The 52,185-nt window shown below is 53.2% G+C and overlaps 1 protein-coding gene across 1 annotated transcript; it reads right to left on the reverse strand.

Annotated features, from left to right (window-relative positions):
* Window positions 1–5,408: 5,408 nt before the first annotated feature.
* LOC114506605 (uncharacterized protein C18orf63-like) lies at window positions 5,409–38,968 on the reverse strand. Its single transcript, XM_028524365.2, is given in 18 exon segments — window positions 5,409–5,613; window positions 6,592–6,784; window positions 7,800–7,860; window positions 8,435–8,546; window positions 17,616–17,859; window positions 18,941–18,973; window positions 18,976–19,030; window positions 19,219–20,271; window positions 24,507–24,690; window positions 25,850–25,935; window positions 26,040–26,136; window positions 26,978–27,087; window positions 28,268–28,344; window positions 29,843–29,884; window positions 30,425–30,536; window positions 34,972–35,028; window positions 36,647–36,725; window positions 38,832–38,968. Coding segments are annotated over 18 exon segments (2,934 nt in total). The 5' UTR covers window positions 38,966–38,968.
* Between the last annotated feature and the right edge of the window lie 13,217 nt (window positions 38,969–52,185).

Consider the following 52,185-nt stretch of genomic DNA (forward strand, 5'->3'; position numbering starts at 1 on the left):
ATGTGTGCCTCAGTTTCCCCCCCGGGATCAGATGCTGTCGCCCCTGAGAGTGGTCCTGAGCACAGGACCTGGTAGGGAGCCAGGGCCGAGGGCTGGCGGTGGTCCGCCCCCAACGCTGCCCCCAACGCTGCACAGGGCCTGGCGTCAAGGGGGCGTGCCCGGGAAGGCCGGGGGCGGGGCTGGACAGGGGGACTGCGTTTCCCCGGTCAGTGCTGTCCGGGAGGGAGCAGGGAGACGGCGGCCGTGATCTCACGACTCTGTGGCCCCCAGCACTTGACTCGTCCGCGGAGGACTGGCCACTTGAACGTGCCCCACGGCTGCGCTGGTGGTGGTCATCCCTGCACCGCACGCTGGCGTGAGCACCCTCATTTCACCCCAAACTGTGCAGCACAGGCATCGCGGGGTGGGGGGCACCCCCCACTCCACAGGCTCTGACGCTGCGGGGGGCCGGGCGCCGGGCCCTGTCTCCAGCCGCTGCACTGCCCGTGGCCTCGGCCGGGGCCTCACCGGGGACCCGCTGCTGGGCTCCAGGCCTGGAGGAGGAGGAGGGAGAGAGTCTTGCTCCGGCGTCCTGGCCCCACGCTCCCGGGTTTTATCTAGAAAGTGGGCCCGTGGCCGGACCCCAACGACAACACGGGGAGAGGCTCCGGGCCTGGGCCCCGTCCAAGCCAAGCAGAGTCAGGGAGGAGCAGAGGCCGGGGCGGTGCAATGCTGCCGGGTTATTTGCAGCCTGCGGAGAAGGGCCTGGAGGACTCGGACGAAGGCCGTCTGCTTGGCTGAGGAGGACGTGCGGGCCGAGGGGGGCGGGGCTCGGCCTGCGGGAGGCCCCGCCCACTCCCAGGGCAGCCTCACCTGCAGAAACGCGGGGCTGCGCCATGTGGTCACAGTACGATGTCGACGTACGGAACGGAGCCTGTGGCACACCGGCGAGCCCCACCCGCGTCCTCAGAGCGGCGAGCCTGCTGCCGTTGCCACGCCCTTGACGTCCGCGAGGGCCAGCGTTCCCGGAGCGGTCACCCTCCGTTCCCGTCCACTTCAGCCCCGGCTCCTCGAGCGCCGGGATGGGCCGCATGCCGCGTGGGGACCCGGCTGCCCGGCACGACCCTGTGGCTCTCGCTGCGACCAGGAGGCCTGGCCCTTCCCTCGAGGAACCACGCCAGCCCTGGGCAGCGAAGGCCAAGGAGACCCTGACCCCAGGGGCCCTTCTGTGGCCCTCGCCTGGCCTGGGCTTTCTTCTCTAGGAAACCCCGTGGCCGGGGAGGGGCTCCCGTCGGACTCCTTGGTCACAGGTGGGAGGGTAAGGAGAGCACACGCCGTGTCTCTCTCTCTCTCTCTCTCCCCAGAGCCAGAAGGGGAGGACGCCCGTCTCGTGCCCGCCATCTGTCTCTCTGTCTGTGCTGGGGCCGGGGTGACTCGAACCCGCTGACGTGGCTGCCGGGGCCTCGGGCTCGCTGGGCACAGGGAGCTGTGGGGGTTTAAGGGGCTGGAGACAGGCATCCCCGCGTCGGAAGATGAGTGACGTCCGTGAGGAGGAAATGCCGCCCGACCGTCCGCCTGCGTTCTGGTGGCTGGTCCGCAGCCCCCAGACCCGGGCCTGTGAACCTCGCACACCCCCCCCCCCCGGGGTCCTGCAGGCCCGGAGGCCCAGACCCACGTGCCGGCAGACTCACTGTCCTGGGGGGGGGCCCTCCCGGGTCACAGGTCCTCCGCGCTGTCCTCACACGGCAGAGGAAGGGACAGGGAGCTCCTGGGGCTCCCCTTCCTTCATGAGGGCGCCTCCCCCGTGTCCTCCTCACCTCCTAACGCCATCACCTTGGGGGGGAGGTTTCAACCGATGGATTTTTCAGGGGACACAGCCATTCAGAGCCTCCTCTTTAAAAGGCTAACCCTCGGAGCCTCCTTCCTTGTGCAGATCCAGGGAGGACAGCCTCTGTCTGGGCCGGACCCACAGCCTCACCTCCCGCCTTCCTCCCGAGGCAGGTGCGCCTGGTGTCTGACACACCTGTGCGGGGGGTGGGGGCGGACATGAGCCTGGTGTCCTGGGGCTCCGGAGAAACGCAGGTGCGAGGGGGCTGTGGTGACAACGGCAGCAGCGACAGCCACTTCTTCATAATTCCAGCTCTGTTCCTTCAGAGTCCTACAGGAGACAGGCAGCAAAGGTGGCCTTTTGGGAGCTGTTACCTGCCTGGCGTTGCTTTCTGTTCGTGCTTCGCCCACTGCCCTCTCTGGGGTCCGGATGCCCAAGGGGAGGGCCGCCAAGATGGGGTTCCTGACTGGCAGGAGAGTATTCCCCGTGGCGAGGCCCTGGGGGGAGCGGAGGGACGAGACCGGGGCCCAGAAGGGCAGGGCCGTCAGGTGAAGGCACCTGGTGCCCAGTGCGCTCCCTCTGCAGAGGTGCGGGTGGGAGGCGACCAGAATCAATTGCTGCAAAACACTTTCAAAGCCTCGCTGTCCTTCCTGCCCTCCCCCAGCCCCTTCTCCCCCTTCTCCCCTTTCTCACTCTCCTCCTCAGTTCCACTCCCCTCTTCTCCCTGGCCGGTCTGGGGGACAGCCTGGGGTCCCACCCGCCAAAGATCTCCTTTGTCCTGAACCTGGGGGGCCTCCCTGCCTGGCCCCCCGTGGAGAGAACGCCCAGCAGAAACTGGATTCCCCACCCCCACACACACAGTGCATGGGCCACCCGCGGAGAGGCAGTTACAGCTATCTGGGTCATCAATTAGATCAAAGGAGGCATTATAGTCCGGTGAATGGCAGGCCCTGAATGGATGTGAAAACAGCTTTTGCGAGAATCCCAGAACCCAGGGTAGAAAGGACCAAAAGTGAGCCAGTCTCCTGGCTCAGCTCCGCGGTGGTGGCTGAAATTCCTCCCCCTGCCAACACCCCCACCCCCGGGGTGTGTCAAGTCAACACCTGACCCTCCCAGCGCCCAGCGGCTCAGACCGGCCCCTAGGCCCGCTCGGCTGCTCTGACTGGCACAAGACGTCCTCACCGGAATCAAAGTCAGTGTCCACTCGGCTGCCACCCACTTGCCTGTCCCACCACGGAGGCCGAGCTGAGTGGGCCCTCTCCCTTCTTCCACGCCCCTCCGTCCAGCAGACATCGGGAGGGCTCCAGAGTGCGTGGGCTCTGGCCGGGGACAGACCTCGGCCAGGACAGGCCCAGCTTTGCCTGTTCCAGCTGCGTGGCCTTGGGCCCGTGACTTACTCTCGCTGTGTGTTTAAGTGGGGGCCGGGGGGAGCACACCTGCTCCGGAAGCCGTGAGACCCGGCAGGGATGTCTGTGAGGCCTGAGCAGGGAGCAGCTCCTCTTGCCGGGTGCTCAGGGGGCCTGGCGGGTGCCAGGCACGGGGACCCCGAGGAGACGAGAGGCTGTCCTTCCTCAGGGGCTGACGGGGGATCCGCTGGGGCTCGGACAGCGTCCCTGGGTGTCTGCAATCAGCTGGACTCGGCTGTGCTACTAATTGAAAATTCTGTCCCTCGATCTCAGACTGTTAGTCAACAGGACGGGGTGGATGCGGGAGCCGACGTGGGAGCCCTTTCCTTAAACTAACGACACAGTGGCCCCGCTCCAGACACGTAAAAAAAAAACTCCACGAAACGACAACGCATTTGGAAGTTCAGACCCAGGCTGCAGATCCCAGCGCCGGGTTGGGGGGAGCTCAAGGCCACCGCTGAGGACCGGGACAGAGCCGTGTGGGAGCCGCGGTGGCCCGCAGGGCTCTCAGAACTCCGCCCCCGCCGGCAGGAAGGGGGGAGCCCAGACCGCAGGGGACCCGTCCCCTGCTCCGTCCCCACACTCAGCTCCGAGCTGGGATGTGACATTTTCCGGGGAGTCGGGGGGGCTCCTCCGGGAGGGGGGCGAGAAGCTTCTGCCCGCGGGACCCGGGCGCACGGTGCAGACCACGCCCCTCCCTCCGGGTCACGCACGGGTGGACAAGAGTCAGCAGAGACCTGGGCCACCGGCAGGCGCGGGGTCCGAATGGGCGGTGGGGAGAGTTCGGCTCCAGGACACCCGGTCCCCTTTTCTGTGGCCGCGTCCCCCCACTGCTGCCTCCACAGTCGGGACGGGTGATATTCCCTCTCCAGGCAAGGAGCCTGGCCGAACCCAGGCCCCGCTCTGCGCCCCTGGGAGTGCTTCCGCCCTCTTGACCTGCACTTGGGGGGGGGGGGGCTGTATACCCCTCCGTCTTGGTTTCCCTCCAAACGGGGTGCGGGCCGGGGAGGACCGACCTCGGGCGAGAGCCACCAGCCTCGACGCCCGCGCCTGCCCAGGCCGCACGCCCTCCCGTGGGCTTTGCTCGGTGCTTGTGTTGGCGCCGGCCCAGGCCTCCAGGGCAGTTATTTCTGGCTCCTGCAGTGAAAGGCTTTAAATCAACGTCTTTTGTTCCCGCTGCTTCCTGCAGGGCTGGCCCGCGTGCAGCGGGACGCCACTGGAGGGAGAGGGTCCCCTGCTCGTAAACCCTGCCCCGACCCAGCTCCCTGCGCGTGGGCGCTGGGCGGCCTGGCTGCCGAGCCCCACGGAGAACCCAGGTGTCTGTCTGTGTGTCTGTCTGTCTGCTGCAGAGCCATTCTCAGAGCCCACCGATACTGTGAGGGGGGCCCTGAGAGGCGCTGGGGGAGAATGGCCGTGGAATTCAGTCTGTCTGGCTTGGCCACAGGCCCTGCGAGTCCCCAGAGACTGGCGGTCAGCAGCGGGGTGAAGGGCCCGGGCGTGCGACGGCGAAAGCCTTCCCCTCGGGTGGGGCTCCCGCGCTGTGCACAGAAGCCCGGCCCTACTCCAGGGCTGGGGGGGGGTTCAGGTTGAGTCACATGTTCTCGCCCCCCCCCCCCCCCGCACCAGCGCTGCTGCAGCAGCGAATCACCACGCACCTCATGGCCCGAACCCACCCAGGCTCACCACCTCTGAAGCCGTGTGGGAGGGTGGCTGTCTCCCGGGGCCTCCAGGGGGGGCATCGGTCCCAGCCTCTTCCGGGGGCTTCTCTGGGCCACCCTCGAGCCAGGCCCCCGGCTGTCCACTCCGTCTTCAAGGCCAGAGGCACCCCCGACCGCAGTCAGATCCCCCTCCCACCTGCCCCGTCCTCAGGTCTCCTCCCCCGACTCCCCTGCCTCTCTCCTGCCCTCAGGGGGGCCCTTGTGCTTGCACTGGCCCCACGCAGATGTCCCAGGTGGGGTCCCTTCTGGGACCCCAGGCAACCATGCCTGCAGAGCACCCTACGCCACAGGAGGCCACACTCAGTTCCTGGGGACGAGGACAGTGGCATGGGGGGGGGCATTGTTCTGTCTCCCGTCCCCTGCCCCGCGCACAGGGAGACCCTAGTTCTGCCCACCCCCCAAATCCACCGTGGGCACCGCACCCAGTGCCCGGTGGCGGGTCCAGCGGGAACAGAGTCAGACAGAAAGGAGCCTCCCTCACTGCGACTTTCCCGGCAGAACCGCGGTCGCCTGTCTGCGGGGAGACCGCGGGCCCCCTTCGCCGTCTTTGGTCTTTACCCAGACTCCTCCACGGTCCACTTCCACCTTCCACTTCACTTTCAGTTTTTGGGGGGGAGAAGAAACCCCCCCGAACTGTCCAGAGGAGCGGGAAGGGAAGGGCTGCGGCATCTCCCCCAGGCAGCTGCGGGCAGAGGCAGTTCGGGCTGAGGGGGGCTGAGGGTGGGCCCTGGGGAACGGCTCCTCGGAAGCCCAGAAAGGTGCCGGGCCGTCAGATGGTTCCGGCACCCGTGGCGTGTGACGCAGACTCCGGCCCGCAGTGTCCGTGTCGTTATGGATGAAACGAGACACTCACATGGACTGCCGAGTCTGGTGGAGGAAAAGGGACAGCGTGGCTTTTCTCTCCAGGGGAGCAAAAGCCTCGGCCTCCACTGTGACAGGCCTTTATTGGATTTCTCCCCCATTCCATGATGGTCCTCCTTTACTCTGCCCAGGTTCGCTGTAGGGGGTCACCTTTTACAGAAAACAAAGGAGCCCAGGCTGCTAATCACATCGCAGAAGAGGGATATTTGCAAATGAAAAGGCAAAAGTGGTTGAACCAGTTACACTCATCCCTGGAAGGTTTAACATGGATTTTAGGAAGTTACTTTGTAGTAAATGTCCTCAGTTCAAGGTGAGGGAGTTTTTTAGCAAGAGCAAGACTCAAAGTGGCCTGGGCGCATTGCAGGCCTGATTCCCCACAGGAGAACCTACTCGTGGGCGTGGGTCCTGTGCATCTCCTAGTAGGAGCTGGGCCCACGCCACGCAGAACGGTCTCCTACAGCGGCCGGTTTTCCCCCCTTTTCACTGGGCTCTTGAACGTCCCTCCGCTCCTTCTGTTAAAAATAGCAGTCCTCATATATAATTCTGGGGCTGCAGAGACGAGATAAGCTCGGTGGCAGTTCAGGACACGGGGGTGTTACGATTAGGCAGCAGAAAGACAGCAGTTGCTTGGGTAGCCGGAGACCCCCGCAGGAAGGCGTGGACCCCCTTCCGCCTGGAGGGGACAGTTTCAAAGCCGAGGAACTTTCTCCGAAAACAAAACCCGATGCAGTTCATAGTCTCTTCGGACCTCAAAGGTTTTTCTTTTCCCCCTTAAATAATTTCGCTTAATCACTCTAACCCGGCAAACAGAAAACACGCGGGTGTGTAGGACTGCTCACACACGGCGGCTCCAGCCCGGCGACCCAGGGAGCCCCGACAGAAGCCCCGTGACGCTTGCACGCCTGCCGGAGGCCGCCGGAGCCGACGGCTGCTCGCACACGTCTCAGGGGGCCCTGGCCCCGGGACCAGCCCCAGCCACTCCGCCTGGGAACCTGGGAGCAAGGGGGGTTCCAGCCCATCCTCTGCAGGCGCAGGCCATCTGCGGGGTCGGCTCCCAGGTCGGGGAGATTCCAGAACGGAGCCCCCCCCCCCCGCCCACCTTCCCCGCCCCTGCAGATACAGGAAACCCCAGGATTAGCAACACGTCCCTTTGGAGGGGAGCAGGCCTGAGGGGCGGGCATTGCCTTGGGCTTCCTGGGTCTGCAGGGAGGCCTCAAGGCCGCCGCCGGGGCCACCGGCTGTCACTGACCAGAACAGCACTGACCCTGCAGCCAGGGCTCTCTGAGCGCCACACAGGGAGACGAGGGCGCGGGGACCCACCACGCAGAGAGATGCAATACGAGTGCTGCACACGGTCTGCATCCTGCGTCTCCTGGGTGGGGGGGGACCCTCTGCTGTGAGGGTGACCCCTGGTGGACACCGGGTTCAGGCCCAGCTTTGTGCCGAGCAAGGGCGCCCGTGAGCTTTGCACAACAGACGCAGGGGGACGGGACTGAACACCCAGCCCGGCCAGACTGGTGGGAACGGCCCAGCTCACTCTCCTGGGCAGTGAGAGTCCCTGCTCACGGGGTCGCAGGGTGGCGCACTGAGAGGTAAAGCACCTCACAGGCGTTGAAAGAGCTTCTCCGGTCGCCGGGGGCTCTGAGGCACACGTGCTCTCTAACCGTTGTTCCCCCCCCCCCCCCCCCCCCCCGGTGCCTCACTGCCCCAGGTGCCAGGGAAATGGGAAATTACACTAAACATTAGCAACCACGTGAGTGCCGAGCTGGTGACGGTGATGTATTAACTGCGGTGTTTCCGGCGGGGAAACCCGAGACCACAACGCGTGAACTGGAATCCCGAGGACCCCCTGCGTCCCCCGGGAGCCCGGCTGGTCGACTGAGCAGCCTGCCGTGTCCCTCCGGACGCTGCCCAGAGGCGGGGAGCCAGGGGACCGTCATGCGAGACCGAGAAGGAGAAGACACTGAGTGTTAGAGTCTCGGTCTCCCTCCTTCCTTCACTTCTCACGAGCTCGGTTCTGTCCTCCTTCCGCCCGGCTGGTCTGCAGGAAGTCCTCGGAGCTCCAGGACTGAACGGGGATGGGGGGATGTCTCAGTGGGGTGGTGGCATGGGGCGACTCAAGTCCCAGTGGTCCCCCCCAGGCACAAGCCCCCACCAACCCCAGGGGTGTTGCAAGCTGCATGCAGGCCCAGGGCTGCCGGACCCTTCACGCTGAGGGGAGGGCCCAAGGGAGCCTTGTCCCTGTGTCCCAGACCAGCCACACGACGAGGTGCCCAATCAATACGTCTGGCATGCACGTCTGGCCGCCCTGAGCTGGGCCTCCCGCCTGCAGTGGGTTTGCAAACCGACTTCCAGTCCGGCAGCCCCTGGGCGGCCGGCGGCCGGCCCTGTAGGAACTGCCCCCTCCTGCCCTTGGTCGTGCCGTCTGAGCCCTGGGCAGAAGCGGCCGCTGGCCCAGTTTCCACAGTCTCTTCGGGTTGCGCTGGCGTCCAGGTCTGGTCCTGAAGTGAGATGGGGTCTTCTCAAGAAGTGGCGGCTCAGCTTCTTGCCGGGAAACCAAGTCCACTTGGAGCCTCCTTTGGTGTCTGACAGCACGGCCTTTGTGGCCTCACGGAGGAAGTCAGTCCTCGTCTGTCTGTCACCGTCCGGAGCGAGGGCGCCCCGCCTGCACCTGGGGAGCTGGGGGCTGCATTCGGGTGGCACGTGCCCGCGTTGGCTAGTGTGCTCTCCGCTCGGACCACGACCAGCAGGGGCCTGTGGGGACGGGGGGCAGCGGGCTGAGCTCCGGACCAGGGCTGCTCAGCAGGAAGGCGGGGTGGGGGGGGCAGAGGTGGGGGGAACCAGTAAGGGAGGAATGCCACCTGGAATCAAGAACTTGGAGCTGTGAGCCTGGCTGGCCATGACTCTTAGGTAACGATCGCCCACGGGAAGGCCTGAGCAGGAGCCCTCCGGGACTGCGGCTGGGGGCCTGGGCCCGCCGGCTGCTGGCGGCAGCTGGACGGCGGTACACATGCGGGGCCGGTCATCCGCGGAGAGCGGTGAGTGGTCATCGGAGAGAGCCCGAGCTCTGCCGCGGGTCGGCAGCCACTCGGGGCGTGGGGGTGGCCCGTGCCCGTCAGAGAGACGATGCGGGGCGGACCTGGCGGTGCGCGCCCGAGGCGGACCGACCTTCCGAAGCGAGCGGAACGTCCCCTCGGGCTGCTCCACGTTCAAGCTGCGGGCGGCCACCGCACCGCCCGTCCCGTTTCACACCCTTGCTGTACCCCCCCCCCCCCCCCCCCCCCCCCCCCCCCCCGCACAGCACAGGGCTGGGACGACCGGACAACGCTTCTCCGTGTTCCCTTCCCCGGAGAGTCTGCTGAAGTCCCCGGGACGTGTGCAGTCCCGGCGCAGACTGCCGGGACCCAGACCACCGGCTCCGGAGCGTCCTCGCCCGCGCCTCCCAGCGGCCCCTCCCACCGCCGGTTCCCGGGCCGGCCCGTGCGGTGCCCCCGCAGGTGCCTCCGCCCCCATCTCAGAGGGTCCCGGCTCTCTCTCCGACGGGCAGGACCCGGGTCTCAACACGTACCGGGACCCCCGGGCGGGAAGCACTAAGTTGAACCACCTCTCCCCGGACTGCATTGTAATCGGGAGGAGGAGGGGGGTTGTGAGCGGGCGCGAGGTACCAGCAGGCGCCCACGGCCCCCCCCCCCCCCCCCCCCCCCCCCCGGGCGCTACTTGTATGTATGTTCTAACAGCTTACGGGGAGCAAAGCAGCACCCACAATTCCCGGCTTGATTTGTGTTTCTCTTCCTTGCTGAACAGCAGCATGATGCACGGTGGTCCTGGGTGAGACCAGGTGCCAAGATTTCTCACACACACACACACACACACACACACGTGTATACATATATAATAGATGGTTAAAATGACATGAAAATTGTAATTAGATAGAAATTATTAGGGTGTATACTATATAAATATAAATATATAGTATACACCCTTAATGAAGCGAGGAATCAAAAAAAGTTCCAATTTTAAAGGTCCTGCCCTGTCCTGCCCCGTAAGCGACGAGGGTGGATTTGTCTTTGGGGCCGAGTGGCTGCTGCTTCTGGGAAGCCACCCCCCCTCCCTGCGGGGAGGGACCCTCCGCTGGGAAGAGGATGTGTGACACCATGTGGCTCTGGCTCTCGGGAGCTGACCTCCTCGGCCCGATCCTGCAAAGGCTGTAATTACTGTGGTTGGAGTCGCATTCTGCAGACAGATCGTGCCTCCTTACAGGAGTTTTCCTTCCCAAATATGGGTGCGGGCTACAGTGTGCCCACGCTTCGTTGCTTATTCCGTGAGCGGGTGCGTAATCCTCACGGGCAGGGCCGAGAAACGGCCCCCAGACAACACAGGATCCATGCAGACCTCACCTGGACGAGAGACCATCGGCCGAGACAGAGAGGGAGAAGACAGAAAACCCAGGTAAGGCCAGGTGAGGGCAGATGAGAAGGGGGAACTCATCTGCTGGGCTGGGGGTGGCGCACTGCCAGGCCGGGGCCCAGGCTATCAAAGAGGTCCCAGTAAATTAAACATGAATGGCCAAGGGGAATGGCCAAGGGGACTTAAACGAGAAAGCGATACTAGAAAGGCATCTGGAAACAGCGCGAGTATTTGGAAATGAAACAGGCTTCTAAATAGAAATCTGAAGGTATTTTAAATGGGACGGAGGTGCAAATGCAACACGTCAAAGTTGTGGGAACAGCTAAAGCCGAGCGTTGAGGGGCATTCATAGCACTGAGAGCTTAGAGTAGACAAGAGGAAGACTTAGGTTCAAGGCCGATGACCTGAGCTTGACCTCATCGGTTATTCATGAGTCCTGCTGGCTTTCCTCCCTACGGGTTCCTTAGTTTACTCCTCTCCCTCGTGGTAACGCAGCCTCCTAACCGATCCCCGTCCCCCGCCTTGCCTTCCTCCAGCCCGAAATCTCCGGTTCCTCCCATCCGCCTGCATGGCCCTGCTGACCTCTCGCTCCTTGGTTACTGCGCCTTCTGAGTCTCCTCCCGCAGTCTCCTCTGCCTCGACCACCCTTCCACCTCTGGCCCACACTGCTAGGTCCCACCCACGGGAGCACCCACGTACCCCTCTGCTTCCCGGGAGCTCTGCTCCTGCTGGAGCTTCCTTGGTGTCCTCCCCACCCTCTTTCTGTGGTTGCATCGAGCGCCTTGTCACAACTGGTCTTGTAGCCTCTCCTCCCCCTGGACTGCAGGAGCAGGGACTGTTGGATCTCCCGTGCCTGACACGGTGTATCTGGGCCCCAGCACAGTTCCTGGCATGTAGTAGGTGCTAAGTAAACAGCTTGCACATAAACGAAAGCCTGTTTTAGTGGAAGTATGACCACTGAGTGTGGTTCTAGGTCGGCGAGCTCAGGACTTTGGGGTTACAGCTTGCGGTCAACACTGGCCGTTTCCTGGCACTCCCTGCCCTTCCAACGTCACCACAGCCGTGCCTCTGCAAAGCACGTACTCGCCCTGCCTCCAGGGGTTACGTAAGGACTCCCCATCGAGAAAGCTGGTCTTCTCCGGGGCTTCAGGTGCTTGAAACTGCAGTTTCTCAGTCCAGTGAGTTATTGGGATTCCCTCCGGGGCCTCCCATTCCGTCACCTTCCTATCAGGAAATCACTGGGTGAAGTTCCCTGGCAGGGTGCCCGTCATGCTTTCTGGTGGGGCTATCGCACGGCATGTGGGTGACCGCCCAGTGCCCTGGGAAGCATCAGCCACAGTTTGGCATGTGTCAGAGTGAAACAGCTTAATGTCATGGGGAAGAGAAGCAGGTGAGGCTAAACGAGGGACACCAACGTGGGTTTCTAAACAGCATCACTCCTGTGACATCTTTGCATCTATCAAGCAAAAGGAAATGGTTGCCTCGCTCCATCTGTTTTTAAAAATAAAACGAATAATTCATGTTCACTGTGCTGTTTGGACATTTAACAAGAGTGTATGGAAGGCAGGAATCACCCAGAATGACACAGAGAGTAGCCACTGCTCAAGTTCTGATTCATTTCCTTCCAGAAGCGTTTGTACGGGAAACACAGGTGTGCATTTCCCTTTTAGGAAATGTTCACGCAACCCTCCTTCCCACCTTTCTGGACTTGGCTCAGAAAGTCCTCAAAAGGAGAGAACTTTTCCAATTTAAAGTTCTTTCTCCCCCTACACATCACCTCTAGAGTCCAAGGAACCCGCGCACGTGCAAGTTGTGTGGGAAACAATCAACACAAATACACAAAGATGCCGCTAGGAAATTATCCCAACTTGCCCCACCGTGGGACGGCTACATTGTGGCAGGTTCGCACCGCGGGAGTGGGTCTGGAAAGGGAAGTGGGTCGGCCCAGTGGACAGCAGCAGCGCGGTCGAACCTCAGACACACCGCTGACCGAAGGCAGGAAGCCACGAAAGACTCCAAACGGCATCGCCTCGCTGCGCACGGCGTTCAAACCCCCTGCCCAGGGTGCACGAGCAGGAGCGGTGAGACTGGAGGGGAAAGGTCTTTGTTTCACTTTTATTCTTTATTATGTTGCACATATATACTCGATAAACTCTTTTTAACTCGTGTTTCACAAAAAGGTTTTTTAAGAGTAAACAGGACTATGAAGGAACATAACTATTTTTTTCGTAATTATAACACGGGTGTGAACTGCATTAACTCCCCGTATCCCGACTTCCTCACTGTTAAGTGACTGACCCCGCTGGCCAAGGTCTCTTTCTTTCTTTCAGCCCCAAACGGGCAGATTAGCAGGAGCCTTCCGAGGACATCTGGTCAACCCCCGTACTGCCCAGCGGAATCGCTGGTTAGTTAAAACCAGTGCAGGCAACATGGGCCCGTCTGAGTCGGAATTGGACTCTCCCCTGCCCTGGGAAGAAACTACCCAGCCTCGGTGCAGAATCAACTTTCAGCGTCTGAAGGTTCCTTCTCCTGGCTTGCACAGAGCTCCTCACCTTGGAGGCTCATCCAAACCGTGAGACACTCCTGTTGAAGCTGAAGAGTTTGGGGAGATTTAGTCTAAATGGAGCCACCTGTCGGAAATGTCACAGTCTCCAACCTGCAGGTGGAACTGTGTGTCCTTTCCGAGGGCCCCACGGGCAGAGACGCTGCAGGTAGCACGTGAGTGTCCAGAGGGAACAGCGGGACACACTGGGCCGACGCTGTCCTCGGCCCGACACAGTCTTTGTCACGTTGGTGGGTCACACACAATATTCCGGGACCTGCCGGAGGAGAGCCTGCCTGCTAGGTGTCAGTGTTCCTGCGTGGCGGGGACACACAGAGCCATGTGTTTCTACATACATGATTTCTGGGGAGGCAGAACCAGCCTTCTGCTTCTCATTGCCCCCAGGGCTGAAATGCACTTGACATCAGGCTAACTAGGCTGAATTCGATCATCGTGGGACCCGGCTGGGTGTGTGCAACCTGGAGTATTGAATATCCTACTTTATGTTGCTTTTATTCTCGGTTTCATCCAGCCGTTTCCTTGGGGACGCAGAGCAGGAGTAGGCAGCCAAGTAATGAAACGGGGTAAATCTGGTTAAAGAGGAATGTGACTAAATCGACTTCCCTTTGCTTCATCCGTTTACAAAGTACTAAAACCAGCTCTTAGGAGGCAAAGGGCAGGCTGGATTTATTGCTCTGGGAAACAGAGTTGCTCAGTTTTGCAACACATAGAAGTTCTTTGTTTCACAGAGAAGCCACCGAAGGCTAGGTCGCAACCAGGGAGGCCAGTGTATGCCGGCGCTGCGGCAAAGCACCCCGAGCCTCGTGGGGGTCTGGGGAGGTGGACGTCACGTGGGCTGTGGGGGCTTGGAGGGTCTCCAGCCCTGTGGCTTCACCACCTACAGAGCAATCCTACGGCCTGGGGACGGTTGGGGTAACGCATGTCGACACCAGATAGACCCCAGAAGCCTCGACCATGGTCTCTGGGAGGACAGGCCCTTCTGCGGAGAACCGAGAGAAGTGACACCGGCTTCTCAAAGAGTTCTCAGCGCCGTAAACCGGGAAGACCCCCGGGCCGGCCCCGGCCCGAACCAGCTGAGCGGTGCTCGAGGGACTCCGAGGAGAAGCCGGAAGGCACCCCCCCGACCCTGCCCACACCCCGAGCGGGGGTAGGGTGGTGAAGGGCTTGTTCAAACACGTGAGCTGCTCCCATCCTCCCAGACCCCCGCCCCCCACCTCCAGACTCCCCAAGTCAGAGGAGAGAGCTCCCCGAGCAAGGAGTCCAGGTGAGAGCGGAAAGGAGACGGGGCCCGAGAGCTCGGAACGTGAACAAGGGCTTCGGAGGGTTGCGTGTAGACGCCGGACACCCACCATGCAGACGCGCACGCGCCTTGGGAGCGCTGCTCGGGCATCGGCACCACGCAGCCCTCGCAACAGGAGGCGGTGTGGGTCGGCGGGGAGGCTGCGCGGCGTGTCCAAGGACCCGACGCTCCTCCTGCCTGGGCTCCCGGCGTCTCTGGGCCCCCGGCGTCTCTGGGCCCCCTCCTCCCAGTGCTCCGCGTCCCAGTGTGTCTTTGGTGCATTCAACCAGCAACGGAAACAGAGGAACTGGGTCCAAAGACGTGAGAAAGGTTAGAGGCCACGGGAGGCTGCCAAATCCAGAAGGGGGCGATCGAAGGAGAAGTGGGAAGGGACCCCCGCTAAGGGGCCAGTGACAGGAAGGAGGGAGAGACACCCCCTGACGACCCTCCCCAAGGAGCCGTCTGCACCCGGGATTGCCACCCCCGCCCGCTCCCCCCTTTCCCCGACGCTCAGGCAGGCTTGCGCCTGTCCCTCCGAGGAAAGGGCCCCCCTGACAGCTGTCACCGCGGCACTGCGCAGCCCAGTGTGGGCCCCAGTGCCCTGCTCCTGCAGCCCGGACGCCTGCTCCTCTTCTCCTGCCCACTGACTGCAGAGCTGTCCTCCGGCCATCAAGCCCAGCCCCGCCCTTTCTCTCAGTGTCCTGATGGGGGGATGGAAGGGGGGAGGGGGGTCCCACCCCTCAGGACGACAGCCTCGCAGGGCCTCCTCCACCTCCCCGGCGCACCAGCACCTTCGCTGCGGCCCTGCTCTCCCCCAGTGCTGCGGTCAGAACGGCCCCCTGGCCCCCTCAAAACCCGAGTCAGGGCAGGTCACTCTCCGGTCTCGGCCCAGTTTCACTCGGGGCAAACGTCCCTGCCACGGCCAGTATGACCAGGTCTCCTCCTAGTCACCCTGGGCAACCCAGGCACACGGCTGTCCCTGAGGCCCGGACAGCTCGCCCTTCAGACAGCTGTGCGTGGGCCGGCTCGCTCCGCCCCGCTCGTCTGTGCCCGAGGACGCCCCCTCGGCCACCTCCCCTCCTCTGCCCTGCTCGTCTCTCCCGCACCTGTCGCTTGCGGACCCATCGCACCTGTTGCTCGTCCTGTCTGTGTCCCGTCCCCCCTCACACCACAGGCACCTGCGGCCGGGCCCAGCACGCAGCACCGGTCAAACACACGCCAGTCACACGCAGGGCGAGGGCGCGTGGGAACGAAAGCCCCGTGACGTGGTGGAGGCGCAAGCCAGGCCACGTGGTTCCGCAGCGAAGGCACGTGGCACACGGAGCCGCAGAGGTAACCACCTGCAATGCGTCTAAGCCTCCCCACCCCCACCTACAGTCGCTGAGACGTGAGGGAGACACATCTGTTTGACATACCTTTATTTTTTATCTTAGAAAAGACCCTCTGCAGGGTACAACACAGTGTGAGCACACGCACGGAATGACCACGGCATTTACGGACACCGTAAATACTGACCATGCTTAAGTATTAGTAAACTCTCTAATACACTGTTAGCTCCAGCATAACACCAGACGATGAGAACTCCGACAAAGCAAAATCTGGTTAGCGAGCTGGTGAAATAAAGGGTAATCAATGACAAACCCATACTTCTTCCCCGTTTGTTACAGTAATATTGTTAACATAGGAAATACAAATAATGTATAACATAAAAATATAACAAAAACAAATATAGTAAGCAATAAACACTATGAAGTTTAAAGTATGAATAATACATGAAAAGTATTTTTATGATTCTGTGAAGATGAGTCTTGCACTAATTCTGGCAGACTGCCATAGGTTCAAACGCAACGGCTGCTCTTACAAGATTCTCGGCGACATGGAAGTCACTTCCGTGCAGCTCTAAGACGACAGCCGCCAGAGCACTCACACCCGCTGGGAACGCGAAGAGTGATCTGGGGGCGCGGCAGGTCAGAGCGTGTCCGCAATGCACACGGATCAGCAAAAACCTAATGGGAATGCTATTTAGTTTTCCTTAATTGAATTTAGTTTTCCTTAATTGAATTTAGAACTATTCTGGCTTTCGAAATTATAATCTTAAAATGAGTCAAAATCTTCCTTGATTTCTCCCTAACACAGGAATTTGGTCCAGGGCCGCCTCCCTGAACATGGACAATAAATGATCAGTCAACCATTGCACAGCCCATCATACACACGTGCCTATGCACAGATACATATTTTGGGGGGTAAACTTTCAATATTAGGACACGTATTGTAAGACAAAAAAGAAACCTACACCACAAGATGGACCAAACCTAACATAAGCAGGCTCTGCCATGTAGGTTAACATTTATCTAAATGAAACACTACACTATAAATTCTAAGTTTTAGACGCTCATGGAATGGAGGAGGGGCTATCATGGATGTTTATTTAAAGATACTGCGCACTACTTAGGTTTGTCTTCGAGTTCTTTTGCTTGGCGCACTAGCGATGTAAGCCTTCACGCCCTGCGGCACGCCGCCCGGCCGGCACCGGCGAGGAGGGCAGTGGCGAGGAGGGCAGCCGCGGACGACTGTGCCGCCGGCACCACACTGGCGGGCCGCCTTCTGCACCGGACGCTCTGTCCACGGCCTCGGAGACACAGGGACCGGCCACTCTCTGCCGCTTACCCGTCCTACCGGCTTCCAGATGAGGAAGGCACACTCAAGACGGGCTTTAAACTAGAGGCGTTTCTCGAGGGCAGTGGGAACACAGTTGTAAAGCAGAGATACTTCTGGAAAACAGAAACGCCCACAGTAACATTATACAGGAAATTAGCCAGGCAGAATTTCAAGGGAAAAAAATTAGTATTACAGTTATGAAGTAGGGTTCATGTTCATTTTTGCATTCAATTGCAATGGTTTAGTGAGGCAGCAAAACAGTAAATCAAATCAAAGTTCCACTTAAACTTGGCTCTCTGATATTTTTAAAAAATTAAGTGATTTCCTCAATGGAATATTGAGAATTTTTAAAACATCTTATTGCAACAATTATATCACATTTTGTAAATTAAACACCTAAAATGTCTGAAAGCCAGAATATTACTAGTGAGCAGCTCTGCTCGCTCTCTCCTTACACGGTAGACGATTTATTCGTAACACGGACCGGGGGCTGCTCGACATTTGCTTCAGTACGCCCGGGCTCCCACGTCTCCGCCAGGCGCCAGGAGGGTCTGCTGGGGGGAGCGCGGGCCGGGCCCACGGCGCCCTCTCAGCGCCCCGCGCATCACCCACAACCAGCACAGAGCACAAGCCGACGGGCAGGTCCGAACAAAGACACCTCTACGCAAAAGTCTGGCTATGTGACGGCAGGCTCTGGCTCTTCTGTGAAACAGGTTTTACGTTTATTGAGGGATTTCTGTTAGCTTGTGCTAAAGCAAAGTGAAATTTAGTGAGTCCATAAAGATATGGCGGACACCCCCACACACCTCGTATACACACACAGTCTCAATAATAAAAAGTGAGTGCAAATGAATTTCAATAATAGAAATAGTAAGGGTGAAGTAAAGACATTTTCAACGAACAAAACCAGTCACACACGCGGGCATCTGTGGACACCCGTACGAGACCACCGCCGGACGCTGCCGCTGTGGCGAAGAGCCGGGAAGAGCGCCGGTGTCGGTGAGCAGCAGGCCACCAACGGTGCTCGCTCGCGTGGACCACGCGGGCGACCGTGAGAAGCGGGGCTGCCAGGCAGAAGGGGCCGCCGCCGCGGGAGGGGCCTAGCTCCCGTCCGCCGGAGTGCGCGCACGCCTGCTCACCGCTCCCAGTAGTAGCTTTCTCTGCGGAGAGAAATTACAGGGGGTTTCCCAAACTTTTTTCTAGAAACCGTTTTGTGCTTCTCAAATTTTTTCCAGGGGCATATATTAATTTTATATTTGAGGGAAATTCGTTGCTATAATGATATCCCATAATTTTTCTTATGTCATTCCTTCTGGGTGATAGGAACAGTTTTATATTTTAAAGATTGTCTTAGGTCTTAAGTAATTCAAAGTGGGAAAATGATGTGCTTCTAAAAATTATGGAGTCTGGAATGGAATTCATTTATTTTAAGGAGGAAACTTTAAGGCTCTGGGCACACACACCTTCCCTTAACCACCCACCGAGGGCATGAAAGCGTGAGACGTCACAGACTACATGACGAAACACACAGGAGACTCAAGTACCTTTTGGTTAACTCAAGTCAGGCTGCGAATTCTATTAGTTATAAAAAGAAATAGCATTTGGAAGAAAAAAAGAAGAAGACATTTTCTAGTTTGCTCATAAAGACTTTGAATTGAAAGTATGCCAATAGTTCCATGCAAAAAAAAAAGCGTTTGTGGATGTTTCGGCAGTCTGTTTGTTCTTAGGACAGACAGATGGCGGAACGGGGAAGAACGTCATTTCCAGATGCGCGGCTTTCTGAACTCAGTGCCGCAGACCCAGCGTCATCAGCTAAGTCTTGAGCTCGCCCTTGTCACCACCACAATGTTTCTGGAGCCAATTGTCACTGAACGGAAGCATCACTTCCGGTTAATCACCTCGGGTTCGAGCCCCCGAAGGTCGTGTGTTCCAGCGGCTGTGGGCTCGCACACACCTTCGGGCGGTCTGCGGCCGCCGCGCCCGCACCGAGGGCGAGGGACGGGCTGGCAGCGGGACCTCTCCCCACCTCAGCCCTCTGCGGGGTCGCGGCTCAAACAGCACACGCGGTGTGCAGTCCTGGCTCAAGAGCTGTGCTGTCCTCAATACCTCCCGTTTCCGGGCTCATTGTAAGGCTCCGAGGAATCTAGAAGTAGCTCCTTCTTATTAAGAGGCTGGAGACTCCTAAACCCAGCAACTCCAATTCAGGTAGCATAATGAAAAATGAACCAAAAGGTAAGTTACCTGATGGACATTCCCTGCTTTTGCATCCATGTTGTGAGCCCAAGGGATGAGGAGAGGTCTCTTGGGTTTTGATTTGTCCAAGTCCCGTATCTGTAATCAAATTAAAGAATCACATCTCTAATACGTTAAACTATATGTACTTGCAATTGTGTCAGGGACAACTTTTGTCTCAATGTGTTCCTGGATGATGTGGGAAAATCCTTTAAATCTTTATTTAGGGGTTTTCATGGCCTACCTACTGCATGACAAATACCCCCGGAGTAAAACTGTGTTCTCACCTGGATCCCAGGGGACCTGGGTCGTTGCTGACGGGTGTCCCTGGCGCCAGGCTGCCTTGCGGTCTCCAAAGACCCCTGACGCAGTCCTGCTCCTCCAAGCCTGTGGGCTGTCCCACTCACGACCAGCCTGTGGTCACCGACATCACCTTCTCTGGTTGGATTTACTGACCGATGCTGTAGTAGTTGGGCATCTTCCATTTCCGTGTCGGATTCAAAGATGTGTGGTCTTTTCACTTTTAGTGGCTCGTGTCCCTTCCCTAGAATTTGCGCTGTGCATGTGCGTGTTATGGGGACATGCACGGCTCCCTCGTTCCCCTGGCCGTCAGCAGCACTCCGTACCGCACCCGAATCCTCCTCTGACGTCCGAAGCCCTGCATGGCCAGCGCGGGGCCGCCTCCCACTGGCCCCCGCACCGGACGACTTTCCGTTGAAAGGGGGGTGTTTCGTCCCATCGTCACAGGGCTCGGTCCTTTTTTCTCGCAGAGGTCTGGAAGCCTTCTGCTTTAAATTCCAAGCCTTCATCTGAGGGTTAGGATGAAATCGTTTTGTGATAGTTGGGTCTAAATCGGGCTTGTCATTCTGGATCACGTTGGTTTTAGGCAAAAACAGCTGAGATTCTAACGTCGGTTTGGAGTCTGGGTGTGTGACGTGTTGTTTCCTTCTCAGGCTGCCGGGCTCCAAGTCCTTTTCGTTCACTGGCACTGACCGACTTCTGAAGACGGGGATGAGTTTAGGGGCCGCGTTCCTCTGGGAGCTAAAATGTGTGTCTTGGGCTTGAGCGCCTCCTCTGGTGGGCTGCGGTGCTTCCAGATGTCCGCGCGGCGCCAGGTCGGACAGGGCGGTGTCTCTGCTCGGGGCGGGGTCTGGCTGGGGAGGCGGGGCGGCGGACCCGCAGGGCCCCTGCTGGCTGACCGGAAGCTGCACCTTGTGGCCTGCGGCTACCGAGCGCGGTGGGAGGTGTTGGGCCAGGGGGGGTCCCGTGGAGGGGGCCCGAGTCAGAGAGCACGGGAACGTTTGCTTCGAGGTCAGGTTGAGCGGCCTGATTTTGTTTTCCTGAAAGGATACAGATCAAGATACTTTAAAAATGTAATCAAGTCCTTATTGGAAGAAAATCAAAATATATGTAAAAATGTTTTGTATAAAACATCATCAAAATACGGACATAAAGTAACACTATGACATGTAAAACAGGTAAAAAAACAAACAAAACAAAAAACCCAGAAACAAAAACCAAAGGAGCCTTCTTGAGGAAATGCGTGTATTTCTTATGGTTTGTACCCCTCTTTGGGCACCAGCCTCTCGTGACCTATTTTAAGATGAAGACACGCTCTAAACTCTGTGTGAGGACTTGAACTCTGGTCCCCTGCCCGCTGCCCTCCAGCCGGGCCCGGGCTGCTCCCTCGCCGCTCCGCTGCGTCTCCCTGGACTCCTGGCGTGTGCAGCCGCCATGACTGCACAGTGCACACGGGCTGGGTCCCACCCCCGTCCCACCGCGCGTCCTCTGGTGTCCCTTCTCGAGCTGGGGGACCGAAGATGGACACCTCCCCTCTGCAGCCGGGTGCAGGCTGTGGTCTGGGACCAGCCGCTCAGGGGCACGCACACCGTGTTCTGAAGGCAGGTGGAGGTAAAGCCGCACGTGTGCAGCCGCTGCCGAGAAGTCGAGCTGCAAGTGCCCTTGGTTCTTCAGCTGCAGGGTCAGCAGGGGCCGAGGGTCCCCCCACCGGCTCCCTGGGCGTCCGGAAACAGCGCTGGGGCACCCGCTGCCCTGACGTGGACAACAGGCAACCGCGGGGGACACCCGCCCCCCACACCCCTGCCCACCCTCTCTGAAGGCGCCCCTCACACCAGGCTAGCAGGGGGACGGCAGGTCTGACATCTGAACGAAGTGGCACCGCACAACCGATGTTTTGTCGGAAGCGGCCGAGTCGTTCCAAGTGTCTAGACTAATTTTCCATTTGATGGGAACAGAGTTAAAGAACTAAGTTGAAGTCAATCACAGAACATCCAAGAACAGCCGTTCTGTGTTGGACTCCTGGTTCCACGAACAACAGGAACTCTCCAACGACACGCCTAGTTCCTGGCACACCAACATAAAACCAGAAGCAAGGACAAACCGCCTCGTGCCAGGCAGACTCACAGAAGGGCAGGCTACCTGCGCCCCGACACAAGGCTTCTCCAGAACACGCGTCTGGAACACGTCTGCGTCCCACCTGCGCCGCCTCCGCCCGCCGCTCGGACGGGCACGCCTGACGGAAACACCTGCCCCGGCCTGTCGGTACACCACCGTTCGCTCGTTCTTCCAACGTCTAACACACGGCAGACAGCCCAAAGGGGGGGACCTCCGGGTTTGTATTCAAAATTTATAAAAAGACTACACAAAGGGCCCATGGACACAGCAGATGAGACCATAAATAATTTACAGAACTTGAAATACTTAAATGTCAACAAACAAAGCTTTGAGAAGTCGCAACCCCACAAATAACATGTGTTCGCCACACTGTTACCGTTGTTCTGCCGGGTGTCCCTGGCAGATGTGGCTCAGTCGACTTTTAACTTCTAAAACTTCACACATAATTTATATAGCGTAGTGCATTCACATGAACTTACAGAGGGAAACCAAAAGCTTTAGCCTCTATTTAGACGTGAATGGACTGACCAAAACGACCCATCAAATGTGTCTCATCTACTAAAATCCCACTATGCACTGCACAGCTTGACTGTTTATTCAAGTTGGACCAGAACTCAGAGACACTCAGATCCAACCGCGGGTTTGTGGGAGATACGGGGTCCAGAAGGCGACACTAACTTTAAATGACGTGATACAAGGAAGCAATCAGCCAAATCTGGGATATAGGATGTTTTCCGGGGAACGTGACCCAGTCTTCCCAGGAAACACCTGGCTCACATGCAGAGAAGTGGGTCTGGAATGTCGCAGAACGAGAGAGACTTAACAGAAACCACCACCAGGTGCAACCACGCGGCCCTGGCTCAGACTCTCCCTGACACGAAATGCCCGCAAACCAGCCTCAGAGATGAGGGGGAGCTGGGGAGTAACACGGTCTCACACATCAAGGGACTGCGGTGAAGTCTTTAAAGGCCCTTGAGAGGCAGACACACGTGTCCGAGTCCGCACAGATGAGGTAGCAGCAGGCGGCCGGGCCACGGGGCCCCCGCTCCGCCTCTGCCTTCTCCCCTCAGGCCCTGGCTCCCCGCCCCGTCCCGCCCCGCCCCCACCGGCAGGTGATGACTCCGAGGGCGGTCCCCAGTGAGTGTCACGTGCACTGGACTCCACTTCGGGCCGGCTTCCTCGAGAGCCTGGTGTGTGACACGTGCCGTTCCCACCACCACCACCACCACCACGCCCCCTTCTCCAGCTGAGGACGCCAGGGCACAGGGAGGGCACAGGAGCTGCCCAGACACACACGCAGCGCAGGCAGGAGTTCAAACCCAGGCGGCCGGCCCCCGCAGCCTGGGGTCCGAACCGCGCGTCTCAACCTTTTCCAGCCTCAGGTGGAGAACCTGACTGTGGGTTCAGCCCTGACTCTGCAGTGCACTTATTTCCCTGCGTGGCTTCGACTAGATTACTGGGAGGCTCTCAGGTTCAGTTTCCTCGTCTGCAAAATCGAGAAAACAGTCCTTTACTTCAAGAGTTTATTTTGACAATTAAATGCTGTAATACGCATACATTAATTAAGCAGCTGGCATACAGAAGGCACTAGGTAAAATTGAGTAGGGAACATTTTTATTCTCAGGAACAAAATAAAGACCAGAATTTGCAATTTGTTACTTCACAGTTAAGAAGCAAATTTTCATGAGTCTATCATTTGGATTCAGTACTTCTGAACCAGACACGGGCTAGAAACGCTGCGTGTTCAAGGAACACGGAGGCTGGCAGCAGTTAAGGCTCACTTGGGTGTGGCTGGTGGGGTCCGTGAGCGTCTCCCACGACATGGACAGCAATTTGAACACTTCGCCGAAACTGTCATCTGGTGTGCTTGAGTGTGATGTTGTCATGTGACAGGATCACATGCTTATGATTTTGTAATAAAAAGAAGTATTATTTGTGCATATTCAATAAAAATGCACGAAGTAATGGCCTATCCTTTAAATTCCTCAAGTTTGGTCCTGTCCAACAGTTGAACTTTTTAAACAGTTGTATCTGGGCAGAAATTTCAGACTCATCATCACAGAGACATGAACGGTATTTGTCTGTCCACACTCCTTTCTGAGGACACAGCCTTTCCCACAGCCCCGCCGTCCAGGCTGTCACGGTTCTAATTTAGACCGTGGGTCTGAGGAGCTGCCCCTGCCGAGGACACGGGCTCCACGTGCTGCCTCGTGGCCGGCTCGTGGCGGGTGACGTGGGCTGGCCTGAGGGGATGCACGGGGCCCATCACACCGGCTCCGGGGAACTTCAGAGGGGGGTTAGAGCTAAAACCATCTGCATGTCGGCAAAAGCTGAAGAAGCGCCACAAGGCAGCGTGCTGGGGCCACGGCGCGCTGATGCCACGTGAGGGACGAGTCCCTGGAGCAGCGGGAGCCACGAGCCCCGGGGGACGCCGACACCTCCCAGAGGGGAGACCGAGCGGACACGGCGTATTTCCTTCATGGGATGCTTCAGACTGTGCCAGCTGTGCAAACGTTTATCTTTTCTTTGATGGAAATATGCTGACTGTGTTATTCCAAAGAAAGATTGCTGTTGAAAATTTGAAGTTAACTTCCCTAGATTTGTTCTTTAACAGCTTTTAATTTTGTTTTCTTTGAACAAAAATATCTTATTCTGGTGAGTGTGAAGATAGGCCATCATATTTTCTTTATCGGTAATACTTAATCATTACCTCCTTTTCATAAATAAGATTTCACTTAGCACATCATCTTACAATGAAAATGGTATTGAAATAATTTAGTATTGATAAGAGAAATCACTCGAAGCCTTTTTCAATCACTCAGACTCAAATGGAGTGGCAGAAGTTCAAAGTCAAGTTGGGTTTGTATGAGGCAAATGTTTCCAAACCATCCTGTGAGGTCGCCCATTCACTGGAAAAGCACTTAATGCACTCTGCTGTCCCCGGTGCTGGGGACGAGGGGACGGCACAGTGCCCAGTCCAGGGGCTCACACCAAGCAGACCGGTGGACTACGTCGACAAAAGCCAACCAAGCGCCACAACGACCGATGGCAGTGACAGAGGGTCAGGTCCCCTGGCGGCCGACGGGGAGACACTGCACTGAGGTCCGGGTCAGACGGGCACCGCGTGTCTCAGGGAACGGGATGGACACGGGTCTCTTACCTGTACACGTGGCGTAGTCAGTTCCTGGGTGCAGTAGCACGACTTCGTCGTCATCTTGATGGGAAATCCGCAGATATGGGGCAGTTTGGACTTCACATCGGAAAGAAAACTTCTCAGCACACCGTCCAAATCCACCCTCGGGAAGAACTGCACGGGCTGACTTCTGACGCAGCGGAGCGGGTAGGTGGGAGGCGTTAAGGAACAGTGGGACGGCTTTATGGACCGAGAGAGACTGTGAGACAGCGGCTGCTGGGGAGTGCACACCCCTAAATCCTAACTATCTCACACATAGCTCATCTGTTCCCAGCTAACTCATTCCAAGTGTATAACCCAAAGCTAAAAAAGCACGTTTCCTCCAGGAGTAGTATTAATTACTTCTGTTTTAATACTCACAATCGAGACAGCTCACTGTCTCCTTAGGGGAAGGCTTTCTACACAGGCTGGCAACGACGCCATTCCGAAACTGACCTGTAAGAAAGACACTGTGCCTGTGGGGACCACAGAAGTGTTTACGGCCACCAGTGAGCGGCTGCACCCCCGGAAGGCAGCGAGGGCTCAGCCCGGAGGAACAGCACGGGCGGGCTTCACTGGGCTCCAGGGGCAGTTCCCGGAGAACGGCAGCCACTCTCCTGATGAGGACCCCCCCTCCCCCCGCCCCGAGGAGCTGGCACAGTGACCTGGCACCTAACGGGAGGGATGGCTGAAACCTGCATCTGCCCACTCACCTTCTGTGGCGCATCCGGGTCAGGACGCAGGGCAGAGGAAGAGCGCTGTGGCCCCCTCCCCCTTGGAAACCCGGCGGTGACAACGCAAAGGGATGGGACCACAGGGCCAGGATGCAGACTGAAGAGTCTCGCCCGAGCTCTTCGCTTGGGCTTTTCACGGGCAGACTTTTAAAATAACGTCAAGATGTTTCCTTAAGTTTATGGGGTACATCAAGCACACGTCAAGCCCTCTAAATTTTGCCTGTAAAACAGTTTTCCAGAAATAAAATTCTTTCTCAACTCACTCTGACTCCTCCCTTTCAGAAATACCAAAATTCCACTGGAGGGAGCCCTTGGCCAAGGAGAACCTGTGATGATTTCTTCCAGTCTACTAGAAGCCAAGTGAGCGCTTTTCCCATCTCCCTGGCAGTCCCCGCTGTCTGAACCGCTGCAGCAGCGTTCAGGGAGGAAATGCCACTGTGAAGCGCGCCCTCAAACACAGACGGGAAGACGCTGAGAACAGAACAGAACAGAACTCACGCAGTCGAGAGGAGTGCAGTCCGTCGGGACACAGAGAAGGGGGGCAGGGACGTCGACGCCCGGGCGGGGACAGCTGCCCCCACCTGCGTTCAAGGATATGTGAAGGGCCTCCCTCCCGGCATCCAGAAGCGGACGCTGCAGTACACTTCGGCCCCTCCGGGGGCCTCTGGGAGTTTGTAGCCGTACTGAAAGTGAGGAGCGAGGTTGAAATTATCCGGAGGGAAGGCCACACTGAGATCCCATCACAAGAAGCCAAACCAGGCAGCCCGCAGTGCGCGCCTGCCCTCACCAGGTCGTCCCAGTGCGCCTGGAAGTCTGCGTACGTGTGGAAGGGGCAGTCGGGAGGCGCGGCCCGAAGAACGCTGAGTATCTGCCCCCGTTTCATGCTGTGGGAGGTGAGAGTGGTGGCGCGGCATGAGCCCCGTCGTCGAACCTAACCCCAGCGCGCAGGGGAGGTTTAACCACGTGGCTTAGACTGCGTTCAGGAAGATTCGGCAACCACCAACACATAAGCGATAAACTAATCACTTGTTCCTCGTTCCAAACATAACTGTATTTAAATGTCACCTAGAATTGTGAGGAGAAACCAAACTGAATTGATGCAAACACTATGCCAGTTACGAACACAAAATAACTAGTGTTGTCACAAATAGATATGCCTGGTAATTGTGAGACTTTAGAGAAAAGCTTAAGAGTTGAATAAATACAAGTTAAATCTGTATTTCCCATCTACCCTTTCCTGAATGATAAAATTATTATGTGTATGCTTGCTAACGTTATTGTTCATAAAGCAGGTTAAAACTTCATCCCACTAGTCCTATTCATATTAATAACAAGCCATTTTTCCTGAATATAGTACAAACTTAACTCATATCAAGCAATAATGAATCATTAACTATATGTAAAAGTTCTCAAGGTTATGTCGAGATTACTGTAATAGTCTTAATCTCATGAGATATCTAGAAATTGTACTTTAAAAACAGTCCAATAAAACGTATTACAAACGTGTACTATACACTTACTATACAATACCGTGAGTCCAGTCACCCGACACAGGGGACTGACGGCTTCTGCAAGTGGGACAGCACACCGGTGACATCTGTCAAGTTACACTCCGGTTTCAAACAGCCACGAGGTGGCGCCTGCTTTTGCGCGTGCCAGTGCCGAGGCACAGCCGAGAAGAACGGAACACCGCGCCGCCCCGAGGCACGGCAGCCGCGCCCTCACCTTGGCAGAACGTAGCACTCGCCGCTCAAAATCGCGTGTCCCTCAATGATGGCACTCTTGTGACTTTCGAAGTCCTTTATGACACTTTGGGAAATGCCGAATTCTTGCAGCTTTTAGCAGAAAGAAGATTTTAATGCGTAAGTCCTCAGAAGAATTTGCAAACAGAAAGAAACATTACAGACCCGCACACACAGCCAGCTGTGACTTGGAAGGCTGCGGGTACGCTGGGCCAACCGCTTCCCGTGACGTGGTGCGTGTTCCGGCTCACGCTGTCTCCCCTCTAAGCTCCCGCACGTGTTTCATGCTCTCCCTCCCACTGCCCATGCAAACGCCCCATTCCACACCGCCTCACAGACACGCAGAACCAAGTGCTCCTGTAGTCCGGACCTGGCAAGTGCCCCACCGAACGGGTGGGCAAGGCGAGACGGGGAGGGGCTAATGACGGAGGACGACGGAGGGTAGGAACTTAAACGAACTGGACGAGCACGTGCTGAGCGCGCAGCGCTGGGCGGGAAAGAGAAAGCAGAGCACCCCCTCATTTCTGGGGTCTGCTCCCGTGCTGACAGGAGCTCTACTGCCGTGATGCCGCTATGCAACACCTGTTGCTTAAAATGGAGCAGGTGAGGCAATTTATCTGGTGGGCAAAGCTGGGACAGCTCCCTCCTCTTCCCCGTGGGAGCTGGCCTGTGGGCAGAGTGCACTGTGCATGCTCTGTCACGCTGGGAATGGGGCCTGATCTCCCCAGGGAGCCTGTGGGTCCCACACCGCCACTCACGGGTGGGTCGGTCGGCCTCATTCTAGGGTGCCGGCGGGCCACCTCCTCCCAGAGCCGTCCCCCTTTTCAGTAATGAAGAGTGGGACCGTGTGTCTGGTACAGTATATACAGTGGAGGACAAACTGAAGGACGCTTTCTGCAGGCAAAGCCAGTTAAGCCGTGTACTTGGGGGCCATGAGAACAGCAAAATAAAAGACAGGTCCTTCTCCTGAGAAGGCAAGAGTGTTGTGTGTAACTGCTGTGTGCTGGGGTAGCGGGGTCCTGAAGGCCACCTCGAAGGTTCTCGAGCGAGGGACTAGCGTGACCGGGTCTGTGTTGAGCCGACAATAATTTCTTTGGGTAAACAGACTAAGAACACCATCAATATATCAAGAATTTAATAGGGAGTTTGAAAGTTAAAAAATCTTATCACTCTTATTAAAAATTAAAACCTGCTAGCGTGTGTGTAATAAGAAATATATTAAGTATCTAGCACGTATAATAAAGCTAATCACAGAAATGAAAATTCGTGGTACCTCAGGTGGCGGCAGTCTGATTGTGTAAGCTTCTATGCTCAGACAAACTTGAGTTTCTGTTACATTGATGGCTAATACTGAAAGAAAATATTTAATGGTAAACTTTCTGGGATTACTACTCCATCCAATCAAATGAACTACTTTAGGAACACAAGAATTCACTGAATTTACTGAAGTTGCAAATGCAGGAAAGCACGGGGAGTTCTCCACACACGGCAACAGGCAGCCCGGCACCGTGTCCGGCAGTCGCAGCTGAGGCCTCGGGGGGACCAAGGCTGGACAACGTGGCTGTGTGGGGGCTGTGTGGGCATGTGGGACTGTGGGGGGGTGTGGGGGTGTGTGTGTGGGCATGTGGGACTGTGTGGGGCTGTGGGGGGGGTGTGTGGTGGGGGGTCACAGGCAGGCTGGCACAGGGGAAACAAGGCCCCACAGGTGAGGGAGACCTGCCCGAGCCCCTTGTGCAGCCCGACGCCCACGCCGCGAGGGAGACGGAGGCTGCCTGACCCCGGCAGTCCGTCCCCACCAACGCCCGCAGGTGCTCTGGCGGGCTCCCCTGCGTCCGATGGGGCCTCCAGGCTTCTGCCCGCTTTCTCTTAACTGGAAGCCCTTACCGGAGTCACATACGGTCGCCCGGGGGAGGGGTGGCACCCAGGACAAGGCAGGAGGGGCTGTGGGGTTCCTGACCCGAGAACTGGCCTCAGGGTGCCTTAGTTGGTGGAAACCCACTGAGCTCCACACTTCCAGTCTGTCGGCCTCGCTGTGGAGTATGCCACTCATGAACTGGAAGGCACAGCTCTAACACAGCAGTGGAGGACTTTGCTCCCTAAACTGTTATCTTTACTTCACTGTTGTCTTTAATAAACTGTTACCTGCGACAGCTGTCGTCTCCTGCTAGTCCCGTGGACGGAACTAAGTGCAGTAGTGAGCCCACGGGGCCCCAGCTGGAGGACAAGGGGGCCGCCGTCCGGCTCGGGCAGGACCTGGTACGCGGGGGGCGGCCGGGACCGTCCACAGCCGTCAGCCCGGATTCAGGGCTGCACCCGAGGGTGGGGAAGCTGCCGGGACCGGTCAGTCATGTCTGCGGGGGCCCAGGACTCCCACCCATCTGCCCTCTCGGGACCACCGTTTGGGAAATTGCCTGCAAAGTGCAGCCACATCATTGAACTGGATTAGACCATATCATAAACTGTCATTTTAGATCATCCGTGTCTTTTTAGACTTTTTTAAAAACAAGAATCATGTTCTCATAAGAAATAAAGCTTTTACTGGAAACTACACGTTATAAATGGCTGTAAGAATTGAACTCCTTCATAGTCATAATTTTTTAAAGTAAAGAAATAAAAAAATTATAGCTTTTATTGAAATTGAGAGAAGTGAATTTTTGTCAATGAGGTAGGCTATGTACTTTGAATCAGAGGTCATTTTCCCAGGTGAAATTGTGATTATAACAACACCTGTTTGAATTCTGATATGACCTAATCACCACGATTACAACAACTCAACAATCTGTAACACTGTTTAACAACTGTTGATTATATTAATGTTTCATCTATTAACTTAAGCATTTTTACTTACCAACAGCATTTTGCTTTCCCATCTGAGAAAGAAACTCTCTTCCTTAAAAAATTGATAATATATACCATATTATTATAACCCATAAATCATGCTTGATAAATACAACTTTTTATGTAAAAGCATAAAAGTTAAGGAAAATACTTTAAAATGCAGTTTTATACAAAGAAATGTCAGCTTACATAAAAATATCTCTTCCATTAAAAGGATAAAAATACCTAATTATACCCTCAAATATTTATTCTGTAGTATAAAATGCTTAGAAAATGGTCAGACCTCAACATAAAACTCAGTACCGTTTTGGTTCTAGCAATATGAGTAATTTCTGTTTATTTTACAGTAATTCTCATCACTTATATCTTTTCTTCTAAGCATCAAGCATTACATAATAAACGTATTTTCTTTAAAGAAACAAGAGCAGGCCCCTGGGTATAATCCCAGGCACGGAGATGACACGTGTGTTGTGTGGGCTGGCCTGAGAACACGTGGCTGGGCTCCGCGTTAGCAACTACTTTCTGGGAGCAGAGCCCCAAAGGGAAGCAACCTGCCTGAGAAAGCCACAGTGACCGGGAGAGGGACAGTCACCTTGCACCAGGAGGTGGCCAGTCTTGTTCCAGGCTGGGGCGAGCCTGGCCGTGAGCGAGTACGAAAGGCAGTTCTGAAGAATCACAGGGATGACCCTTTGTGGCGCCTCTGCCTGCAAAGGTTCAAGGACAAAATACGAGCCAATCACAGCAATCAGCATGTCCCTACAGACTCACGGGAAATGTCTGTGCCGGGACCACCCCCCCCCCCGCCCCCCCACAGGCCGGGCTGTTCTGGATGTCACTGCAGTCATCGCCATGGTCACCACAACCCCATCTGGTCCGAAGGCTAAGAAGCGTTGAACTCTCTTCACTCTGAAGCCCTGACGGCTGTCGTGCCGTGACAGCCCGAGCCCCTGCTTGTCCCGACGCAGAGCCCGCGCCTCCGGAGCGCCCGCGCTGGGCCCCTGCACTGCACCCCGTGGCCCCCGTGCACAGAAGACACAGAGCAGAGCCGCACTGCACTACGTTCCTCACTGCTGTTCACACCGGCCGGTTCGGCACCGGAAAACGACGAGACACTTACATGGGTACCAGCAAGGCCTCTCTCTTTGTAGAGAATTGTTTAAAGTAGGACTTCTGACCAATGAGACTGACAGGATGCACACTTACCCTCCCGCCTGAGACAACACTAAAAATTGGGCAACGGTGGTTCACAGGATGCTGGGCATCAAGCCACAAGAGGAGCGGTCCCTGAGAGGCAGAAACGAGCACACTGACTGAAGAGGGTTTCTGGGTGCGGTGCGGGGGGCTCCCTGGGTTGAGGGGACGGAGCTGAGGTTCCAGGGAGACAGGGCGGCAGAGTCTGGGGGACACCGCGTGGGAGGTGAGAGCGCGGCACGGAGAGCGGACCCTGAGACAGCGGAGCCCCTTGCGGGTGCGGATGGGCACACGCCAGTGAGGAAGCCACTCCGGGCTGGGGGAGAGCCAAGGCTGTGCTCTCTGCACGCCTGTGCGGACACGGTCCAGAGGAAAACGCTGCGTGTGCCTCTGCTGGCGGGACATGCGGAAGAGTGGCGGTGCCCGGAGAACTGTCCCCCAACACCACCCCCCCGTTTTTATGCCATGTGGGCTCCTGGTGAACTTCCCAGGGTGCGTGTCAGTCATCTGTTGGTGAGGACAGGACCAGGTCTGTTCATCGTCTCAAAGGGAATCAGGGCTCCCGTCTACAGGGCTCCACAGCGGGCGGCGGCCCAGCTGCACTGCTGACTTCACACATGCCCCCAGGGTGCGGGGCCTGGGCAGCTGAACGAGTCCCATCGGCCATCAGGATCTGCCGGAGGGAGCCAAGTTCAACCCAGGCTGGGCAGGATGTATGGCTCGCAGCAGCTGGGCGTGCCCAGAGGGAGGCCGGGGCAGTTCTACCACTCACACACGTCCCGCCTGCTGCCCCGGACGCCTTCCAGGGCAAAGGCGGCCTCACTGACCCCGTCTGCTCCAGCTGTAGGCAAATCCTGCACCGTATTTTCTCAGTAATTGACCAAACGGGTAGACAGAAAGTGAGCATACAGGACCTTAACACAATCAACTTTTGTGACCCAACGACACCCGTAGGCCCTGTGGCACAACAGCACGACGCACGTTCGTTTCAAGGGGACAAGAACCATGTGCTGGGGCAGACCGTGTTCTGGGCCACCAAACAGGCCTCAGTGAACTCGAACACATGCAGGTCACGCACAACGCGTCCTCCGGCCACAGCCCAAGCAGAGGGCAGGACAGAGAGATCCCGGGCCCCAGCCGGGCGGCCCGGCTGGCTGTGGCGGCGTCCCCCACACCAAGGGCTGCGGTTCAACCCCGGCCGGCACGCGTGGCAGGCAACTGGCTGTTTCTCTCTCCCTCCCTCCGTCTCTCTAAAACCAGTACACATATCCTCAGGGGAGGGTTTGAGGAAATCCCGAGAATACCCCCAAGTATATGGAAACTACACAACAGATTGCTAACGAACCCGCAGATCCAAGAAGTCAATGGGGAATGAGAAAGTGTTTTGAACTGAGGAAGATGAAAGCAAAACACGGTTGCGAGGAAGTTTGTAGCACTTAAGTGTGTCTGCATTGGAAAAGAAAAGGTTCTCGAATCAGTGACCCCAACTTCCACCTTAAGTAGCTAGAAAAAGAAACGTAAGTATCGTTCAGTTTTTGCTAACGAGGTCTCACAGGAGACGCGAGTATTCATTATCCCTCCGGCACATTCCCCGGGTGCCCGCCGTGCGCTCAGCTCCGTGCTGAGTGAACCGAAGCCGGCGTGCCCGTGCCTTACGGGAGCTCGCCCTGCCCTGCGGAGGGGGTTCGGTCTCGTGCTCTGCGGGGAAGGGCCTGGTAACTGAACACAGCACGGATCAGATGACAGCGTGGCCTCAGGCGAGGCGTCACGTGTCGTGCGAGGCCACGGGGCTGCACAGCTGCAGGCCCTTAGTGCGATGCGCTCTGTCGCCCAGGCCCACCCCCCCCCCCCCCCCCGTGACCTCTGATGCCTGTTCTGGTTATCCCCAAGGGCACTGCCACCGCCACTGCACGGGATCACGTTTTACTTGTGTGTGCATCTCCCCCTAAAGAAAATACAATAGAAATAAACCCCAAATAAGCATAAGAAAGGAAATAATAAAGGCCAAAATAAAAATCAGTGAAATAAAAAACAAGAGAAATCACCGAGACCAAAAGCTGTTCTTTGCGGGCAGGGAGACCGGAGGCCTCCAGCGGCCTGGCGAGGGCGGGGAGGAGGGACGCGCCGCCAGTCCGGGGAGCGAGAGAGGCGCCACCGCTGCCGGCCGAGGGACGCAGGGCGGCACCATGAGCAAGTTGACGTCATCAGTCCACCAGCGCAGAGGAGGGAGACGCAGGCCTTGGGGCAGACAGTCTGAGCATCTCTATCGTGTATTAAAGAGACTGGATTGTACTTACAAGCCCTCCTTTATGCGTAACTCCAGGCCCAGGGAACTTGACTGGTGAATCCTACCAAACATTTATAGAAGGGATAATAAAAACGCTACACAAACTCCAGAAACTTTTCAGAAAGGAGGAGACCTTTTCCTGTGGGCAGGGAGTTTGTCTGGTTCACGGCTTCAACTCCAGAAGCAAGCAGAGTGCTCAGCATGTAACAGACGTTCAGCAGCTACCCGCCGGCTACCGTGACTGTTACCCAGAAAGCACCCAGAAAGACACGAGTGGAGCAGAACCATGGAGGCCCACGAGGGTAGGAAAGTCAGGGGGGAGAAAGCTTATGAGCATCATGGCATTTGGGATCTGGAAGTCTGGGGAAGTGGACAAAGCAAGTCTACTTAGTAACAAAGGGGAACTCGGGTATGTGGGAAAAGGACAAGAATATAAACAAAAAGATTTTGGACGCTGGACAGCTTGCAGTGATAAAGCCAAAGGTGTGAAGTAAAAGACCGGAAGAAAATATTTAACAAAGTGTGTTTTTATTAGCATGTAATGACTGCAGAAGCTATGTTTTTAAATTTTTTATTTTTTCTTATAATCTTTATATATACTTGGCATATTCTTTCACTAACTCAACACTCAAATGTGATCTATTCTTAGGCTAAAAATAACTTTTAATCTTTAGAATTCACCTCTAAAATCACATTGTATCTATTGTTTTTGTGACACACTTGTCAAAAAACAGCACAATTTTGATCTTTAAGTCAATACATTAATAAGATTAAATTCTCCACGAGCCCCAGGAAGACAGCAAAGGGATCTCCACTAAGCTGAGACACTTGTCACGACAAAGGACAGTTGTGCAGAGATCCCTGAAAGACCTAGTTTCCAGTTCTAGGAGAACGCCACCCTGAGGATTTGGTTCTGAGAGTCCGGACCTGTCTCAGCACGGAGGTGGAACGCGCACCCTCCCTCCCACCGGGTCCCTGAAGAGCGCCGCCCTCCCGCAGACGGTGACCGACGGCCGAGGCCTGCTGTCCGGTCACTCAGAGACTCCTCAGGGAACTGCAAGAGCACCTGGGGGGTGGGGAGACCTCACCATCCTCCCAGACCCCAAAGAACACCCCTCACCTTGGAGGGGGCCAGATGCCCCAATCCCCGGGACCCCTGTGGATGGGCCTGCTGGAGTCACGGAGGGCACAGTGCCCCAGAGAGACGTGCAGAGACGTGACGTGAGCACCAGCCACATCTCCTTGGCCTGAGTAACCGGGACACACGAGGTGCTCAACCCATGTACTCCTGTTTTCCTTGCTCAGATCCAGAAATCGTCACCATGAGTACAATTTATACTGTTTTGTGCCTCTGCTTATTAGCTATATTATTACAAACAGTGTTTTTATCTCTCTCAGGGTTTTTCCTCATCTGTAGAATGCGATTATTCACTTCTTGGCAGCTACATACGGTAAGTGATGTGATGCCAGGTGAAATGCCCACAAGGTCACCCAGCAAAAGTTAGCCCCTTCCCCTCTGCCTCTACTAAATGAAAGCAACTGTTCTGCTCTTCCACGTGCACTTACAAGAAAGAGACTCCAATTTTTGTTGGCTGACAAAAGAAGCTGAATACAAAATCAATATACACAACATCTGGAATTGTATCTTTTAAAACACTTACCTTAGCTCCATGTTTTTCGAGATAGGCATTAAGCTTCCCAGCTTTATAAAATGGTATCTATAACAAAAATCCACATTTATAAAAGTGACTCAACGAACGTGTTACTACGTAAAGCAATACCCAGAAGACGTTGAAGGCTCTGCAGCAGGACGCGCAGAACGGGACGTCTCCCTGACAGCCCGCACCCCGGGGACGCCAGCCTCTCCCTGAAACACACCTGCGGGTGTGCTCCCCTCGAGGGAGGGAAGCCTTCCTGGGGGTGGCACGCACCCAGAAACCATACGATGAGAGAGGCCAGTAAGTTTCATGTAGTAAATATTAATATGTTCCTTCATATATAGTATATTCTTAGGCATTCACAAGGAAAGGGGCCTGAATGGGAGATCAAGAGAAAGTTCACACGGCCAAGGTGTGCAGCTCCCCCGTGAAAGCCACACGAATGGACAGACAGTGCTGGTGACTGAAAGATCGGCAGATGGCGAAAGTCTGCAAATACCCAGTGTCTGTGGGCACGTGGAAATACGGAATTTTTCAAACACGGTTTGTTAAAATGTAACCCAGTATGGCTTTTCGGAGAGCAATTTCACAGTATCTAGATTATATTTAAAATGTGCTGCAATCTCAGTTCTAAGAATTCAACCCACAGAAACTACCAGAAAAATGCAAATGGCATTATTTCAGTGATGCTTTCTGAAGCACCGTTGCAGAGCACAAGACGAGAAACTCAACATGTGCATCAGGGAGTGAGAGTGAGAGTGAAAGGCGAGTTTCAAAACAGTATCCATGATAATTCCATTTTAAATATTTTTGTAAATTTTTATAGCATGTAATGTATAAAAAAGCAAAACATATTTTTCAGGTGGTTATTCTAAGATTAGAATACTTGAATTTACTAGAACTCTAAAACAATCTCCTCTTTGTTTCATAAATTTTTCAGGTAGGAAAAACACAACTAAGAGGTATTAGTGTCTACTTGTTCACCAATAGTTTGTTCTTAAAAACTGTATTAAGGATGAAAAGAAAAAGTTGGACATATAGCCACATAACCTAGAAGAAAAAGAAAAGACCTAAATATTCTATATGGCTTATCAGCACTGTTAATAAATGTTGATTTCACTGGATTCTGGGAAATTAAAATCTCAGAAGAGGATTTTCAGAAAGATTTTTAACAAAAACCTCAGGATAGTATCACTTTTATAAAGATTTTGGTACTTCATTATCATTCTCAGTTATATATAGCACTGGGAAATATAATTTTTACTAACTATAAAAATTAAATTTCCAAATTAAAAAAATATGTTGATCTAAATTCTTTAAAAGCAATTAGAGATTTGATGGAATGAGAATTTTCTTCCTTTATATTAAGTGTAATTCTAAAGAATAAAATATGAGAAAAGGATTGTATCTTCAAAAATTTTGCTATAACATCCTCATTTCTACTCTTTATCTTAGCATTTATGACACAGAAAACTAAATATTAGAACCACAAAAATGAATTTTAAACATCAGGTATATTGAAGTTAAAGTCTGTTAATGGTTCAAACTACAAAACAATGTAACTTATCTTCATAAAACATCTTTAGTTTGAGCTATAATTAGTACCTGAATTACTCTGTATCAGTTTGGCCCAAAGTAATTGGTAGTAATACTTTTTATAAAATGTTAAAATACTAACCGCCATCACCACCCAAATTTGGCTAAATATTCCAGGTATAGGCGATGCAAGAATATCTTGGTGTAACAACAGCAGTTGCCTGTGGAGATGAAATGTATTAATTTTAATGTTGACTTGCCTACTGTCTGTTTTTACTTTATTAGAACATTTAAAAATCAGTTCCAGCCCTGGCCAGGTGGCTCAGTTGCTTGGAGCATTGTCCCGATATGCCCAGGTTGTGGGTTTGATCCCCAGTCAGGGCACATATAAGAATCAACCAATGAATGCACAAGTAAGTGGAACAACAAGTCTATGTTTCTCTCTCTCTCTTCCACTTCCTCCCACTCTCTAATATCAATCTATAGAAAATCATTTTGTTCTAGTAAAAAATTTAAGTCTCTTCTAGGCAAAGACTGTGTTATAGATTTCTGTATCTCTCCCCACACTTAGCATGGTACCTTGAACACTACAGGAACTCAGCCAAGCTTTGAATTAATAGAATTATAAAAGTTTAGATACTGACATTAATATGTAACCTAGTCCCTGCATCTGAATGTCCTAACCTCTTTCATCTGTGAGTGAGAATTCCTCTTTTAAAGCCCCATTTCCACCCTAACTACAGACTTGAAGAAGTCTTGACACTGAAGAATACATCTCTCGTAACTCCAGTTTCTTCCATTTTCCTTTTTTACATGGTTGGGGGAATGGGGGGGCAGTCTAATGATTCAACTATCAGAAAAATTATCAACTATTTGAATGTTAGAACTATTGACTAGGCTCTTTTCCTGCAAAAATGATTTTTTTCCCAAGCCAGAATGGCATTACTGGTTTTAGTTTAGCATTCAAGGGCCAAATGAACTTAGAACAAAAATTACCGCAGTTGAAATTATCATCAATAATTTCGCTTCAGAGAGTAGGAGAAGGTGGGAAAAACACAAAAAGGAACAGAGTTGGAAATATAAAAAATTTCCAAATTACTAATCCTCAAAGGAAACACATGTTAAGAACCCTGAGAATTTTTTTTTGCAGGGGTGGGGGGCAGCACCTCGCAAAGGGAGGCTGAGAGTGCCCCCGGCAGCCCCCTCTTCCCTGGTGAGGCAGGCACTTGGTTCTGCAGGGCCTGCCCTAGTCTCAGCCACTCAGTCACCGGGAGGACCAGCGACAGCCCCCCGCACTGTGGCCGCGGTCTCCTTCGATTTGGGAGCGCACAGCAGAAGACCTCACGTGCAGTGTTCTATCTTTGTGTCCCCCAAGGGGTCGCGGGAAACTGCTATCACGCTGCACGTCAGCAGGAAGGGTACGGGCCCCTGGGTGGAAATGTGTACAATGGGGAGAAAAAAGTCTTGTGAGTAAGAGAAAATGGAGGACACCCACGTGTCTTTCTTATTTCTGACTCCTAGCTGTCTCAGAAGTGTCTGTTCGTCTCCAAGAAGTTAAGCTACAGGGAGAATCCCACCAGGTATTCTCAGAGTCTTCCTCTGACCGCCTCAGTCAGGGAAGGGACTAACACGCGGTGGGTCCTCAACTCGGCTACTTTTCAAAGACTGTCTTGAAATGGGTATTTCAATAGCATTCTTGGAAAAATGCTCTTCAGAAATACTCTAATACTGACCTGAGTGTTAAGAAATTATATTAATCTAAAATGTTCACAGTATCTTTTAAAGTGCCTCATAAACAGAAAGTACTCAGTATTTATTAACTACTACTACTAAGTTTTGGGGAGCCTGATTTAATTAATCAGTGTCTATAAAAACTTTAAATTAAAAAGTTCACGCAACTTGGCTGGTGTGGCTCAGTGGATTGAGCACCAGCCTGTGAACCAAAGGGTCACTGGTTCAATTCCCAGTCAGGGCACAGGCCTGGGTTGGGGGCCAGGTCCCCAGTGGGGGGCAAGTGAGGGGCAACCACACATTGATGTTTCTCTCCCCCTTTTCCTCCTTTCCCCTCTGCCTAAAAATAAATAAATAAAATCTTTTTAAAAGAAGTTCACACAAGAAGTCATAAATATAACAACTCAACAGTGAGACAGTCTACCTCAAGTATTTTAAGTCCTTCCCTAAATGTAATCCTCTGGACCTGCACGGAACAAAACTGAATTTGTTTTACAATCACATACACAGAATGAGTGAAGGAGTATTTTGTTTTAAAACAGCTCTTACAGGTCTCAGAAACTCTGGGCAGTGTCGTAGTAGAACGTGTGTCTCACCTGCACACCTTCAGCTGCGTGCTCCTGACCGCAGTGTCCGCTCCCGGGGGGCGCAGTGTCACCCTGACGGCACAGAGGCTCTGCAAGTCTGGGACGGTGACGAAGAACAGCGACTGCAGCTTGGAGTCGTTCATCTCTTCCTGTCCGCCGGACGTCTCGGCCACCAGGCCTCTAGAACAATCGCCCAGCAATAAAAAGTCAGTAAACCATCCCCCCAACAGGGTTGCAGCACCAACTCATCAGGGTATTTGGTATTGTGTTGGAATTAGGTAATAAAAACAAATTAGCAAACTCCAGCAGTTAAATATCGCTGCCATTTTATCTCTAAGGCTAATAACCTGGAATTCTTTTGGTACATGTTTTAAGATATAATTCATGTGACATACAAGTCACTCATTAAAAGTGTACAATTGAATGGTTTTTATTCTATTTACTGAGTTATACAACCATTACAATACATTTTAGAACACTTTTGTCACCCCAAATATATAATTTGGAATTTCAAATCTGGTTTTATACCACAAAAAGAATAATTTGAGTACAAATAATAATAAAAACAGCACTGTCCATTAAATACCGACTCTGCTCTAGGTACTAGATACATTTCTATTATGCTGACTCTATTGAATAAAGTCCTCCTAAAGTTCCTGGCTGTTCTTAAGGTTTCATTTTGATCTTTCCTATGCCAATAATAATTTTTTAAAAATCAAAATGTATAGCAAAGTGTTCTGCTATTTCAGGTTACCCCCGAAAAGTAATTCAAGCTTAAGGAATACATTTTTCATCATTTTACATAAAAGAAAATATTTACTCAGTCTCTAAATTATCTAGTTTCCTTTTCCACTAATTATATGGCTGTAAAACTTCTACTAGGGACACATTTTACAGCTGAAAACTCACAGGATGTACCTTTGAAGTCTACCTTATATATTACTTTACAGAAAAACTGGAATTTAAGCTCCACTTTTCTGTTTTTTAAATGTTACTGATTATACTATTACAGTTGTCCCATTTTTTCTCCTCTTTATTCCCCTGCATGCTGCACACCTCCTTCCACCTGCATTCCCTCCCTTTAGTTCATGTCCATCGGTCATACATATAAGTTCTTTGGTTTCTACATTTCCTATAATATTCTGAACCTCCCCTTATTTTCTACCTACCATTTATGCTTCTTATTCCCTGTAACTTTTCCCATTTTCTCCACCTCTCCTGCTGATAACCCTCCATGTGATCTCCATTTCTGTGATTCTGTTCCTGTTCCAGTTGTTTGCTTACTTTGTGTTTGTTTTTGTTTTTAGGTTTGGCTGTTGATAGGTGTGAGTTTGTTAGCATTTTACTGTTGATAGGTTTGATCTTTTTCTTAAAGTCCCTTTAACATTTCATATAATAAGGGCTTGGTGGTGATGAACTCCTTTAACTTGGACTTATCTGGGAAACACTTGATCTGCCCTTCCATTCTAAATGAAAGCTTTGCTGGATAGAGCAATCTTGGATAAAGGTCCTTGCCTTTCATGACTTGGAATACTTCTTTCCAGCCCCTTTTTACCTTTAAGGTTTCTTTTGAGAAGTCAGCTGGTAGTCTGATGGGAACTCCTTTGTAGGTAACTGTCTCCTTTTTTCTTGCTGCTTTTAAGATTCTCTCCTTATCTTTGATCTTGGGTAATGGAATTTTGATGTACTTTGGTGTGTGCTTCCCTGGGTCCAACTTCTTTGGGACTCTCTGAGATTCCTCATCTTCCTGGAATTCTATTTCCTTTGCCAGATTGGGGACGTTGTCCTCCATTATTTGTTCAAATAAGTTTTCAATTTCTTGTTCTTCCTCTTCTCCTTCTGACGCCACTATAATTCAGATGTTGAAATGTTAGAGTTGTCCCAGAGGGTCCCAAGCCTCTCCTCATTTTTTTGAATTCTTATTTCTTCATTCTGTTCTGGTTGAATGTTTATTTCTTCCTTTTGCTCTATATTGTTGATTTGAGTACCGGTTTCCTTCCCATCACAGTTGGTTCCCTGTACATTTTCCTTTATTTCACTTTTCATAGCCTTCACTTCTTCCTCTATTTTGCGACCACACTCAACCAATTCTGTGAGCATCCTGACTACCAGTGTTTTGAACTGTGCATCTGATAGGTTGGCTATCTCTTCCTCGTTTAATTATATTTTTTTCCAGAGCTTTGACCCGTTCTTTCATTTGGGCCATTTTTGTTTCTTTATTTTTTGCCTCTGCAGCACCTGTTAGGTAGTAAGGGGCAGAGCCTTAGGCATTCACCAGGGAAGGCAACCCACGTGGCTGGGGCTGGGTCGTGGTGCTACATGCCGGGGAGGGGCCAGAGAGGGAGCAGTGCTGCTTGTTCAGCTCTCTGCCATAGCCCCACTTTTCTAACCGGCACAAATACCACACAGAATAAGAGTGGGATTCCAGTTCTCCAGATTTTTTGACATGGACATATTTTCTCTCTTTAGCAAGAAAAGCGATCCGACATCGACCGGCATCTGGAGGCTCACCAGGCCGAAGTCCCGTGTCGGGAAGGAGTCAGAGCCTCCCTCAGGCACTGCCCTGCTGCTCAGGAACCAGTGTTTGAGGTTCTCATCCATCTCTCACTGGTGAAAAACCACTGGGCTGTGCAGAAAGTGCTCTCAGAGCAGCAAACAGGCAAACTCGCACAAGGCGTCCACGACCCAATCATTTCCGAGACTAAAAGTGAAAACACTCCTTCCTTCTCGCCGCATTGCCACGCTCTCCCGTGCAAATGCCCGGCAAACGCAACCTCCCTCGCAGTTCCGCCCGAAGTCACGTCCTGGGGCGCGTTTCAGTGGAAGGCATCGACCATGAACGAGAAAACAACACACAGCACGGAACCGATTACGGCCTGGGCCCCGAGGCGCAACTCGGTGCATTTTAAAGAAAATGGGTCACGTCATTGTGGGCGAACACCGGCGACGTCACTTTTATTTCTGAAACACCTTCCCTCCTGAAATTACTTTCTATCTCATTTCCCCAGTAAACGCTGCCGATCGCCAGGGGCTGATCACGAAACTGCACGCACGCAACAGGGATCTGCTCGGGAACAGGCCGGGACGGCTTTCCTTTGATGGCGTAGCACCACCTCTAACACTTTCCGGGTTCCTAATTCGCCCAGCGTGAAGACGGAAGGGTCGCCCCCGTTTGCGAGAGCGGACAAGAGAGACGGGAGGAAAGGCTCAGGACCCGGGCGCCGGCCTCGTCCACATCCGGGGTCTGGAGGAAGCGTGCACACGCGGTTCCGGCGACAGCTCCACCGCAAGCACAGGCGCCCCCCGGGTTCTAGCGCCGGGCCTCAGAGCCCAACGCCTCGCGGGGCGGACCCGGACCTTGTTCAGTGGGAGCCACTTCCGGCCTTTCTTCCCGCCGTGGGAACAGCTCCGACCGGAAGTGCCACAGGCTCCTCTCTCTACCTCCTGCGCCTCCCTTTTGCACCAACGGTGGCGCACGGGGTTGGGCGGAAGCACCCCAGGCCTTTCCTCAGTTTAAACAGGCTGTTTCCAGGGTGACGGTCACTGACCGACAAGTGAGACGCCCCGAAAGCCGACCGAGGGCCGCCCGAATGCGCGATCTCCGGCCCACAGCCACAGCTGGCGCGCGCCCATCTCCACGCAAAGTGAGGGGGTCAGGGACGCGCACGCTGCACCCCCGGCTGGCGCAGACACGGCCGAGCCCCCTCCCCACTGGGCTGCGTCCTGACCACCGAAAAACGAGCCTGAAAACCCAAAGCGAGGCCGTCGAGCTGACGCCTTCTGAGGCTGGGGCGTCGAGCTGATGCCTTCCTTCGCCTGAGGAAGCTCTGGGCGGGCGGCAGGGCTGCGGCGGCGGCCTCCTCCTCGCGCTGGGCCCCCTCAGCCGAGGTCCCCCTCCGTCCTCACCTCGGTGGGACTGCAGCCCGCCGCTCCTCGCTCCTCTGCGACCCCCTCACTGCTCTAGGGCGCCACTGCCAGCATGCCCCGCGCACCAGCTCTCCGGACACGCCCTGCAACCCCGGCATGCCCCGCGCACCAGCTCTCCAGACACGCCCTGCAACCCCAGCATGCCCCGCGCACCAGCTCTCCGGACACGCCCTGCAACCCCGGCATGCCCTGCGCACCAGCTCTCCAGACACGCCCTGCAACCCCGGCATGCCCCGCGCACCAGCTCTCCAGACACGCCCTGCAACCCCAGCATGCCCCGCGCACCAGCTCTCCAGACACGCCCTGCAACCCCAGCATGCCCCGCGCACCAGCTCTCCAGACACGCCCTGCAACCCCAGCATGCCCCGCGCACCAGCTCTCCAGACACGCCCTGCAACCCCAGCATGCCCCAAAGCTCCCCAGCACGCTGCTCACACCACGTGCTGCTGGCCTGCCCTGTAACGCTGGCGCACGGCGCCGCTCAGGGTGGATTTGAGCATCTGAGTCCGCGCTACCTGCCAGCACCATCAGCGCAGGGCTCCGGAGCCTGCGGCTCTCCAGGGTCCCTGCCGCGCAGATGCAGCTGATGTCTCCTTCGAGGATGCCAAGGGCCCTGGCCGGGCCCGCTGGTGCCACACCAGCTCTTCTCCGCGGGAACCATGGCCCGGACCTGCGGTGGCTGATGGGCCACAATGGGAACGCCCTGCAGCGTGGCTTGAAGGGGAGGTCTGGCGTGAGCCAGTACAGGCGCCTTTCTTCCCGTTGACACGTTTTGCTGCACGTCTGCTGTGTTTGGGAGCTTTTCTCGGAGTGCGCGATAGAGCATTAAGCAAACACCATTCCCTGCATTCATGGGGTGCACATTTTACTGGGGGTCAAGGACAAATAATAAAATATGAGCAAAATATGAGTGTGGTAGATGGTGACAGATGCTTTGGAGGAGAGTAAAGCGGGAAAAGGAGGCAGGGAGTGTGGGGAGAAGCCGTTAGGGAATTCGGCAGGCAGCGTGCAGCAGATGACTTGTCGGACTCAGAGGAGGTGGGAGGGCAAGCAGCGGGCTGGAGCAGAGCTGGAAAGAGAAGTAGCAGCATGAGGCCAGACCGGTTAAAGCTGGCAGAGGAACCGTCTCCGGCGTGGTACGCTCTGCTGTGCAGTGGTAGCGGGCTCACCCACGCTGCTGCGCGGGGGGCAGACTGCAGTGCACGGAGGGCTGGGAAGGCAGCGGCGGTTCCCAGGGAGGCCGAGGGCGATGGTGCGGCCTAGGTCGGAGTGGCGGCAGGGAGGTAGTGGGATGACGGGGGCTGTGAAGGGGCTCTGAAGCTAGATCTGATGGGCTCGAGGTGTGGTTCCTGTGGCGTCAGAGACGGAGGAGGCGAGCCTGACTCCAAGGGTTTTGTACTAAGGATATGGAAGGATTCCCTTCAACTGAGAAGGGGAAGACTGGGAGGACCGTGTCTGCGGACAAAGTTCGGGAGGCATTTGTGCCTGGACGTGTTGACCTTGAGAAGTGAAGGAGAAAGATCGCGGTGTAGCGACAACAGAGCACATTTAAAACTATGAGATTGGGTCGGATCTGCAAGGCAGTGTGTGGGCCCAGGAGAAGTCCAAACGCTGAGTCCTGGGAGATGCCAGTGTCAGTGCAGGGGGGTGTGGGGGGCGGGGAACCTCGTGGGTGGAACGTCAGGCAGTTTTTATTCGGCAAGAGAAGGAGTGAGACTTTTCAGCTTTACATCTTGCCAGGCGGCAGCAGGTATGTTGCGAAAGAGTGAGATTTTGTATTGTGTTTAATGTTCGATTTACAGTGTAAGAGTAATTTACTTAGTTTATTTGCAAAATCAATTTTGGCAAAGAGGAAGGTTTTTAGATACCCTGCTAACTCAGTTAAAAAGTGCTCAGTAGTTACCTATTGTTACAGTTACGTGTAACCATAGTTGAGATTATAGTAAGTGATTAATCAGCAAAACGTTGGTGAGCAAAATCAGCCTATGACAAAACAGTAGGTGAACAAAATACAATATTCTGAAACAACCATTCCAAAGAATTTAGTGTCCTAAACTTAACACTTATAGTCTGAAGGTTTTATGTCAGTAGTCACTGGAATTATTAAAACCAACCTCTGAAGGTTACAGGAAAGCTCTTTGTCCTACCTGGTATATTTACATAGGGAAAAACTGTATGAAGACAAGCTAAAAAATAGATATTAGTTCAAGTTAAATTATATGATAACTGGAGATATCCACTAGCTTTTCTTATCTGTTGAAATAAGTGTAAACCCAACTGTTCTTCATTTTGAAAAGCACATGGCAATACTTCATGTTCTGAATATCTCTGCTATCAAACTTATGGCCTTTGGTTTCAATAATTTTTTAAAATATTTAATTAATTTATTTTTAGAGAGGGAAGGGAGGGAGATAGAGAGAAACATCAATGTGCGGTTGCTGGGGGCTGTGGCCTGCAACCCAGGCATGTACCCTGACTGGGAATCGAACCTGGGACACTTTGGTTCACAACCCGCACTCAATCCACTGAGCTACACCACCCAGGGTGGTTTCAATAATTTTAACAAGGCAGAATAAAAGGCAAAAGGCATTTGCAGTTTTTAAATATGCTTATGTCACCAAACATTCAAGGACTAAATAGTCCAATTCTAGTCACATAAAAGGTGAAACATACGGGCCTTATTTCCATCTCTATTTGAATAAGCATACTCTAAAAAGATAGGTATGAAACAAAAGCTTGCATATATTGTACTAATATTGTACAATAAATTATTGTATTTATTGACTATAAATAAATACATTTATTGTATATGACTATATTGTACTAATAAATTATTTTATAGATGGGAATAGTACTTTGATAATATTGATAAGATCTTTATCTTATAGACATATATGTTGAAATAGTATTTATGGATGAAACTGTCACAGGTGGGCACAGGTAACCAGGTTCTTAGTGATCGGGACAAAGAATTGAACCGAACACCCAGAGTTCATAGCAGAGACCATGGGAGCAGGCCAGCTCCAAGCAGAGACTGACCTCATGGGCTGGAGGGACTTTATTCTTATAGGGTGGATCCTTCCTGGCTAGTTTGGGGGGGCTTTTATTGAGTATGTACAAGTAGTTGCATTACTTTGAAGCTACTGCGCATGTGGTTTCCTATGATCCTCCCCGATTGGCCACCAGGGAAGAGGGTCCCACAATGCTAGGGAATTGATCCCCATTTCTCCTGGGGTCCCCCTGTATTAGGTTCACCTTTTTCTAAGCCAGAGAATTATAGCTCTCCATGCTAGAGATTGGTGAAAAAGAAACGAGTTATTTATTCAAGTTATACAGACTAAAAGTAATGACTTAATGTCTTTGTTAAAATCCCAAAGTCCCTTGAAACACAAACACACACAGTCCTTCCTTCCCCCCTTTGCCCAGTACCGTATCTCAGGAGAAGAAATAGAAGTCTGTGGCTTAGGCAGCTCTCGGTTTTTCCTAGTAATTTGTGCTCAGCTGGCAGGCCTTCCTTAGTTCCCAGCACCATTGGTTGTGTTGCCAGGATCTCCAGCTAAAGCCGCGTGGTGATTCTTCCCATGGTTGTAGGGGTGGGGGGGCGGGGTGGTCATCGTGTCCTGGCCAGAGCAGTTGGCTGCAAGGCTGGCTGAGCCCCAGCGGTGAGAGCGCGGGCGCAGCAAGCGGAGGCCTGGCGGTGGCTGTGGTGGCCGGGCAGTGACCCGGTGCTCCCGAGTCACTTATTGGTGGCCCCTTCTCTCGGCTGCGGCTACAGAGCCGGCTGGGGCTTGGAGCCAGGCGGTAGAGGAGCCGCAGGCGGCTGTATCGCGGACGGTGTCTGCACAGCTACGGGAGTCCCCACTCTGCTAAAGCCACATGCTTCTCCTCAATGGCCGCCAAGTCTGGGTTTAAATCCCCGCGCCAGTCTTCCTCTGCACCCCCATTTCCGACTCCTCCCACACTCGGCTTCACATGCCAGAACTCATATCCTTCCAGCTTTACTGGGCTGCCATCATGAGTCTGGGCAGGCGTGGCCCCATGTCATGGAGCCAATCTTCTCTGAGCTCCCACTCAGGCGCTGTAACTCCGGGGACCTGCCCCCCAGTTATATTTGGGTGGGGAAGTTACTTCCATTCCCCTGGCTCAGAGATGATGGCAGCTATTTAACATATCCATGCAACCAGTTAAAGGTTATAGATATGTTAAGTGACCACGCCAGAGGGTAGCTGCAAGGCTGTTGCTATGCAAAACAGCTCTCAATGGCCCTGCTTCACTTGTCCCTTCCTCTGGGGTGGAGAGTGAGGACATTCTATATATTTTTCTAATATTTCCTGGACACCTTGAGTTCTGAACTCCATTACAACTCCTTCTTTTGGGGACCCTTTGGCTGCACCCTCCTACAAAACTATAAAACTGGAAATTGCTTTAGAATGATTGCGTAGGAGATGAGGGTGGTGATAAAGAAGAAACAAAATTGGCCACATTTTGATAATTGTGGAAAATGAGTGAAGGTTCATATTATCACCTGTGCTTTTATGCATTATACATACTATCCTCTCTGCTTTTGTATATATTTGAACTTTTATATAATAAAAGGTTTTTTGGAAAAAACTTGTTTTCCAAAAGTAAAACAAAGAAAGTGAAGATACAGGGTACAGATTGGGAGAAGATATTTTCTCATGTATAATCTACAAATGTTTAGTTTCCAGATTACATAAAGAACTCTTATAAACCAATTAGAGTAAGACACAGTCACAGAAAAAAAAAAAGCACAAAAGTCATGAAGAGGCATCACTTTTCCAGGTAAACGAGTTCTTCATGTTTCCTGTTATCTTACCCGGTCATTCAAAGAATCCCCTTAAGGATTCCACACACCAGTTTGACTGCATGTGTCTCTTTTATGAAGATTAGGTCGTATTTTGTGATTGGGCAAGACCCTGTGAAAATGAAGGTCTTTTCCCAGAAAGGTGACCTGGGGAAGTGTCAGATCTGTAGCCAGGAAACTGGAACCATGGTGACAAGCCCCAGGCGGGGGCTGCGGCAGGTCAGCATGCACCCTGGCCTGGATGCTGAGCAGTTGGAGGTCTGAGATTGCATTTATGGGTAGACTGTTCTCAGCTGTCCTCCAGCACACAGAGGCAGGCTGCGACTCAGAAGGACAGGCTTCTGACAAGGGTCCTCACTGGGTGTGACCTCACAGTCACTTCAGGAGCCGTGGGAGTCAGCGGGACTTCTTTGACTTGGCCTCACCGCTTCATTTGGCAAAGGTGAAAACACTGTGTCAGGCCCTAACATCCTTGTACGTGGTTCATTTGAATATCCTGGTCCTGCTGTAGGAAAACAAAAGGGCTGTTACACACATTTTTGCCGGGAGCCGGAGGAGAGCCGGGTGGTGGCGGGTGGCAGGGAGGGACACCAGTAATGGGCGGACTCAGGGGAAGAAGGGGACGAAGCTGCAGCCAGAGACAGCTCCATCTCGGTGTTCCAGATCTCATTTCATTTTGAGGTTTCATGCTGTGACCTCTGACCAACCTCGTTTTCCATAGCAAGCATATATCAAAGCCTCCTAGTCAACTGTAATTGAAAAATAAATCATTTAAATTTTGAAAAAAAGAAAGCCTTCTACTTGGTGAATGAGTACTTGTGCCTTAAAATGTAGCCATGAATATTGTTGTTGGGCTGGAATGCCAGAACAACTGAGATAAATATCGAACTGGTGATAGTATCAGTTACAGACAACTGTCTATCACAAGGCCCCTGGCACTGCTGCGCTCTTTGTCCCGTTGTCTTGTCGGTCCCTGAGTTACAGTACTGGAAAAGCACAGTCACAGGAGTCTGTAGTGCAGGGTAACTTCTGCAGGCCCTCTGGGTTGGCTTGTCTGCTCGGACCTAGTTCCTGTAAGCACCTTACCCTGCAACGAATTCTGTTGTACTTCCTGGGCTTGTCTACTGCAGTTTTTGGTCTGAAGATACCGTCTTATTTCCGCGGCCATTATGCCTTCGCTGGAGGGAGAGAGAGATTTTGGGGAGGATAAAGATAACCTATGGTAACGTGATTTTTAAGAGACATGAATGTGAGTACAATGCAAATTGGTTTTAGAGAGAAAGGGAAAGGGAGACAGCGAGGAACACCAATTTCTTGTTACACTTATTTTTCATCATAGGTTGATTCTTGCATGTGCCCTGATTAGGGATCAAACCTGCAACCTTGGCACATAATGCAAATTATCTGTGTAGTTATTTGAATTGGAGTCCTTCTTTGTAGAAGTGCCCATTCCCTGAGGGAACCACCTTTCTGTGGTTGTAACTGTATAATGACAAAGGTAACTATTTACCTAAAGGGGCAGGAGAGAGCCACTCAGGTGAGTCTTGTGTACAAGGGGCGTAAAGAATTAGAAAAGAAGTTTTAAAATCTAGTAATGTGTGCTTATTTTTGTCTTCTATTAGAACAGAAGACAGAGTACATTTTACAGTATATTTTTGTTTAAGTAGCTTTAAGAGTAGAGTTAGTGTTCCAAATGTTTATCAGGTTTGCTGGAGGGGAAGTCAGGAAGAATCTGGAGGTATTTGTGTTCCTGTAATTTATCAGGTTTGTTTGTTTCTAAATTTGCCTAGATTTACTTCTGCTTGGAGCACCTGCCAGATAGGATGCTTCCTCATACCTGTGCTTTAGAATAAGGAAACCTTGTTGAGTAGAAATAATAACCTGAGAACTAGCTAAAATCTGCTCATTGCTTTCTATGTGCTGGCCCCTGTGCTAAGCATTTTATAAGCAGTTGTTTAGAGTCGTTCACCATCTGGCTCCTAGTCATGCATCTGATAAGTCACACCTGAGAGAATCCAGGTCATGGGCACCAATGTTTTGTTTTTAACCCCTTCCAGAGCTATTTGGAAGTGGGACTGAAATCTGAAACAGTCTTGACCTTGGATTGCAGAGATAAGCCATCCAGTTAAGAGACACATTGCTTTGGTCTACGTCTTGGGTGATTTAGTGTTGGGGACCGCCCTGCCTGGTATCAGAAGCTGTAACCCCTGCCTAGGCTGAGGCTGAGGGAGTGGCCTTGGACCACAAGCCAGCAAAGAGACAAAAGCTTATCTCCCTGGCAGGAATGCTGCTTCTGCTGCTTCATTCATAAATGAACCCCAATGCTTGGTTGGTTAGCCAATGACGGGTAAGATTCCCCAAGGGGGGAATGATCTAAGACAGACATGATCATGTGGGAGGCCCCCAAAGAAGGACTTTGGGGGCTGCAGCAAAAGGGGGTGATGGATCCTCGCTCCTTGGCTTTGATATAGCCTGAGTCCTCATTGTCTGGGAGAAAATCTCCTTATCTCTTGGCTGCCTTACTTCCCTTGCTCCACCTAAGCCTGAAACAATGACAGAGGGTGGTGCAGCCCTGTGCTGAAAAGGGCGGGTTCCCAGGGTGATCAGGCCTCAGAAAGAATATGTAAGATCCTGTGAAACTTGCTTTGTTTAGAATGCTCTCAGTTGAGTGAGGAGGGTCCAAGGAAGAAGTAAGTTTGTTCCTCAAAGTTTTAGAGCTCTTTGACCCTGACTCAAAATAGGCCCTCAGACTTCCTTGTTATCTATTGTTTGATCCTTACTTCCTAAAAATGAGTAATGAGCTTTACCTGAATTCTTATGCAAACAAAACCAATAAAAAGCCTCTCCAGAGGGGGAACGGGGCGCTCTCCCCACCAGGGAGGGTGGCCATTTAGTTTCTACTACCCCACAGGACCTGGATGTCTGTGTATGCTTTTCTCGCATGTTGATGAGCCATCCACAGCGTTCTGCGGTCAACTGCAGTTGGTGATCACTTCAATGTAGCAGTCCTGACAATGGTTAGGAAAATAGTATAACTTTGGTCTACCATTTTAAAAACATATTGGAAAATTATAACATTAAAGACAAACATTAGAAAGGAGAAAAAGTTTCAAATCAATAAAGTTAACACCTGAGGAAACGGGGTTGGGGATGGTGGAGAAAAAAACAAGGCAAGCAGAAGGAAGAATATAATGAACAGAAATCAATGACATTGAAAAAAAGAAAATGACAGAAAAATTCAAGAAAAAAAAAAACCTGGCTCTTTGGAAAGATCAATAAAACTGACAGCCTCTAGCAAAGTTGACAACAAAAAGTAGAAGTCACAAATTACTGGCATGGGGAATCAAATAGGATTTCACTACAGACCCTGTAAACGGCAAAAGGCTAGATTTAACAATTTAAACAAAATGGGCCAACTTCTCAAAAAGCACACATTACCATGGCTCACCAGAATGAAACACAACCTGAATCGTTCCATAGCTGTTATATGCAAATTAAAATGTAAAACTTCCTGAAGAAGAGATCTGCTGTCCTATTTGGTTTCACTGGATACTTCTACCGTACTTTTAAAGAATAACACCAATTGTACGTAATCTTTTCCAGAAAAATAGAAAAGGGGAACTTCTCAAATCATTCTATGAAGCAGTATTACTCTGATACCCAAACCAGACAAATGTAATGTGTGAACAGAAACCTACACACTATCTCATAAAAATAGATGCAAAAACTCAACATACACTTCATTAATACAGGAAATTATGATATACCATAAACGAGTGGGGTTCATTCCCAAGGTGCAAGGCTGGTTCGGTATTTGAAAATCAGTGTATTCCACCATTTGAAAAGGCTGAAGAAAACCTGGACTACTTGGGAAATTGTTTCCCTCTTCATGGCCATGCACTGCCATGGAGGAGTCAGTGCCGGGGTGGGCACTACCACCCAGCACCCAAATGCGGAAGAACTGTGCTCACCTTTCCGGGAAAGATGACCTAGTGTGCACTCTGCTGTGTGGTTCTTTTGGAGTTAATTACCATCGCTGAAAAGGGCCTTGACAAATATCGGGTGATTTTTTAACATGCTGGAACTCTTCCGCTTTGTTTTTCTCAAACATTTGCAAGTCTTCATATGCCTGCCGGGGAGGTGCCTTTCCAGGCTTTATTCCAAGTGCTGTCCATCATTTAGGGCGCACCTTAACAATACGCTGTTGACACAAGGCAAAGACGCTAATGCCAGAGCTCGCCTAGCCAGTGGTCAACAACGAACTGCTTTGGGGATACAGAAATAACCAGAACGTCTTTACTTTTTATAACAATTCCCACGGGTTTGTTTTTCCCGTGAGAACGGAGCAATCCGGGGCAGACACTGTAGTGACAGTTTGTTCCGGGCAGCACGCAGTTCTACCCGGGCTAATCGTTCTCAAGTCCACGAGGCTCGTCTGTGTCTCACGCAACGCTAACAATTTACTCTTGAGACTTGCAGCAAAGACTGTTAGAAATTAGCGTCCCGGTCCGGCTGATATGACTTGATTGGGAAATGCGGCGATTCTGACGTGCGGACGCTGCCCTGCACAGAGTGGACTATGCGCTAGCCCCTATGGACCACCGCGCAGGG

The sequence above is a fragment of the Phyllostomus discolor genome, chromosome 9 (assembly GCF_004126475.2).
Source record: "Phyllostomus discolor isolate MPI-MPIP mPhyDis1 chromosome 9, mPhyDis1.pri.v3, whole genome shotgun sequence".
NCBI lineage: Eukaryota > Metazoa > Chordata > Mammalia > Chiroptera > Phyllostomidae > Phyllostomus > Phyllostomus discolor.